The sequence below is a fragment of the Lepidochelys kempii genome, chromosome 1 (assembly GCF_965140285.1).
Source record: "Lepidochelys kempii isolate rLepKem1 chromosome 1, rLepKem1.hap1, whole genome shotgun sequence".
Taxonomy (NCBI): Eukaryota; Metazoa; Chordata; order Testudines; family Cheloniidae; genus Lepidochelys; species Lepidochelys kempii.
Genome location: NC_136380.1, coordinates 260184309 through 260250970, shown reverse-complemented (window position 1 = coordinate 260250970; position 66662 = coordinate 260184309). Strand labels below are relative to the sequence as shown.

Here is a 66662-nt window from a genome sequence, read left to right as displayed (position 1 = left end):
TACTGTTTATTAATTTAGATGGTTGTGCCTTTTATGAGAGTCAAGCTGCATCACAGGAATACAATGCTCTAGGATCAAGTTCACTCGGCTATCACTTAAGGCAGCCATATGTGCATAGAAATACAGCAGCTGTTTAACAGTACACAGCAACAGTAGATAGGTTACAGGATAAAATTCCCTTGCAGTTTCTACTGGGGAAAGTTAAGTAAATAAAACGTCATTAGAATTTGGAGAAGACATCATGGCTAGCACAGTGGGATCTCAGTGGCCAGAACATCTTATGCCCATGGTATGGTTTCATACACACAAAGCAAAACTCTGACCTAACCCAACCCAACCCTGCTTAGCATCCAAGATCTCATAAGACCATAAAACCCTAAGGTGGGTTATGGCTTATGACAGTTTATGCCCAGATTAGCACTGGTAGGAAGATCTGGTTGTGAACTCTTTGAAAACCAAAATCCCTTTGGACTTTTGGGCTGATAGACTCGAGAGACTTTGGGAGTATCCTGTTCATCCAGTGATTGTTTGTGCAGAAATTTTCTTTGCATGTGAACTAATACCGATTTGGTGCTTGTCTTTTTAAAGAAAGTGATATGTCTTAAAAAGTGACCAAGCCTTTCAGCTGGTGGAGTTAAAATGTGCATCAAATTAAGGGATTGAATCAAATTGTGCCAAACTCAATGGTATCTGAGCATCTTAGCTGTGACCATTAACACTGACAAACTGGTCCAACAAGAAGAATTTTTCCCAGGGAGAGTTTCTTGTTCATGGTTTAATCCTTCAGACAGCTTATTTCTCATGATTTTCATTTTTGGGGCTGGTGACAGATACCAAACTGATAGCTTGTGGAGACTGCCCATCCACACAGAACAGGTACAGTAGCCATTAAACACATACTCAGGATCTGTAGCAGGAACTTACCCAGTCAGACTTCAGGCCATCCATTGCCTCAGTTTCCCCTCTGACCTGGGGAACCATCAGCTACTTGTAGTATTACTGAGTTGCAGAGGTGACTTAGCCCTCTACCAAAGGCTCGAGAGTCCACTTCTCCAGGAGTTAATCAAAGTCTTAATCACAAAAAACAACTGTCCTACCCTAGACTCTTGGCAGGTATAGCCCCTTCCTCTCAGGGCTTGTCTTGTCCCACAAGAGTCTGTAGCCCTTCTCCTGGGTTCAGCTTCCAACCATCCTGGGCTCCAATCAGCATTATCTTTCCCCTATTGACAGGGATGGCTGCACCACCTCACAAGGTAATAGCATGAGGGAACCCACCACCTTCTGTGTGTTCCTAACCCTGGGATTCTCAACAATTGGGCTATCTGCCCTATAACCCAATTTGCCTGGTCTTCCCTTCTCAGGGCCTCTTCTTATGTATACAGCTTGATCACCTCACTTACTCCTTTCTATCAATTCTCCTACCCTTCCTAATATCTTTCTCCAGAATGTCCACCACCTTTCCTTTTATCTCCCCGCTAGGCCTGGTTTAATCGCATGTGTCAAGGTTCCTCCCCTCCTCTGAACTCTAGGGTACAGATGTGGGGACCTGCATGGAAACCTCCTAAGCTTACTTTTACCAGCTTAGGTTAAAATTTCTCCAAGGTACAAATTAATTTTATCTTTTGTCCTTGGAATAACCACTGCCACTACCAAACTCTAACTGGGTTTACTGGGATTGGACATGTCTTTCCCCCCAAAATCCTCCCAACCCTTGCACCCCACTTCCTGGGAAAGGTTTGGTAAAAATCCTCACCAATTTGCATAGGTGACCACAGACCCAAACCCTTGGATCTGAGAACAATGAAAAAGCATTCAGTTTTCTTACAAGAAGACTTTTAATAGAAATAGAAGTAAAGGAATCACCCCTGTAAAATCAGGATGGTAGGTACCTTACAGGGTAATTAGATTCAAAACATAGAGAATCCCTCTAGGCAAAACCTTAAGGTTACAAAAAAGACACACAAACAGAAATAGTCATTCTATTCAGCACAATTCTTTTCTCAGCCATTTAAAGAAATCATAATCTAACGCATACCTAGCTAGATTACTTACTAAAAGTTCTAAAACTCCATTCCTGTTCTATCCCCAGCAAAGCAGCATATAGACAGACATACAGACCCTTTGTTTCTCTCCCTCCTCCCAGCTTTTGAAAGTATCTTGTCTCCTCATTGGTCATTTTGGTCAGGTGCCAGCAAGGTTACCTTTAGCTTCTTAACCCTTTACAGGTGAGAGGATTTTTCCTCTGGCCAGGAGGGATTTTAAAGGGGTTTACCCTTCCCCTTATATTTATGACAGCATGCTACTCCTTGTCATGTTACTCCCCCTCATTTCCTTCTCCTGGGGAGGTAGCTACACCTGGTGAGGCTGAGCACCCAACACTCTTAAAGGGCTAGCTTACCCTATGACAGGCCCCACCACTCCTCCGTAATACCTTTTCTCTGACCATTCAGGGTCATTTATGGGGTGAGGAGAGAATTCAGTCTTCATGGCTTGATGGCCACTCTGTTGAGGCTGCCAACAAGAGGGCCAGTTAGTGCAGAATGATATGGTGGTTTTTATGACGTGGGCTCCTGTCTCTTTAGCAATTGCACTCAGTCTTCACAACTCATTTAGCACAAACAACTGAACAAGCCATCAGTGGGGTCTGGGAAGGATCAGAACTAGTGACCTAACACTTTACACTTCAGTAGCACCTTACCTCAAAGGAACTCACAGCATTTCATGAATGTTAATCGCACAGTAGCCCTGCTAAGGCATACGCAGGGATCCTTTCACCCAGTAATGCAATGCAAGTACCTCTAGAATGGAAGGCACCAGCTTTTTAAATACTGTACATCAACACTAAACAACAAATCAGGACAGGAAATGGATGGGCTCTAGCAACGGGCTCTCAGAGCACAGAACCGTTTCTGGACTGATATGGTGACACAGTGGATATAATGTAGTCGTAGCCCTGTTGGTTCCAGGATAAGAGAGAGACAAGGTGGGTGAGGTAATAGCTTTTATTGGACCAACTTCTGTTGGTGAGAACTGAAAGCTTGTCTCTCCCACCAACAGATGTTGGTCCAATAAAAGATGGTGACAATGTCACCAGGCTACTCCAGTGTAGCAGTGCTGGGGTTTGATTCAACTGACTGGAATAGGGCTCCTTTGTGTGGGTTTGTTTATTTGCCCAGCTCCAGATAAATGTTCGTAGACATTACCCTGGTGAATAAGTTGGACACAGCTGATTCCCTGCCGCTCTCACCTCACCTCAGGTGATACCTGATCTGCCCTTCCCTATTCATCTCCATTTACTTCTGCTTCAAAGGTAAGTAAATGGTGCACCTGAGAGGACCTTTAGAATTTTAATCTTCCTTTATTACTTTAGGCGCATGCAAAGCTATACAATAGCTGTGCCAGATAAAGAACAGCTCTCTGCCCCAAAGAACTACCCCGATGTGAATGAGCAAGCACCTTACAAAACAATTCAGAACAAAGAATAGTATGCTTAGAATGTTTCACAGACTAGTCAGGGGACGCCTAGGGACGGCATGCTGAGTGAAGTGCCCCCCCAGATTGGCCTGCTAGGGGCAAGGAGGGAGAGGGGCTCTGAGGAGAGAAGATAAGAGGAGTGACACTGAGGTGAAGAGACTGTGTTGGAGTGGGAGGGTTGGAGCAAATAGCTAAGCACAAAGAAGAGAAAGTCCAGTCAAAACTGTAGAAAGTTCCCTGAATGTCTAGAGGCTCCGGCTTTGGCTGCTTCTATCCCTACCAGCTGGAGTCTCAAGTTTTGTTTCTTTTCTTCTCCCCCCCCCCTTTGTCCTTTTCCATTGTAGTTTTTATGTTTGTTCTTTTAAAACTAGTAATCCTTATCCTATATTCTTTTCATTCCATTACCCTAGGATTCTTTTCTCGTTTTCACTCTCTTTCCTTTCTCTTCAGCTAGGAATATTTGAAAGTCAGAAGATGGAAAGGTTAAAAATTCAATGTTCACCTTCTTTCCTCTCCCACTACAAACTCAATCCCTCTCCCTGCCCGCCATGCTATACACACACACACAACTGCAGAAACACAGCCACCCCCATACTGCACGTCAAACCCTAAAATCAAAACAAATACAACCTCCCCCTCAACAATATTAAATAGTTACCTTGTCTCTCTGATATTAAATAATGACAGCCCTAACGTAGTGCATTTCTTCTTCAAACCCCCTTGCAAATGTTTATTAATTTGTCCTCACAATATCCTTGCAAGGTAGGAAATTAAGTATTATTATCCCCAGTCTACAGATGGGGAACTCATACACAGAAGTTATGTCACTCCTGACAAATACACGCCTACAAATCTAAACAAGAACTCTATCTCCAGTACACCTCCCCCGACCTACATGAACACATACACACATACCAACCTGTGTTGAAAACAATGTAAAATGAAGACATGGATAATTAACTTGGTCTAGGATGTAAGGTCCGGATCCTTAGGTAGTTATGCACTTGTGCCTATATACTTTGGGTGAGATAATCCCTTACGCAGAAAACACCCACATAGGAGACAGTAAGCTCCATTCTTCCCCCACAGTTTCCACCTCAGAATATGTAAATCAGCCCCCTAAATCCGAGAATCTCCTGAGATCTGTGCAGATTTTTCAGGAGACCCACAGAGGCTTTGTGCAGCCACAAAGCTTCCTGGCCTTCCTAAGTCACCGAGGCAACAAAGTTCTCAAATGAGTCATCCTCTCATGGGCTCCACCCCACCCCAGCTACTGTCCCTGAACAAACCACTTCTTCTCTCAGGGTGGGTAGCATAATGCTAACTAGGTCAGCATTGTATTATTACTGTCTGGAGTTCTTGGGGGTTTCCGGGAGTGGGGGATGCTGCTGCGCGGTATCAGCTCTCCAAGTTCAGTATGCTTTATTTTTTTCATACAAAGTATAGATTGATGTCAGGGCCATGTTAGAGAATTCTGCCAAACCTGCAGCCTTAGGGTCTCCAGGTCATCCCACCACAGACATTAATTATTATTAATCATTTCTATTTTGGTGGTACCCAAAGGTTCCAGTCAAGGTGGTGTACAAATGCAAATGAAAGGACAATCTCTACCCCACAATCTAACAAACACAAAAACAGATAAAGCAGGGGTGGGCAAACTACAGCCCACGGGACAGATCCAGCCTGTCAGCCATTTTAAGCTGGCCCTCAAGCTCCTGTTAGGGAGTGGGGTCTGGGGCTTGCCCCGCTCTGGTGCTCCAGCTGGGGAGCAGGGTCGGGGGCTGCTCCACCCGGCTCCTGGCAGCTGCGGCATGGCCCCGCTCCGGTGCACCAATGGGAGCTGCAGGGGTGGTGCCTGCAGACAGGGCAGCATGAAGAGCTGCTTGGCTGCGCCTCCAGGTAGGAGCTGGAGAAGGGACATGCTGCTGCTTCCAGAAGCTGCTTGAGGTAAGCGCTGTCTGGAGCCTGCACCCCTGAGCCTCTCCCCTGTCCCAGCTCTGATCCCCCTCCTGCCCTCCGAACTCCTCGATCCCAGCCCGGAGCACCCTCCTGCACCCCAAACCCCTCAGCCCCACCCCAGAGCCCACACCCCCTAGCCAGAGCCTGCATCCCTTCCTGCACCCCATCCCCCTACCCCAGCCCTGATCCCCCTCTCACACCTTGAACTCTTAATTTCTGGCACCACTCCAGAGCCCACACCCCCAACCAGAGCCCTCACCCCAATCCTAATTTTCTGAGCATTCATCACCCGCCATACAATTTGTATTCCTAGATGTGGCCCTCAGGCCAAAAAGTTTGTCCACCCCTGAGATAAAGAGTTGGGCCCAGGGATATAACAGAACCATCAGTGAACATGGAGCTGATTGGCACAGATTTGTTAGTTTCATCTGTGATTAATTAGGGAGAAAGAGGGGAGGCAAGAGGAGGTAGAGTAAGAGAGCAGGGAAAGAAAGAGGGATAGTCACGCCCAGCCAGGGTCATCTGAAAGGGCTTTACAGATTTCGCAGCAAGGGTATTTTGGTTGTGAAGGAGGACAGGGTAGTGGGTTTATATATTTTTTTGAGTGGGGAGGGGGAAGGAGTTTAAACTTGGCAACAGTTAGGCTGCTGGTGCACAGGTACTGCTGCTTGTCACGCTGACCAATATTGTCTCATCATTTCCTTGTGCTCCCCCAGCTGTCGTTTCTTGTCTTATACTTTGCTTGTAAGTTTTTTGGGGCAGGACTGTCCTCTACTGCCCTTTCTGGGACCAGGTGTTGTAGGACTGGGAGGCCTCCAGCAGGGGGCCTCTGGGCTTAATACACCCCATCACAAGGTCCCTTCCAGGACTACATTTCTATGATTCTATGACAAGGGCTCCTAGGCGCTACGATAATACAAATAATAAATGATAATTGTAAAAGAAAGCACAAAGGTGTTTGAGGGAGAAGCTAACCGGTTGGTGGTCACGCCTAGGTAGTTGCAGATGAAAGTCAACATTGTGCTAAGTTACTAGAGGTATGAGGTAGGTCAGGCTATGTTGTGAAGGGCCTTAAAGCCCTTTTGTTTCATACAGTGGTGAAGGGGGAGCCAGGGGAGGGACTCAGAGAGGGGGCTGATGTGGTCACAGTGATGATCCAGCGAGGCCTTGTCTACGCCAGGAAAACGCATCATACTGGAAAATATGTTCACACACACGTTTTAACTAACATGGTGTTCAATACAGTTTTGCCCTTACTGTGGACAAAGTCAGTTATGTTAAAAATGTGCCATAGTTAATTAATCATGGTTAACATTTTTAAACATGGCTGATCCCTGTCTACACTAGGTGCTAAGGTGTGTTGACCATCGTATTATTTAAAATACGTGAGTTAACGTTTTCTAATATGCTGCATTTTTCTAGTGCAGCCATGGTGGAAAAAGATTGATCTTGAGGGAGCAAAGATGCAGACGTCAAGGCTACTGAGGAGGCGGGAACAATAGTCCAGGCACGAGATGATGAGGGCCTAGATGAGAGTTTTGGTGGCCTGGATAGTTTTGCCTGAGTAATGACAGAGTAAAACACTCAGGATATGGCCCTTTTCAACACACATGCATAAGGCTCTTTAAATAAAGTGTGTCATTGTCATTTCAAATAAGAGGAGTAAAGCACTACACATCCCCTTGGCCTCTTTACCTGAAGATCTGATCAAACTAGATGACGCCTTTATGGAACAATAGGCCAGATTCTCAGATGGTGTAAATCAGCATAGTGCCACGGACTTAACTGGAGCGACACCCATTTACACCAGCTGAAGATCTGGCTCAACGTCCCTTCAGGAACAATGCCCACATGTTTCAAACCTGGTTGTGCCTATAGCTGGGCAGGTAAATTCACAGTTAGGCACCTACTTAAAAGGGGGCCTGGTTTGAGATAGCTTCATCTAGAGCTGTGGGAGCTCAGCACTTCAGAAAACTAGGCCACTTACCTTTCAATGCATTCCTCTAAGGGCAAACGCCAGCATGAGTATTTTGTGTTGATGAGGGATATTTAATATCGCACTAATAGGGCTGCAATTTGCAGATAGTTTCAAAAGTTTTTAAGGTCAGCAGGGACTATTATGCACATCTCAGCTGCCCTCTCGCAGAACAAAGGCTGTAGTTGAACTTCACCCGGTGTGGTTGAACTAGAGCACACCTTCCAGAAAGGCATCCAGCCTGGCTTTAATAATCCTAGCAGTGCAGAATCCACCACATTTCTTGGTAAGTTGTTCCAATGGTTATTTTCCCTCGCTGATAAAAAAAAAAAAAAAAAGTGTGCCTTATTGCTCGTGTAGCTTCAACTTGGACAGCCCATGGCTGGGTCTTGATGGTGCTGTAACTGGAATCTTTTTTTATTCTGTCCGAAACTCAGAGAGAGGGGTGTGGTCCGCGCGAGTGTCCATCTTCTGCTTTATAAGTATTTCTGAAACGACTTCACCCTCTGAAAATTGTGCATGTTCAAATGAGAGGCTCTAGCTGTAATTTTGGTCAGCTGATGTTAAAGATTTTAATGGGTTAGCACTGGTGGGCTCCCAGACCTCATTGACACAAATGATAGCTGCGCCCAGCTCAAAAGGAGCCACATCAACAGCAAGAGTTACTAATTTAGCTGGGTCACAGGACATCAAGAAATCTCTGGCTATTAATTAATTCTTCTGAAAACTTTTGGGCATGTTGAATTTACCTCCTAGGTAACATTCTTTGATAATAGCTTCTTCAGGAGATTTACCAGTGTGAACATGCTAGGAATAGTTCTTTTCCCTGGAGTAAATTACAGTACAAGAAATGACTGTAGCTCTTTCATATTTGTGTTTTACTGGACAAGTTCTCACCACAGCTTCCACTGCCGAGATGTTGGGTGGATCCTTTGTTTCAGCATTCACAACAAATTCAATATGGTCAGTGAAGACTTTTATTAAGCAAAATCCTTGGACTTCTCAAATTATTCCTTAAGCATCCAAATGTTTTGAGCCATCCCTCAAATTCTGGTCGTGTTCTTCATTTGTCCTAGTCATTGTTACGTCATTGACATCGTGTTGCACTAGTCGCCTTTGTTCATCAATGACAGGAAAACAGCTGGCACCAAAATGGCACCCTATGGTATACTGATATAAACAAGTGCAAAGTGGGTGTAAGAAGCAACCAGCAGCAGCACTTGATAGCCACTTTACACTAATGAAAATGACTGCACACGGTTTACACAGCAATGGAGAATTTGGCCTCAGGAGCCTATGCCAAAGTTATTTTATTTGTGTTTTTATGTAGTTTTCACGTACAAAATTGTTGAATTATGTTCTGCTTCTAATTCAACATTGCATAGCCTAATCAGTACTGCAATGTCTAAAAACATTAGCTCATGCTAAGGTTCATTTCCCATTCCATTACCATGGACTAGTTCTCACCATTTATAATTACTTGTAAATATTGGAGCAATGACAGTGTAGGCACTTTACAAGCAGAGAGGGTGGCATGATCCCTACTCCAAAGAGCTTGCCTGACTCAGACAACATTCACTACAGTATAGACATGGAAGATATATACCAGCTGGACGACCTTTAGAGCAATCAGGCATGTGTCTATTTTTTTGTAGTCGTATTTGTCTTTGGCTTGTTCACTGAAAATCTTCTTAGAAGTGCTTCTTAAATAGGGCTTTGTACTTCAGTTATGAGTTCAGGATGTTCTTACTATTTGACATGTTTCAAATGTACAGCTAACTCATGTGTTCTGAACTACTTTCTTCACAGAGCTGTCCTCACTTTCATTTGCAGGGTCAAATTCACAGTGGCCACGTCTTCATAGACTGTGGTGGAGTTGCACCTGCTTATGCCAGTGATGAGTTTGACTGTAGTCTCTAATTGTTAGATATTTTGATATCTTTTATTTTTGCTTTTAAGTTACTTTATTTGTTTTTTGCATACTTTTTTTTTTGGTTTCTCCTTTTCTGGGACATCCCCTTTATTACTTGGGCTGTTCTTCCGTTTGCATTTCCAGCCAATGTCCTTAGCCTTCTGCCATTTGTGAAATTTTCCATTTTCATACGAGCACACGCTACGTCAGCTGAGTGGCTTTTGTTTGCACAATGAAAGCTTTGAATCGCTCTTCTGCACAGAGGTCAGGGCACATTTTTTACCCATTTGTCTGTTTCTCTTCAGGCCCATAGCTGATAACCAAGTCCACAACCTTTTCCTCCTGCCAGTTCTCCTTCTGCAAGTGACTTCTTTCATGCTTCATGCAAATTAACCCCCTTCACAATCCACGCAGGAGTAGCGTCTCAGACCCTGTCTGAGCCTGAACTTCTATGCTGCAATTAAACAGCCCCATACCCTCCGAGTACATTTCCCAGACCTGAAGAAGAGCTCTGTGCAAGCTCAAAAGCTTGTCTCTCTCCCCACCAGAAGTTGGTCCAATAAAAGATATTACCTCACCCCACCTTGTCTCTCTAATACCTTGGGACCAACACGGCTACACCACCACTGGATATTGGGGGGAAAAACGGGAGATCTGGTCACTTAAGCCCAGGGTACACCTGTCAGAGGCTAGTCTTAGGAAGAGTTGGTCCTGGCATTCTGCACAGGTGTCCCTAGGGGCAATGGCAAGCACAATCTCCCTGTCTGCCCTTTCTCTAGCAGCTGCCAGAATGTAACCCTCTATAGTCTGTTGTTTCTAATGCATGATATTGTGAGTGCATCTGCTATGTGTGTGTACAGACACACGCACGCACACAGTCTCTGTAACACAGAACACTGTATTCTGGTTTTTGTGTTAAAGCTTTTCATGTATTGTGTTTACTCCTTCTTATTAACCACTGAGACATTGTAAATAAAATATGGATTTTCACCATACTGAGGACAAAAAGTTAGCTCAGCAATCAAAGTGAACCCAGCTGAGCTATGCTTAATAACTTGCACTTCTGTTATCCCTCCAAATGCAGTCCAGTTTCTTCAATATCATTTGCTTAAAAAGTGGTCTTGCTTTTCCACGCACTCTCACTGCTTCTGTTCTTGTTTATAATCTGTTTTCTCCTATGCTGTCATTTTTGCCTGTGAAAAATACTAAACCAAATACTTAACTGGATTTTTCCCCCTCTTTCAGTTTCACAGTAGGATATCATCCAGACTGTATTCCTGGATTATTGGTTTATAAAATATTGACAAACACCAGGAATATGAGATTCTAAGACATGCATGTGCATAATCCCTTTGATTTCACTGCCTTGCATATTATTTCTTCAAACATCAATTTTAAAAAACATGTGGAGAGCTACCTCTAACTCAAGAAATCATCATTTGGCACTGGAGTGCTTCCAATGTACCGCCGAGTATTAATTAATTAGTTAATCTTTGTAAAGGGGCTTTAACTATGTAAAGCGCTATTTGAGTGCTAAGCACATGAGCCTCAACCTAATTTGTTTGCAACCACGTCTTCATTACCTACACAGTCTTTAGGAGGCTGAGCAATGGGGAAAAAAAATCTTCAGTTTAAATTTTAAAAAGAAATGTAAACACAACAATTAATTGAAAAATAATACAACACGGTGGGGATAAATCTGAAAGAACCATTTCATCCTCTTCAGGCAGTTCCAAATCTGAAATTGCTTCTCTACTTTTGTTGGTCTTTCATTTTTTTTCTTTCATCTTCCTCTGCCTTGTTCTTCTCTCTTTCTTGATCTTAAACCTTCCCTCTTCCAAATCTCCTCCTTGTCTTAAAAAGAACCTTGGGAAGCTGTGGAGTCACTTAGGGTTAGCGTCTGACACCCTTCCATTGAACAGGATACCTCGCTCCATGAGCAGTCCCATTGATTTTCAAGGGGACTGCTCAAAGAGAAAGGAGTACTCTGCATAGGGGTGTCAGAATCTAGCCCATATAGAACCACCGGGGCCAAAGCCAGCCCAGATATAGCACAAGGTCATTGAGGAAAACGGAAATGCAACCATTTGTACCACAGCTGAATTTCACTCAACAGGATTTAGCATGTCCTTCTGTTTCCTGCAGTGTTGTTGTAGCCGTATCTGTCCCAGGATATTAGAGACACAAGGTGGGTGACGTAGTATCTTTTACTGGATTAAAGCTTGTCTCTCTAATCAACAAAAGTTGGTCCAATAAAAGATATTACCTGACCCACCTTGTCCCGCTGTTTCCTAGAACTCATGGTTCTAAATCTGGGTAACCAAATTCAGGGGCATCATTTCAGTAGGGGAGGGGGCAACTTTAAGTGAGGGGTCAAGGGACTGCTTAGTTCCTTTGAAGCTCTTGATAAAATGTAAAAATCCATAATTAGACTGTTCTCTTCACAGAGGGGAGAGACCTCATTGTCCTTTTCCTGGAAAAGCTGACACAGAAGCAGAAGACATCAGCCCCCAATCCACTACTGGGCTGGAGCACTGCAGTGCAACACAGGGGGGCTGGGACCAGTCGTGCCCTATAATCTGCAAGGTGTGGGGGAAATGTTGGCTTTGTTTCTGGAGGTGACTGGGCTCCTCTCAGCCACTGTACTCTGAGCCAGCCCTCTCACCACGCCCACAACAGAGGAGTCCTGCCTACATCCATTAAACTGAGCACTTTCCCCTTGTCACATGATCTGACATGGATCTTCTGTCTCATGTCTGCTTTTTGATCCCCTAGCAACTAATACTTCTGGCCACAAATTTGCCAGTCACAGCTTCTGGCCCCAAGTTCTGGGGCCCGTCAGTGACAATGGAGTGTGACAGTGGATGAGGTTGGAGCAGAGCTGCAGTCAGACAGGTGGGTCCCTGCGGCTGGGCTGCGTAGGTTGGGGAGTGAAGGCTGCAGGCTGCCCACGGGGCTCCAAACACCAAAGGTTTCAGAGAGCACAGCCGGTCTCTGGATCTGGTGTCTGAGTTGTTCACAAGGTAACTGCTCACACATTTCAACTCTCCCTCCTCCATCTCCCCACCCAACCTAATGATGCCCCTGGCCAAATTTCTGTTAAGCTCTCAATACTTATTCCTGCCTCTGTAAGCAAGGTTCTTCTTTCTATTTAGATTTTTTAAACTGTACTTCATTTGTTGCCAGTCAGGTCTTGTTCCAGTTCCCTCAAGAATTCCAGAAAAGCTCCTTTTACTGCTCAAGATCAGCAAATGTCACACATCTTGTGAAAATGGTATTTATGCCCTGTCATTGGATGGCATTCAGCCTGGCTCCCCTTTTCTTTTTTCCCCATTGGTTTTATCCTTTATCAAGTCCATTTTTACTGATGAGTCTCATTTGTGTTTTCTTTCTTGCCAAATAAACTGAAATCAGCACTTCCTTGCTGAATCCTGAGGTCTTAAACATTGTAGGGAACTATTTTAGTCAGGCAGCTTGCTAAATTTCAACTTGCATGAGTAGCAATTACCCAGTGCTCTCACTCAAGATTTTGATCATTTTAAATGTGTATTTACAATTAATTTATATCACAATTGGTGATTTGTACACCTCTCTCCTTTTTTAAAATCTCAGACTTGTTTCCAATGTGTTGGGCATTTACCTTATTTAGTTCAAAGGAAACAGGTATAGAGAGGAGACTGTTCTTGGTTGCAACTTTATTTACTGTATTCCTACAAGTAGAGTAGTAGCCCTGCCTGGAATCTGGCATCAAAATAGTGATAGCTAGAGATTGCTTCTGGCACTATAGTAATATTCATAACAAGAGACCAGAGATGGATACTCAGGAGAGGTGAAAAAGAAGCTTGGCATGGGGAAGCTGGAGGCCATGAGAGGGGTGGGTGAGAAATCAAGGATGTAAAATTGGGACAATTTCTAAAGGCAGCACAGTGCTACACAATCATCTATGGTTGTCTTCTGCCCACCTCGCAATGATCAAATACCTTTGCAGGAGAGTGTGTGTATGTATATTAGTGTGTGTGTGTTCACATAGACACAGAGGTGGATGATACATGTTACCAGCAACTCAAGGTTATAAAAACAGGGATTCCAGATTCCCAAAAATATAGAAGGAGGACTTTTAGGCAGCAACATACCACAAAAAAAATTCCAATTTAACAAAACTGTTGGTGACATCCACCATATTTCCAGCTGGTGACTATTGGTTTGGCTGAAAAGCCAGGCCCCCTTACAGGAATGTTTAATGGAAATTGCAGGATATCTTGGAAGGCAGCTTGGACAGTGGACACGAGTACATGTGGTATGGGTAGGAGTGCATGAGGGCAGGTCTATCAGAAGCTGCAAAGAACTTGGTTTCTCTCCCTCTCCACATATTGGTTCCACATTGGATTGCTCTATACAACAGTTTACAGGACCACATCCTTTCCTCTGCTAGATGGCATGTTGCAAGGTCCAAAAGGTGGTGCTCAGATGTTGGAGGAGGTGCAGCTGCCTACAAGCTGAAACTTGCTTTGCTTGAGGTGGGTTCCCATGTGACGTATCTAATTTAGCGAAGTCTGAGTTAGCAACATTTTGCCAAAATGATGGCCGTACCGGCAGGATCCAACAAGACCTCATGGACAATCCAGGATTCTTGCTCCCTCTAACACTGGCGTGTAAAAGGAGAGAAAAACTTCAGTGGTCCCTTTAATATTAACTAATCAGTGGATCAACTGCCAATAAATTATTATTGTAATAAAAACACTGTATGTTGTGGCTGCATGGAAGATGCTCTCTCTGCCCCCGACACGCCAGAGCAGCTCCATCCCAACCCATCTTGGAATGCTGCAGAATCACCGGGTCACTGGTGTAACATAGTTGGAAGGGAAGAGACCCAATTTGCCACGCAGGCGCCCTTTCCACCAACAGGGGTTAGAGTTGTCCAGGACTTCTACGAGGTCTCCACTGCGGAATCCTAGCTCATCACACTCCAATGCCTCAAAGTCATACAGGGCTTGGACCCATAGTGTTTGCTGAGGAGGAGGAGACAGGAGTAGTCAGACACAATTCTTATGACTCTCCCCCACAACACGAACCAAAAAGAGCAAGAAATGCAACACTGGGATATGAAACCATGATACCAGTATGGAATTCAATGGAAGAGCCATCAGGACCCCGAGAGATACCTGAGGGTTGGTTCAAGTTATCAGGAACCCCGAGTATCCCTCTCAATATATTCACTCCCCAAAGTAGAACTCAAGTGGCTGGGGCATAAAGGAATGGAGCACATGCCACGGAAACACCTCCTAAAGTGACAGGGATGTGCAACATCACATCAGGTATAATACATGGTTCCTCCTCCTGACCTCTCCCAGAGAACAGTAAACCTCCTAGTCTCTATGGTTGTTTCCTTGAGAGAAGGGATCAGGTAGAGGACAGGGGCATATAGTGCAAACCATCTACCTGTGATTGTTGAAATGATGATTCTGTTTGTCTCCGGTACATGGATGCTGCACTCCCTTCTCCATGGTCTCTGAGGCGATGAAGCCCATCCTTCCTGTCCAGGCTCCCACCACCTCTGTCCTAGAAAGTGAGGTGCAAGAGAAGAGCCATTATTATACTCAGATGTGCAACTGGAATGGGGGGAGGGTACCAGGGTTTCAGGATCCAGGCAGTGCATATGTCACCGAATGCCTCCAAGTAATTTCTTGTCTCCATTTATTAGGTCTTTGTTTCCCAGGTGTTCATTGGGCTGCAAGCAACACACCTAACAGGAAAGGACTCCTTAGTCTGTGCCCTTTGGATCAAGAATCTCAAGCTGGGTAGTTGGGTATAGCTTCCCAATTTCCTTTCTCAGTACCTAGCATTTCAAATGGCCCTTTGGTCATGCCTGCACCTTAGTCAGCCTAAAAGGTCAGTGTAACTGTATCCCACTTTGCATGTCAATTGTCCCTGACTGGAAGTGTCAGAGTGAGTCAAACTCAATCTGGCTTTAGAGACACAGGATTCTCTCTCTCTCTCTCTCTCTCTTTTTTTTTTTTTTGGGAGGGGGGGTATACTTTTCTTTTACAAGTATTTCTGCTCTGTATCAAATATGACTCAATGACAGATTTGTCACAAAGGGCCCAGGCTCCAATCTTGTGACAAGCTGTATTAGTCTACCAACAGTCACCTTCCTGTATAACGTTGCTCCTGAACGATGGGATATAGAACTGGCCATTTCCAGAGTGTCCTTGGCCCTCCCCTATTAGGACTCTCTTGCCCTACAAGGCTTGGTTTTGGAGCTCTTCCCTTAGCTGGACCAGTCTTCTCCTCAGACGAGGCCAATACTGTTGCAGCATCTCCTGCTACAGACAGGAGCCAGTCCCTTCTCCCCATAATAGCCATTTCCCACCCAAATCAATATGGAACAATTGTAGAGGCAGCACCATGCACTGTTCTTTCCTCCCATCCTCACGATATGAGCATTTTTTGCATGCACCATCACCATCTCTGCCAAGCCCCAGGACTGAAGGATCACACACCAGGAGTTCCCAGCAGAGAAAGAGAGAACCCAGGACTCACGTCTGGAACATGCTCAAAGAAACCAAACTCTCCCAATGGTAATCAACTGATTTCCCGTTCCCAACGTGCATCATAGTGCCGAATCTTAACACCACAACACAGCAAAAGAAATGGGCTGCACAGCTGGGCTTGTCCTACAGACTTCAGAGGCATTCCTAGATAGGTGTGTGGGCAAGTGTTGGTCTGTGCTCCCAATATGACTTTCAGTTTTGTCCCAAGCTGAACATTTTGCCATACTTGGCCATTCTTGCACGACTGGGTTTGCTGTTCCCAGCTCTCCAGTTAGAGTGTCACTTGCCTGTTGAGTTAGGATTTTTGCAGGTCCATCCCATAAACCCTGATATTTAGAGGACAAAATAGAAGTTCACATATTTATTTCTGTCCACCAGATGTCACCATGCTGACACCGTACATTGATGCTACATCGCAATGTGAAGAAACAGTCATGAAGCAGTCATGGCAATGCACTTAAACAATTAGGTAAACAGCCCAGCTCCTAGTGAGCAGAGACCAGCATGTTCTGCAGCCCAGGCTCATCCCAGCTAACCCCTCTTTCCCAGTGATACCTGTTGCTGCTGCTGCAGGGGTGGTGAGGGATCTGCATATCTCTTGGACATTAATGCTCGGATTTCTCCAGCTGCTCCACTCAGGCGGAGTCCTTCCTGCGTCCCCCTTTCCAGGCTCCCACCACGCCTCTCCTGGGGGAGGAGAGTGATAAACGTTGGGCCAGGTCTGCTTCCCACAATGCCCTTCCTGGTATTCTGGCAATCAGTAACCCGTCCCTTTCCCTCCCCAGATCTCTGTCTTCCCACTGCTCTCCCTAACCATAGAGCCTATGCAAAGGAGGACTCCTGTTCCTCTGTACAAATTGACAAATCTGGGACCCTGGATTTTGTCTCTTCACCACAGCCACTCCCCCTCAGAAGTGCAAGTGGGGATTTGGGGCTCTGAGCCCAAATCCATGAATGGGTTTGGAGCCTGCATTTGTCCCCTCACTACATATACAAGGTGAGTTGGGCCCCAATGTTCCCTCCAGTAAACAATCATATGTAGCTGTGGCCCCACAGAAAGAGAAGAGCATGTCTGGGGCCTATTTACCCACTGTAAATAAGTGTGGTTATGAGGCCTTGTGTTTGGTTAACTGCCCAGACCCAGACTTTCGAGGGCTCAGCACCCACAATGAAGCCAGATTTTCGGTAGAGCTCAGCATCCAACATGCACCTGAAGGGCTGAGCTCTTTTGAAAACTCTGGCCTCAGACTTAATTTATCTCTACACCTGGCTCTACTTATTAATTATTATCATCATTGCTGTAGTGCCTATGAGCCCTAGTTGTGGCCCAAGACCCCATGGTGATAGGCGCTGTCCAAACCCTCATCACCACAGCAAAGGAGTGGAGCATTGGCTGCAACCTCCCCTCCCCTATTCTTTCGTTTACCTGTCTACATCTTGGCAGAAATATCGTCCCGCTTCCTCCCTCTCCCTGCTCTGAGCCACCTTCAAAAGGTTGTTGTACAAATACAATATTTCCTGCCTTGTGCAGACTATCCTCTGCTGTCAGCTCTCTCTCCTATATGTGGCCTCCCTTACAGCTAGGTAAAGCGTTTTAAAAAAGCCGGATAAGTGGTCTAAAAGAAGTCAACAACACAGAACCCTTTATCAGATTGAAAAATGAACCCTGTCGCCCTTTTGGAGCTGAAAAGAATGTCCCACATGCAGCTGATAAAACTTTATTGCCACAATGAACACGTCATGTATTTTCTGGCTTGTCTCTAACCACACATCCTGGTAATTTAATACCAGAGTCCGTTTCCTGGTTAAGCAGTGCTTCAGTTACTGTAGTTACCATGTGCTTTCTCTCTCTCTCTCTCAGCATTGTGTGTGCAATGGCTGGCAGCCTGTGCTGCATCATTCCCCCATTTTCCTGGCATAGAACCAAATGGGCAGTTGATGGACAGGGATTTCCCTACTTCTACAAACATCTTTTGCTGCTTCTTCCTTGAACTCACAAACTGTGCTCACATCTCTGGAGTTCTGAGACAACTTTATGCCCCTTTTTTCCCACCCCTTCTACATCCTGTCCCCAGTTCCTCCACAATAGCCTGCTATGTTCTGTAACTAATAAGAGATAAGCAATTCCTCAATGCAGCCAAACTTTCAGCTATAACAGTGGCAGCACCCAGAGTTCATTCAAGGAGGGAAAGAAACCAAATTCAGTGTTTTCTCTCAATTCTGCCAATAAACTCAGTCTGCCCTGTGATCCCCTTCCTGTTCTATCCCAGAGCCCCTAAACCCATCAGTGTTCCTGCAGCTATTCTGTACCACCCCTTCCTAAAGTTAGACCTGGCTCCCCTTCTCCATGCCGATGCACCTCAATCCTGACCTGCAGCATGTCCTGCAGTTCCAGTCCTTGGGCCCCTACGCTGCTCTGGCAAAGCCTCTCAGTCCTGATTTGCAGCATTCCCTGCTGCAGTCTTCAGCTTGTCGTAAATGGAGACAGTGAATCACACTAAGTTACGTAATGAACTTATGATGCAATCAATCAAAAATAAAGGCTGGGAGGCCCTTCAGTCTAGAGACCTGACTGGGATTCCACTGAAGGTCTCCAGAGGCAACATTCTAGCACTAAATTCATCCCATGGGGTGGCTTTCTCCTCTTGGGGTTTTCAGGGATGGTTTGAGAACCCTGGGTATACCTTCTCTTCTTGGCTCCCATCTCTCAGGAAGATCAGCTTCTGCCTGGAGATAGAGGAGGTCTTATAGTACTCCACCAATTTGTTTAGTGACTGGAATTTCTCTGTCCACAAGTAGTAGTTGCCCTTTGTATCCCTCATCACCCTGAAGTGCTGGACATCATCCTCATGCCTGTGATCAAGGGGAGAAATGAACATCAGATGATAACAATTTTACTTTCCTCTAATACCTTTAATCCAAAAGCCCTTTGCAGACTCTGGATCAAATTCGGACTTGTGGAAAGTGAAGTCAATGGCATTGCACCTGGATACACTGGATCTCAAAGTAACCCTGTATGAAAAGGAATCACTCACCAACCAGAAAAATGCAGCTGCCTTGAGGATGCATGGCCAAATGGTAGACTCAGTACAGGGCACTGGGGCTCAGACCTTTACTTTCAAAATAAGGGTCATGGGATCTTTTATGACCACAAATGGTTAGAAGCTTCATTCTGCATCTTATTTAAAAGAGGGTAAGGCAGCAGCCCGGTGCCCATTAACAAGTGGACCTGCATTGACTCTAAGCAAAGAGCGCCACCAGATTATAGCCTTACCTGAGGTATTTTTCCTCAGGTTAATCCCTAGACAAGATGGGGCGAAGGACTGAGATTTACTCCTTCATACTTGTTGCATAACGTCCACCAGCACCCAGTGGAACAATGGATTCCCGCTGAAGAACTGTCTGCAGTCCCAGTGCCATGCAGGGCCATGCTGGGTTCACGCAGGAGGGGGCAGTGTTGGGTTTGAAACAAAGGCTGAGAATGGCTGGACAAGAATATGTGGCTGAAAAGGGAAACAAGCATAGGGAGTAAGAGGCCCAGGGGGCTGGGACATGGAGTCTTTTTGATTTATTAGTCAATGTTCATACAGCATTTCAGAATTCAACGTGCTACATAAATGCTAAGGATGTTTATTATCATAATTGTTAAGCTGCTGGTTCCTGTGCAATTTGGTCACATGTGATTGAAAGTCATTCCCGTCTGGTGGCTGCTCAGTGGCCTATGTGAAATAAATTAATGGTGTAAGTCACCTCCCTAATGGATTTTAAACAGCATTCTTGGCCAGTAACTAAAGCCATCATGCAAAAAAACATACCTGAAAGGCACACGTTTCGCATGGTGGGAGATGGCCCACGGAATGTGCTCTGTTCTGCTTCCAAAGGAGCAGGACAGCTGAGGTTGTGATTTTGGGATGGGGTATTTGCTGTGTCACTTTAATGGAAAAAGAAACATTTGAGAAGCAGATGCCTCACTTGTTCCCATTGATTGGCACCACGCAAGCTTCCCAAGACACTGTCATCCTGTCAAGGGGAGGCTAGGGACAGCAGCATTAACCAGAAACAGCAGGAAGATACTGTAAGTAGCAGGTACCTGACGGAGATGGAGAAGTCACCAGGGGAGTTCTGGCTGGCTCGGATGATGAAAGAGCCAACTTCCTTGCTCATGAGTAAGTTCTCTGCCTCATGGCGGGATATCCCTTCATTAAACCAGCTGTCATGGGGAATAAATCACATACAAGTGAATAAGGAAATGGGTTAGGGAAAAAGAAGGGAAGAGGTGAGAGGAGGGTTGGGAATCAGCAGAGGTGGGAAAGGCACTAGAGGGTTCGGTAGGATTGTCTCCTGCTAACAGTCCATGTTCTCAAAGTATGGGGTATAGAAACAGAGATGGAGGAAATGGCCCTTTATGAAGACCACTTTCCTTCCCCCATCCCCTTTCCAGTGTCCAGCCTGAACAGCTTTCAAAATGTGGAGCTGCTGCTGCTCAGAAAAGGCCCAAAGTGGAAATGTTTCAGCCCAGCCATTGTATACTCTGTGTGGGTGAGAGGGAAAGGTTAGTGAAGATGTAATTCCTCTGTGAGAGGCATAATGAACAGGCTGATTCCACTGCTCCAAGTGTGCCAGGGAAAAGCTGCTAGTGTAACTCTCGGTGGCACAGGCACCTCAGTAAACCCTGTAGGAAGGAGAGAACATTGGCGCCAAAAATACAGGCCTGGGTTCGCTTGTTGAGCTAACAGAGCAAGTCCCCCAGCTCAGCCAGTAGGTGGAATTCACATAGAATGACACATATGCAGTATCACCAACTTTGGGGATTTTTTCCACCAGTGACATAATTTTGTCTGGGGCTGGAGGAGCTAGTCTAGCAATGACTTTGCGTGAATTTAAGCCCTCCAACTGGCTGCTTGCCCCACTTGCCTGCCTCCAGGTACTGAGCAAGCAATCAAAGCTACCACAGGAAGAGCCACCTCATCCCCCATAGCAATATGAAGCCATTCTCACAGGAGAGGAGGGGAGAAGAGGGAGCAGAAGCCCCCAGCAGTTCCAGATGGTGCCGATCCTTCCTCTTCTCAGCCCTCCTATAAGCAACTGGCACAGGATAGCGCTTCTGCTCCTCCCCCATCTCCCCTGCTATAGCCAGCCTGGTAACAATGGGAAAGGGCAGAGGGGCGCAACAACCCCGCAGCAGACCCCAGACCTGGGAGAAGGGGGTGAAGAACACCAGGAGGAGAAGAAGTGAGGCTGGGGGGCTGAACTGACAGGGTGTGGGTCTGGAGGGGCTGAACAGAGGGGATCTGAATTGATGGGCATGGAAGATAAACTGGTGGGGGCAGAATTGCTGGGCAGTGGATGGGCAGATATGGAAGTGAGAGCGCCTGCAGCAGGGGCCAAAATCACCTTATCTAATCCATTTGGGAGCATGGGCAACATTAATTGTCACACACACCTTGGGGATGGGCAGGGGGATCTGACTTGTGATTTTTCGCTTGAGACTGGCAATACTGCAGGTCTTCTAAATTCCATCCAACAGGGGGCAGTGGCGGACAGGCATTCCCAGGGAGAACAATCCCTCCAGTACCTACAGGCAGGGGCGGCTCAACCAATTTTGCTGCCCCAAGCAGTCGCCGCTGAATCGCTGCCGCCGAACTGCCACCGTGCCTGGAAGAGCAGCGGAGCTGCCGTCCAAAAGCCACCGCGGCGGGAAGAGCGGTGGAGCTGCTGCCGAATTGCCGCTGCGGGACATGGACTGCCGCCCCATTCTGAATGCCGCCCCAAGCACCAGCTTGCAAAGCTGGTGCCTGGAGCCGGCCCTGCCTACAGGAGCAGCTCTTCCAACATCTGCCCCAGGGTAATAATATAAAAATAATAATAATAATAATTAATAAAAAATCTTAGTTGGCAATATCCTTGGCAGTGTGGGGAAAAGCCCCCACCATCCTCTCTCCTGCACTGCTGCTGCAGCACTTTGGAAGAAGGAGGGGCCTGTAGCTTCAGGGAGGATTTCTGTGAATCTAAAGAGAAGGATTGTAAATCCGTTGCACAGTAATATTTAGCATGTGCATTTTGCTATGCATTAGATTCACGGAAATCCTTCCTCAAACTGCAGTCCTCTCCATCCTGCTCCTCTTGAACTTGCTGCAGCATTACAGTGGAGAGCAATGTGGGAAAGACCTCTCTCTTAGTGCTTTAGAGCCTGGGGTCTGCTGTGCAAGCAGGGGACTTCAAAGGAGCAGGAAGAATTGACAAGGCGGGGATGACATGTGCCTGGTCTATCATCACTGACAGTCAAGGTTAGACAATAGACATTTCAGAGTAACAGCCGTGTTAGTCTGTATTCGCAAAAAGAAAAGGAGTACTTGTGGCACCTTAGAGACGAACCAATTTATTTGAGCATGAGCTTTCGTGAGCTACAGCTCACTTCATCGGATGCATTCCGTGGAAACTGCAGCAGACTTTATATACACACAGAGAATATGAAACAATACCTCCTCCCACCCCACTGTCCTGCTGGTAATAGCTTATCTAAAGTGATCATCAGGTTGGGCCATTTCCAGCACAAATCCAGGTTTTCTCACCCTCCACCCCCCCCACACAAATTCACTCTCCTGCTGGTGATAGCCCATCCAAAGTGACAACTCTTTACACAATGTGCATGATAATCAAGTTGGGCCATTTCCTGCACAAATCCAGGTTCTCTCACCCCCTCACCCCCGTCCCAAAAACCACACACACAAACTCACTCTCCTGCTGGTAATAGCTCATCCAAACTGACCACTCTCCAAGTTTAAAACCAAGTTAAACCAGAACATCTGGGGGGGGGGTAGGAAAAAACAAGGGGAAATAGGCTACCTTGCATAATGACTTAGCCACTCCCAGTCTCTATTTAAGCCTAAATTAATAGTATCCAATTTGCAAATGAATTCCAATTCAGCAGTTTCTCGCTGGAGTCTGGATTTGAAGTTTTTTTGTTTTAAGATAGCGACCTTCATGTCTGTGATTGCGTGACCAGAGAGATTGAAGTGTTCTCCGACTGGTTTATGAATGTTATAATTCTTGACATCTGATTTGTGTCCATTTATTCTTTTACGTAGAGACTGTCCAGTTTGACCAATGTACATGGCAGAGGGGCATTGCTGGCACATGATGGCATATATCACATTGGTGGATGTGCAGGTGAACGAGCCTCTGATAGTGTGGCTGATGTTATTAGGCCCTGTGATGGTGTCCCCTGAATAGATATGTGGGCACAATTGGCAACGGGCTTTGTTGCAAGGATAAGTTCCTGGGTTAGTGGTTCTGTTGTGTGCTATGTGGTTGTTGGTGAGTATTTGCTTCAGGTTGCGGGGCTGTCTGTAGGCAAGGACTGGCCTGTCTCCCAAGATTTGTGAGAGTGTTGGGTCATCCTTTAGGATAGGTTGTAGATCCTTAATAATGCGTTGGAGGGGTTTTAGTTGGGGGCTGAAGGTGACGGCTAGTGGCGTTCTGTTATTTTCTTTGTTAGGCCTGTCCTGTAGTAGGTAACTTCTGGGAACTCTTCTGGCTCTATCAATCTGTTTCTTTACTTCCGCAGGTGGGTACTGTAGTTGTAAGAAAGCTTGACAGAGATCTATTCCTACCTGCATGCCTCCAGCTTTCACCCTGACCACACCACACGATCCATCGTCTACAGCCAAGCTCTGCGATACAACCGCATTTGCTCCAACCCCTCAGACAGAGATAAACACCTACAAGATCTCTGTCAAGCTTTCTTACAACTACAATACCCACCTGCAGAAGTAAAGAAACAGATTGATAGAGCCAGAAGAGTTCCCAGAAGTTACCTACTACAGGATAGGCCTAACAAAGAAAATAACAGAACGCCACTAGCCGTCACCTTCAGCCCCCAACTAAAACCCCTCCAATGCATTATTAAGGATCTACAACCTATCCTAAAGGATGACCCAACACTCTCACAAATCTTGGGAGACAGGCCAGTCCTTGCCTACAGACAGCCCCGCAACCTGAAGCAAATACTCACCAACAACCACATAGCACACAACAGAACCACTAACCCAGGAACTTATCCTTGCAACAAAGCCCGTTGCCAATTGTGCCCACATATCTATTCAGGGGACACCATCACAGGGCCTAATAACATCAGCCACACTATCAGAGGCTCGTTCACCTGCACATCCACCAATGTGATATATGCCATCATGTGCCAGCAATGCCCCTCTGCCATGTACATTGGTCAAACTGGACAGTCTCTACGTAAAAGAATAAATGGACACAAATCAGATGTCAAGAATTATAACATTCATAAACCAGTCGGAGAACACTTCAATCTCTCTGGTCATGCAATCACAGACATGAAGGTCGCTATCTTAAAACAAAAAAACTTCAAATCCAGACTCCAGCGAGAAACTGCTGAATTGGAATTCATTTGCAAATTGGATACTATTAATTTAGGCTTAAATAGAGACTGGGAGTGGCTAAGTCATTATGCAAGGTAGCCTATTTCCCCTTGTTTTTTCCTACCCCTCCCCCCAGATGTTCTGGTTTAACTTGGTTTTAAACTTGGAGAGTGGTCAGTTTGGATGAGCTATTACCAGCAGGAGAGTGAGTTTGTGTGTGTGGTTTTTGGGAGGGGGGTGAGGGGGTGAGAGAACCTGGATTTGTGCAGGAAATGGCCCAACTTGATTATCATGCACATTGTGTAAAGAGTTGTCACTTTGGATGGGCTATCACCAGCAGGAGAGTGAATTTGTGTGGGGGGTGGAGGGTGAGAAAACCTGGATTTGTGCTGGAAATGGCCCAACCTGATGATCACTTTAGATAAGCTATTACCAGCAGGACAGTGGGGTGGGAGGAGGTATTGTTTCATATTCTCTGTGTGTATATAAAGTCTGCTGCAGTTTCCACGGTATGCATCCGATGAAGTGAGCTGTAGCTCACGAAAGCTCATGCTCAAATAAATTGGTTCGTCTCTAAGGTGCCACAAGTACTCCTTTTCTTTTTACAATAGACATTGCTTCTCATGTAGCATCAGACTGGCCTCTAGTGGATAGAATGAAACTCACATGTACGGAGGGTGATGGGGGGCTGGGTATTAATGATAGGGCTTAGAGGGAGGGCTTTTACCTTTCTATACCCTGTTTAGAGAGAGAAAGCCCCCCCCATGTCTTCCTCTCCTACTTGGCCTTTTCACTGTCAAGACCCTCTAACATTAACTCCTCTCCTTCTGTCCAAGGACAGCAAGATGTAGCTCCTACCACATCCTAGCAACAATAACAAGGGAATCACTTGAGAGTGACAAGAGTTTTGGGGCTGTCAGGACTAAAATAGCAGGGGGTGCTGCAGGGCAGGACTAAGGTGCATTGACAGGCTGGCGTGTGGAGTTTTGCCACAGCCCTTGTCTGCCTTAAACTGTACCATGCTCTAAGAAAGCATGAGAGAGGAAGTGGTGACCAAACACACACACAGGCTATCTCAATACTTATGGCAGCATGGAGCATACAGGCACTACATGCGTAGCTGCATGCCACATGAAAAGCAATCTGCACCACGCTTGTCACTGCAGTGTGTAGGTGCACGCTGCAGTAAAAGGCTCCAGCAAGGGAGAAGGCAACAGGGACTGGGTGACTGGGCAACAAAACGGCAGATGAAATTCAATGTTGATAAATGCAAAGTAATGCACGTTGGAAAACATAATTCCAACTATCCATACAAAATGATGGATGTAAATTAGCTGTTACCACTCAAAAAAAAAAAGATCTTGGAGTCATTGTGGCTAGTTCTCTGAAAACATCCGCTCAATGTGCAGCGGCAGACAAAAAGGCAACCAGAATGTTAGGAACCATTAGGAAAAGGATAGGTAACAAGACAGAAAATATCATATTGCCTCTATATAAATCCATGGTACACCCTCACCTTTACTACTGCATGCATTTCTGGTTGCTCCATCTCAAAAAAGATATATTGGAATTGGAAAAGGTACAGAGAAGGGCAACACAAATAATTAAGGGTATAGAACAGTTTCCATGTAAGGAGAGATTAAAAAGACATGACTTTTCAGCTTGGAAAAGAGACTGCTAAGGGGGGATATGACAGAGATCTATGAAATCTTGACTGGTGAGGAGAAAGTGAATGAGGAAATGTTGTTTACTCCTTCACATAATACAAAAATTAGGGGTTATCCATTGAAATTAATAGGCACCAGGTTTAAAAAAACCAAAAGGAAGTACTTCTTCACAGAACGCACAGTCAGTCTGTGGAACTCTTTGTCATGGGATGTTGTGAAGGCCAAGACTATAGCAGGGTTCAAAAAAGAACTGGATAAGTTCATGGAGGATAGGTCCATCAATGGCTTTAGGCAGGATGGGCAAGGATGCAACACCATTCTCTGAGTGTCCCTAGCTTCTGTTTGCCAGAAGCTGGGAGTGGACAACAGGGCATGAATCACTCGATGATTGCCTGTTCTGTTCATTCCCTCTGAAGCACCTGGCATTGGCCACTGTTGGAAGATAGGACCGTGGGCTAAATGGATCATTGGTCTGACCCAATATGACTGTTCTTACGTCCTATGGGAAAGGCTCCAGCAGGGGGGAGGCAACAGGACACTACACTGCTAAAAACCAGCAGTGTAGATATGGGAGGCACTGCTTGGGCGTGTAGAGATGGGGTTACCATACATCCAGGTTTTCCCAGATAGGACCCTCTTTTTTGCTCCTCCGATCTCTGCCCGGGCAGATTTTTGAAATCCGAACAAATGTCCATGATTTTGAGCTAGCCAGCCAGAGAGCAGCAGCTGCTGGATGGGTGCCCAGCTCTGAAGGCAGTGCCGCTGCCAGCAGCAGTGCAGATATGAGGGTGGCATGGCATGGTATTGCCACCCTTACTTCTGTGCTGCTGCTGGTGATGATGCTGCCTTCAGAGCAGGGTGGCTGGAGAGCAGTGGCTGCTGTACCCCACGTTGGATCCTGGCAGTATCTGCTATCTGGGGACTTGAAATATGGCAACCCTATGTAGAGAGCCCATGTAGGGTATACACCCTGGAGGTTCAGGCGTGTAGAGCACTCTCCTCTCCTCACCAAAGTCATGCCTCACCTTCTGCACTGCTCTTTATCCCTGTGCTAGCTGGGTGTGCAGTGTCTGTAGAATCATAGAATCATAGAATATCAGGGTTGGAAGGGACCCCAGAAGGTCATCTAGTCCAACCCCCTGCTCAAAGCAGGACCAATTCCCAGTTAAATCATCCCAGCCAGGGCTTTGTCAAGCCTGACCTTAAAAACCTCTAAGGAAGGAGATTCTACCACCTCCCTAGGTAACGCATTCCAGTGTTTCACCACCCTCTTAGTGAAAAAGTTTTTCCTAATATCCAATCTAAACCTTCCCCATGTACATGCTATCGTAAGTGTAGACCTACACACACGACAAAACTCCCTGAAATTTTCAAGGGAAATGCACCTGATCCCTGTTGTACTTACATGGGAATGTGAATATCTATGAAGTTCTTGGGGACAAATCCTTCGTGACTTCTCAGCTCAGCCCTGTACCACTCTTCCTGGGAGCTTAAAATCTGCAGCAGAGAGACAGAATGAATGAATGAACGAACCTCTTTGGGAGAGGCAAGGTAACCAGAAGGAGAAGTTACTGGAAAAAGAAAGAAAGAGTTTGGAATTATTTGGAAGGATAAAAGTAGACTAGATTGGGTTTGCTGGCACTGAGAGCCCTGGAATCCCATGGCACCCCCGTTTTCTTCCCTCCCACATACACACACTGCAGCAGGACTGGTAGATGAAGGCCAGTTCAGTGCAAATAAAGTAATGAGGAAGATATGGAGAAATTAGAGGGACTGCTTGTTAGTTTTATCTGTATTTCTGGATAAATGTCCAGGAGGATGGGAGATGTACACTGCACAGCTCTAATGCCTTCATGATGGAGGAGTTTGCTCTGAAGGACTTAGTGGGGGTTTAAGGAGTTCTTTGTGTTGTTTTTAATGGTTTGCCCTGGAGTGTCCCAATTTGACAAGAGATGAAAAAGCTCTGAAAAATTCTGCTACATCGGAATATGTGTGATTGTGATTGAGTGTGTGTTATTGGGTATCATTGCACGTGTTAGAATTAGGGGGCTGAAGCTTCAGCTGTGCAGAGCTCACACCAGAGCAGTTGAAGGGAGGAGGCAAAGGTGGTTCAAAGACAGTTTTCTGCCGTTTTAGATTTTGGGTGTTGCAGGGGGCCAGTCTGTGTAATGCAAATTGGAGCAGCCTCAGGGTTATGCCTAATATCGCTAGTAAGGTCATTCCACTGATCAAGGATTGCTGGACTGCATTATTCTCTACCTCCACCCCATTGTGCCCCGACATGGCCCGAAGACGGAGGTGAGGGAACAGGTGGCATATAGCTACCTGTGTTGCCAGCGGCTATGATTTTATTGCAAGCTTTGTGGTATATGGTGTTTTTCTTAAAATTCCAGCTCCTGGAGGCAAGTGAATACATGAGAATCTCAGCTTTCATTTTTTTTTTAAAAGAAGTTTCTAGCCCTTATGGTTGTAGAAAAAAGCTTGAAGTATGACCCCCAGGGGCTCAGGAAACAGAAAGCAAAAAAAAAAAAAAAAGTTCCCAAAATATGTAATTAAAAAAATGATTAAGCCATGTTTTTAAACATTCGGGGTTGACAATACTGAGCCCTCTGGGACTCATTCTCCACTCCCTTGTGTAGTCCTTACACCCGTGCACACGGAGGGAATGGGCAGCTGAGGATTTCTGAATGGGTAGCTGAGGATTCCCTGGCTTATTGCCAGTTGATTCCCCCATACAGTGAGCCTGATTTAAGGTCTCTTTGTGCTGCTCCAAGCAAACCAAATGGGATAAAACTCTTTTCTCCTCTATGGCTCAACACCTACACAGGGTATAACTGCATATCAGCAACCCCTTCTCCCCTCCTGCCTGGAGACTCTCTGCTAGCAGCTAGATTTCCGGCGCAATCCACCTGCAAGCTCTTGGTGCACAGAGGGCAGGCCCCTCTGTGTCAGTCTCTCACAGCAGAGGTGGTGGGGAGGTGGATTTCCTCCTGTCGCTGCTGGTTCAGGGCCTCACACTTCCTGTTCATCTAATCTCCACATCAATACTGTTTACCTTATCTCCTTTGCCAATCAGTTAAGATAAACCCCAGCAGGTTGCACAGGCAGGGTTGGGAGGACAGCTGGGGGTATCTGCCTGCATGCATGCGTTTGTGTGATGTTACACACTTCGATTTGTCATATCTTTGACTCTTGGCTGCTAGGGAGTTGCGCCGCCACAAAGAGAAAGAGAGATAATGAGAGGACAATCTCTGGCTTTCTAGTTGTGAATGCCCAGTGGAAATAAACGAATAGAGAGATACAATCAACACAGTGCAGAGGTAGGGGCATGGGGATGGAGTTTGAGCTGAGGAAGCATCAGGAGAGCTGTGTAGGGCAAGTGCTTAACCATCCTAAAGGGGAGAAGGGGGAATTTGTCCATAGCACCTCTCATGTCACTCTGGAAAGATCCCCCTCTTTGACCTTGGTGGGTTTTGGATGGAGCCACATTTGCCCTAAGTCCCAAGAACAGATGGGAGGGAGGGTAAAGTGAGAAATGGGGGTCTGGACCTAAGGAAAGCTAAGAGGGGAGAATTCATAGATTATAATTAATTGGAATAGCAGGGGGTGCTGCAGGCCAAGACAGAGGTGCCCTGGCCCACACTACTCAAAAATGCTCCTTTTGGCCAATTAAGGGGTATAGTCAGTGAGAGCCAATGTGAGTCATGTTCAGGCAGCTTCAGCTGTAGCAGAGTGACTAGGATGCACGGTGTTGTAGATTGAGGACTGGGTAAAAAATATTATGTGGGGTTGGGTGGATTCATCCTCATTGCTAATAACAAGAACAATTCTACCAGAACAAAGATTAAATAGAATGCGTTTTACATACTATATGTCTGACATTTCTTCCCACTCCCGCTCTAGCATTCCTCTGCTTCTTCATTTCTGAAGGGGGTGTTGTGACGATACTAGCTCAGGGGTTCTCAACATTTTTCATATAATTTCTGTACGAAAAAGTCTTGTGGATACTTCCCCTCCCATTAGCAATTATATAATATCCCTGTGGCAACTACAGTAATTCCTTACAGGGAAAAGTAATATCAGGAAATTCACTGAGTGTACTTTAGCCCAGTGCTTCTCAAGCTATCTGATGTGGGGGACTGGCAATTTTTTTCCCCAATGTGCACGCAGACTGGCAGCCAATGGCTCACGGACTGGCACTGGTCCGCGGACCACCACTTTGAGTAGAATTGCTTTAGCCATCTTTTATGGCAATCTAACAGCTGGAAATAAGGAGGATGGCAAGCACCCAGTTCTCCATGAACCTCCAGCACGCCCTCCATGGAACACTAGTGGCATCTGGACCACAATCTGTGAACATCTGGGCTGGCCTATGTTATGGCGGGAGGCACTGGTGCAGTGGGGTCTGGCAGGAGTCACATGGTTAAACAGTCCTCCTTTGGTGGCGCCTCGGGCTGCACTTACCTTCAGAACGTCCCCGGCCCGGAAACTGAGTTCATCCTCTCCAGAAGCATTGAAATCAAATTTGGCAATGGCTTCCATACTGTGCCTTGGTGACAGGGCAAAGCTGGAAGAGATACAAATATGTCAATGTCTGGGAGGAGCTGGGACCTCTGAGTCTAGCTCATAGAAGGGCTTGTTATCTCCTCTTCCTCAGAACACTGTGAACTGTACATTGGTGCTGTGATCTCTTCTTACTCAGGGTACCAGGGGCATTAAGACCAGCCTGTTGGGTTAATCTGTAATAGTCCCTTGCTAGGGGCAGTTGGCCTGTATCCAGTGTTGTGATCTTTTGTTCAGGCCCACAAACCATTATTGGATTGAATGAAGTTACCAGCTAGGAACGATCCCATTAACCGGCGTGGCTGATGAGCATCGGAAGGAGACTCAAATTAGTGGTTCACTTTTCATCAAGAGGGCTCAAAACATACCAATGCAGAAGCTGTTTCCCACAGGCCATTGTCTCCACCCAATAATCTTATGATGAAAATGTGCCCCCCATGCCCAAGCAGGCTGATAATAGGGATGACCTCAGTGTACGTGATAACAGCATTGTTCTATTAGCTATTCCCTGTGATGTAAGTGACCCCCTCATCCAGCAGAAGGCACTCGTCCTCCACAATGGCCTACTTATTATCCTTATGAGAGATACACACTATGGGCAAAAGGAGGATCTTACAATAAAAAAATTATTGTTTAGACTGTGAGCACCATGTTGAAGAATGAAAGAAAGACCTTCCTCTACAAAGGCTTTTTGGCATGGATAGCCTTGATTTCCAGTGAGGGGAAAAACTTGTGTGCATAAAGGTTGTACTCCCTGTATGGGAGGTGGCAGAAAACCAAATTGTAGTACTTACTGCTTAAGCCACATGAGTATGACATACGTGTCCAAAGAGTCCAGATTTCTGGAGCCTGAATTCACATCTTACATGTGTTTAGTGGCAGTGAAAGGTACCAAACCATCACCAACAGCCCTGCAAACCAAAGTCTTCCTTTTTGTAGCATGGGAAGTAGCGGTGCAAGCTTCACTCAATCAACACTTCTTGCTAACATAACTGAGATGTGTGCTGGAAGGACCATTTTTAGGATCAAAAGGAGTGCTCAGTTCCCATGGCTCACTGAATCTCTGACTTTTCTGCTGAGGCTGCCAATGGCAGAGTTGGAAGTGGCTCAATTAGTGTCAATTGCATTGGTGTTTTTTGTGATGTAGGTACATGTCGTTCCAGGAACCAGTGGGAGATGCTCCTGGAAGTACATTCACAAAGGCCACTAAACAGCTCTCATATGGGAATAACTTTCAGCACTTCTAACCCAGATTGGACTGCAATCAGTGACCTGGAAGTTAAAGGCTCCATAGCCCCTCTTCACTCCCCCAAGGCATCCAGTCTGTACAAGCAGGGAAGACTCTCCAACTTGCCTTACCTGAAAAGCTTTTATCCAGAGGACCACAGAAAGAAACTTCACCAACAGCCTCTCTAGAGAAACTTTGGTTTATTGAGCTGCCTTTCATAGCAGAATTGAGAAAGACCAAAAAGTGTTAGCTCTGAACAAGACCCAGAATTATGCGAGAAAAATGTCATGTTTAAAATTGATGGGCCACTAGAGATTGATTCTGAGAATTATCTTCTCTCATTCCCAAATATAAAAGGATCTTCACATGCTTTTCTCCAAGGTTTCTTTCAGCATTTTCTTTTTTGCTGCTTATTTGAGGTGAAATTGAATTCATGTGACCGAACATGAGGCAGGCAGAATAGAGGAGTGACTGTCCACACGCAACTCTGCAAGTTCAATGGGATCCTGTCTTACAGACATCTGTGTTATTTAAGTCCTGGGAACTCCCACACAGATACACAAATGTAGTTCAGTCCTGACCTGCAGTATTTCCCTTGCCCCTCAGAGTGTTGCCAATGGACTTCAGTAGTGAACTGCACCATTTTAATGGTCTGCCAGTGTGCCTCAATTTTGGCCTGCAAATTCTCCCACCATTTCAATCCTGTTCACCTCCTTCTCTCTCCTTCCTGCCCTCCCCCTGATTTGTTGATGCACCTTAATTCTGACACCTTCTGGTATCCCAGTCCCAGGTCCTCACACGGATCTGCCATTGCACCTCAATGCTGAGCACCTCAGTGCTGAGCTACAATTGTCCCATGCTATTCTTGGGTCCCCAGTATAGCTCTGCTGATGCAACTCAGCCTTGACCTGCAGCATCCCTTGCTATTTTAGCCACTGGAGTTCCTTATCTTCAGCCTGTAATGTCACACAGCTGCATGTAGTGACGATGATTGTTATGTCACAAGGGGAGGATTAGGATTTCAAATGGGGGAGCAGGTTACCATTGTGTGAACTATAAAAACAAAGATTTTGTTTTCATGTAAACATCCCTTATTAATAATGATTATTTAGAATGATGGGGAGAGAACTAAAGAAAATGCCAGCAACCAAAGCAGAGTTACTTTAAAGTATGGCATGTTTCTCAGTGTTTTACCTTGAGGCACTGGGCTGCTCTATAAAGATCACAGAGGGCTGGTTGAATACATCCTCAAACTCCCAAGTGCAGAGCAATAATCTCAGTTTGAGACAACCAGTTAAAAACAACAACCTCTTTGAATACGAAGTCTTGCTTTGATTTTTGCCCTTTGGTGGAATTAGAGAGCTCAGTGATTCTTTCTTTGGGAGGGAGTGCGTTCATTTAATTTTTCAACATCCAGGCAGTTACATGTGATATTTGACACCCTCCCCCTCAAAAGGAGCAGTGTTGGGGAAACAGTTAAAGGCTCATCTCTCACTTATTTTCAATTCCAACCTTGGGCAGTGACCGAGACACAGACACCTCTTCAAACAATCTAACAAATGGATTAAATGTATTTTTCCTTGCCAGAGGCTGGATTTAGGAGTGACTCAAATACCATAAAAAGAAAAGGAGTACTTGTGGCACCTTAGAGACTAACCAATTTTCCACAGTATGCAACCGATGAAGTGAGCTGTAGCTCACGAAAGCTTATGCTCAAATAAATTGGTTAGTCTCTAAGGTGCCACAAGTACTCCTTTTCCTTTAACAAATTTAAGGTGCCACAAGTCCTCCTTTTCTTTTTGTGAATACAGACGAACACGGCTGCTACTCTGAAACCTGTCAAATACCATACACAGTGTCGGCTAGGTTGATAAATCAGTACTGCAGTAATACGCCTTAAACACCTTCCCCACCAACTACTAAAGCACCACTGGTCAATAATCCTGTCTTTGAACCCCAGCCTAGCATTTTTCAGCACCTGAACTTCAAACCAGCCCTGCATCTCTGATCCTATTCCTCCCTTCTCTTGTATCTCCAATTTCCTTATACTGTTCAGGTCAGTGCTGGGCTTTTTATGAAAGCTTTCCCACTAGGTGCTCATTCTTCCTCTCTCTACATGTGTATGACTTCCATCAGCACTTGTGTGACAGAGAGATGTTTGATTTTTTGTCATCACTTACATTTCTCAGGCATCGTTTCTCCTAAGGATATCAGAGCACTTTATGGACTGTGAGCCAAATTCTGCCTTCAGTTACACAGCACAACTCCATTAGCTACAGTGTAACTGAAGGTAGAATTTAGTCCTGTATATACTGTATTGGGTGAAAATCACCCCAGTACAGAGGGCAAGCTCAAGGTCTATGCATCACTTTAGTCCCACTAAGGCCTCTGACTGCTAGAAGCTGGGACAGGATGACAGGGGATGGATCACTTGATGATTGCCCTGTTCTGTTCATTCCCTTTGAAGCATCTGACATTGGCTGCTGTCAGAAGACAGGATACTGGTCTAGATGAACCATTGGTCTGACCCAGTGTGGCCATTCTTATGTTTGGTTAACCCCTATTTCAGGCATGAATGTGAATTAACTAGTGCTGTCTTGCTGCACAGAAATGAATTTTACTTTTAGCGATCACACCTTTTGTCACTGAACTGCTGACGCATCTAGGCTAGAATGCAAGTGCCAGTCTGTGCTATCAATGCTACACCAGAGTCAAAGGAGGGGAAATGAAAAGTAACTTCACCATTTGAAACTACACAGGACATATTTTAGGTCAGTAGAATACTTAATTCCGTGAGTTGGAATTCAGCCAGGACACTGAGGTTAACACCTCCACATTTATGAAAAGTGACAAGGGCTATTTAATGACCACAAGTGATCAGGTGATAAATCTCATCTCATCTGAAATACAGCACTCCAATAACAGAACATCCCTCCTAACCCCTTGCTGGGGCGTTGGCTTTGTAGTAATGACTCAAGAGGAAGAACACCACCTACTAAGTCACCAACACCACTGTCTGCATCACTGGGGTTTTCTATGGCAGCCTTTCATTCATTTATTGTCCAAGCTCAACTTTGTTTTGCTTAGTGTAATAAGATCACAGCAAGGGAGCATGGCTGCAAGCAGGGTGCATATTCAACGACCTTAACAAGAGCTTGATTTTCAAGCCTGTATCTTACATAAATCAGACCCACAGCTTCAACCAGTGAGCTTTCCTCAATAGATGTGAAGTGGCACGTTCTGCTATGCCTTTTTGGGTACTGCAGGTGTCAGAGTTTAAAGTCAGAGGGGCCATTAGATCATCTAGTCCAGTGATACTCAGACTGAGGCTCATGAGCCGCAAGTGGCTCTTTAATGTGTCTCCCGTGGCTCTTTGCAGCACACGATGTTACAATTACTAACCAGTCAAGGTGCTTTACTATGTTATTAACCAATTAAGTTATCAACTTGCACTAAGTTATTAACTTATTGGCTGTGAGAATAATTATATATAATGTTCATCTTTCTCTAGAATTAAGACTAAGACAGCTGTGATGGGAGTGTAATCCACAGGGGGAAAGGGTTAACATCTCAGGACAAGGGTGGCAAACCCTAGAAGGAAGCCCTACAGTGAAGGAATTTCTAGGCTATCAGAGAGGCGAGCTGCTTCCTGCCTCTTTCCAGGTTGGGGGTTTGCCACCACCGGCTCATTTTCATTTTTATTTCTGGCGTAGAAAGCCATTTTGTTTTATGGCTTGACAATAAAGACATCTCAAAGCAGGACATTTCCATGAAAATTTCCGTATATACATATACACTAAATATTTCCCACCATACCATTTAAATATAAATTTTATATAGTAAATGAATCAATGAATTCACACTATTGTGGCTCTTTTGGGTAATGTTGATTGCTAATTTGGCTGCTGAACCACTAAGGTCTGAGTATCACTGATCTAGTCCTGTATATCACAGGCCACCAACACCACCCACACACTAAACCCAATAGCTAAAAAGAGAGCAAAATATTACAACCCATGGGACACTAGTCTATTATATACGACAGGCAAAGACAAAAAGTCTGAGGTGCACCAACATTCAAAGCAGGGAAATGATTAAGTGAGATATACCTTGATAATCCTGGCAAATGACCTGCACCCATATGCTGCAGTGGAAGGTGAAAATCCCCTAAATTCACTGCCAATCTGACCTGGGGGGAAATTCCTTCCCGGTCCCACAGATGGCAATCAGTTAAACCTTGAGCATGTGAGCAAGAACCAGCCAGCCAAGCAACTGAGAGGGAGGATGCGTGGTGACACCTCAGAACCCTGCCCCACCCTGCTTACATGTAGGTTTGATAGTGAGTAGGGATGGAGTCCAACATTCAACATCTGTACAGGAATGAGAGATGACATTGTATCTAAAGCACTTGAGTAGGGGGCAATTATCCAGAATGAGCGATGATATACACAGTCATTGTTGTCACCAGATAAACCACATCCAAGAGGCATTGGGAAATATTCTGTTCCAAAAATGCAAGCCTCTCACCAGTGCTTTAATAGAACAGCTCCATTAACTGTCAGAAGTACTAGTACCTCCAGCCACTACAAGGCATGTTCATTACAAATGGATAAACACACAAACGTATTAAATACAGCAGCGGACAGTGGTCATATATATGTTCACCAGCCGTTTCCCCTCATAATTTAAGGAATGGCTTCCCTAGATCATCTGGCAGAGGAATCTGATATGTATCGGAAAGCCCAGTGTTTTCCGTCCAGTGGGGGTGGAGGCAATACAAGTGCCTTCCATACCTAAAGGAGCAGCTCCTCTAGGTCAGGTCGCTGAGAAATGTGGTATGTATGAGAAATATGTGGTAAGTAGGGGGCAGTGGTGAGTGCACGAATTCACACTGTACACACCAGTCTGTCCATCTCATACTGTGGAAGATTTCACCAATGGCCATTTCTATGCATCACCAATTGCTCAAGCCCCCTTTTGGGCTGGTTCCATATCTGCTCTCACCATATTCTCTGTTCTACGCTACATTAATTTTCCTGCCCTGTGAATGGCCTGAGAGATTGAGAGAATATGTTACAAAATTGAGTGAGCTGTTTGTTTACTGCTGTGGGACCTAATCGGTGCCCCATTGAGAGACCCGCTGTGAGCAGTCACTCACCCCGGCTGTCTGGCAATGTAAAAAAAATTGTCTGGCTTTCTGTTAGCCAGCCAAAACACTCCATGGAAATGTCCTGCTTTCAAATGTCTTTACTGTCTAGCCATAAAACAAAATGGCTTTCTACGCCATAAATAAAAATGAAAATGAGCTGGTGGTGGCAAACTCCCAACAAGGAGAGAAACAGGAAGCGGCTCTCCTCCCTGATTGCCTAGAGATTCCTTCACTGTAGGGCTCCCTTCTAGGGTTTGCCACCCTTGTCCTTAGATGTTAAACCTTTCCCCCTGTGGATTACACTCCCTGGTCTTAATTCTAGAGAGAGATGAACATTTAAAGGTCATGAAACTCTCCAGAGTTATAATTAAGGGTAACAACCTTTTTTGGAAGGGATATTAAGCTGCATTCTTCCGGGGCTTAGCTAATTTGTACAGTGCCTTGCACAATAGAGGTCCATGACTAGGGATCCCAGGCACTACCACAATGCAAATAAATAATAAATAAATAATAATAATGAACACCAGGATGAGACCTATTGTGCGGGACAGATTATCCCACATCTGCCTACTGTGGGGTTCTTACATCTTCCTCTGAAACGTCTGGTGCTGGCCACTGTCACAGACAAGATAGATGGATTATGGGTGTGAGCCATTCTGGAAAATCCTATGTTGAAAAACTATGATTCTGATACACTTGCATCTATTTGGGTGCTTATCTGAATGATCCAAACTAACTGAGTATGCAAAAGGGGGTTGGCAATCTCATAAAAACAGGCTTTATCACTACATTTTCATCATCTCTTGCTTCTGGATGGGACTGCAATGTCAGGTGAAGAAGCTTTTTCATGGCATTTCAGCAGTTGCACTTTCTAGCCAGGAAGCACAGGAGCAATCACAAAAATGAAAGATTTTTTTTTTTACTGTCAAAGAAATTAAGACCTTTTCCAAATGCCAAATGGTTTTATCTGATGTTCTGGGAAAGGTTAATTGATTTGGTTCGGTTCCGGTTTTGTGTGCTTTTAAAATAAACTGGGTCACCCCCATCCTTAATTAGCTAGCCTCAAGGAAGCAACATTGTCAAGAAATAGAGGAGGAGGGTAAGTGGATGGAAGCTTGGAAATGAGGAGAATTCTCAGCTGTCATGTACTGTAGTGAATAATAATTCATCAGCAGTGGATGCTGGAACATCAAGTTGCAAATCCACATACAGCTGAAAGATATGAATGGGAGCTGTCCAGCTTCTCCTGATCTCCCATCTATTCCTGTCCCATGATCAGATGTGTTCCATACATGGCAGTTCATCCTCTCTCGCAAATTCCCTTTCCAAGGATGGCTGGCTAGGCTGTCTGCAGTGACAAGTCATTAACGGACAGTTATTTTTGCAGTCGGGGAGCAAGTGCACAGAGCAGGTGATGTTATTCAAACTTCTCTGAAGAGCTCCACCAATACACTTCAGCCCAGATCTGTGGCACCTCCTGCTATTTAGGTTCTTTCTGCCCTGAAAACCCTGCCCCTCATTCTTCACCTGCAAGCACTCCTGCCTGGTCAAGTCCTAGGATTCTCAAACAGCTCAGTCAATGCACCATGATCCTTAAGTACAAACATCCCCTGCTATTCTAGTCCTGACCTGTCACCATCACACTCATAACCCACATTCAGTTTGGCTGATATGACAAAGGCCTTGTCTATGCAAAACTTTGTTGCTGGTATAAACTATGCTATTTAGGGGCGTGGCATCCCTCCCCATACAGGAACAAGCTATAACTGTATAAGCACCTTTATATCAGTATAACTGCATCCACAGTGGGGGGAGGGTGCTGGGGTGGGGGTTCTAGAACGGTAACTATACCAGTATAACTATGGTACAACTTTTGTATGTAGACAAGGCCTTAATCCTGAACTGCAGAGCAATTTGCTATCCCAGTTGTGTGGCCCCTCCCCACTCCTCTGTTAATCCACCTCAAAATATATCATCTGCCATTCCAATTGAAGAGCATGTTGGTATGTTGGAGGGATTTTTGTTTTACAATAAAATGTTGCTATGTTCCTCTACTTTCATTTTTAAATGCAAGTAGAGGAACATATTTCAAACCATTGACAAACATCACAAGATGAAATATTTTCTCTCCATCCCGCTGATCCTGCCAAGTTCCTCTTCTACGTTTCCCTTCCCCTCACAGCAGATGACTGAGTTATGAGTGTTTCACTAGCAGCGTTATCCATGCTCATCAGTTATGTCCTCCTCCTGCATCCGTAAGGTGATTACACTGAACCATGCTCGTGACATCACAGCTTAGCACCTTGGAAGCAATTGTGAGATCACAAAAACTGAACTGTGGCAAAACTGAGTGGGGATCAGCTGAGGAGGAGGCAGCAACTGACTACAATGGAGAATGGGATGTTTGGGCCCTTTTCTGCCTAATCCTTTAGGTCCCAACCATCCTTCTATATTTCTCTTAGCTTCACTGAACTGCTTCAGTGCTGCCTAATAGTCCAGACACAAGCCAGCGTGTTGCACCAGCTGCCTAATGCTTTGAACACACCCAGGCAAACCAGGCCTGCTGTGCCAGGTAATTCTCTACATAAATGATGAGTGAAATACACCCACCATGCCACCAAATCTTCCAGCTCTGTCCTAATATTTAGCTGACTACAATGCAACATCAATGCCAGACAGGTCAGCTTGGCGCAGCACTGGGATCTGTGGCTTCTGGAGTATGAGTTCTGCTCAGAAATCCTGATGATTTTTCACAGGTTCATACTCTACATTCAAGCAAGACTGATTAAAAAACAAACCCTCATCTTTAGCTGGTATAGCTCTGTTGAAGTCTATGGGCTATGCTGAGTTATACCAGCTGAAGATCTGGCCCTGTGGTTTTAAAATACTCTTTCATTTACTGCTCAAAATGTGAAAAATATCTGCAGCAGATGGGTGGAAGGGGAGAGGGAGGTGATGCTGCTGACAAGGAAGGAAGCCCCCCCCGCCTCTTCTAAAGTCCCAGAGCCTGGTGCAAAAGGTGCCCCGTGCTTGCAATGAAAGATAAACATGACACTCGTACCAATGACAGACTCACATATCCAAGCAATGATGATGATAGTTGATCCTGTCACTGCCGTATTCCCAGATATCCATTTGAACTGCAGATAAGCTAAGCGGGGGCGGCCTGGCCACCAGGCCAAAATCAAAATGTGCTGCACGGGCGGCTGATTTTCCTCCCTAGCTGTTGCTGGAGAGAGACAGAGTGAGAGACAGTCTTCTTTGGTGCTCTGAACCCAAGCCCAGCGCACGCAAGCACACATTCCATTCCAGGGTTGAAATGATCCCTGATGATCCCTGATTCATTAGACTTTGTTGAGCCTCCAGCTGAAGCAAGGGAAGGGTGAGGTCTCCCTCCTTTTCTGCTCCCCCCACCCTGCTTCTCCCCTTTAATCATGATAAATATATTTTAACTCGCTTGATTAAGTAGCCAGACAATGCACCCCTAATCTGCCGTGATCAGGGCTCTGGAATTGCAACGGCGAACATGCTGTCTCTCTATCAGACAGAGCAATAAGGGGCTGCTAATGCAGCCCCCATTAACAACTTCGTACAGAATGAATTTTCCCTGACTGCTCCTGAAGAGCAGGCACTTGAGGAATGCTGTGTGATATGAATATATTCTGACTGATCTCTTTCTGGAAAATTGACAAGCTTCCCCCACTAACCCCCCACATAAATACATAAAGTATGAAAAATGTAGCCACTTCATTGTCTCTAAAGGTTTTTTGATCTCATCGTAACTTATCTAGTTAACTGCCTCTCAATTCTTCTCATGGCTCTTTGTAAGTTTTAGTATGGACTGGTATGTATTTTAATGCAAGTCAGTGTTAGCTGAATATTAATCACGTGCTTTGGTGCGTGAATGTGCACGCATTTGTACTTGTGCTCTGCACACATGTAAATCTGCTTTTGTATGTATGGTGTTTGCACTTATACAGTTTGCAGTTAGGCCACGAGTGTGGAAATAACTGCATATATGTCTGAGTACATATGGATATGTGTAAGGAAATACTGTGTAAGTGCATGAATGCATGTCTGAGTTTGCTTTTGTATGTATACATGTCATGCATATGTGGATTTGCATACATGTGTATATACTCTAAGGGCCACAGCCTCTGCTCTGACTGATCAGTGGCACAAGACTGAAATCCAGGGGATGAAAGGTGTCATCTTTGCACTCTGTAGATGAGTGATGGGCAACCTGCGGCCCACGGGCCACACACAGCCTGTCAGGCCAATCCGCTGGCAGGCCGCCAGACAGTTTGATTACATTTACACGGCCGCCTGCAGCTCCTAGTGGCCATTGTTTGCCGTTCCTGGCCAGTGGAAGCTGTGGGAAGCAGCGGCCAGTACGTCCCTGGGGAGCTGTGGGCGAGAGCTGGGAGCCACTAGGGGCTGTGGGCAGCCGTGTAAATGTAAACAAACTGTCTGGAGGCCTGCCAGTGGATTACCCTGACAGGTCATGTGCGGCTGGCAGCTGGTTGCCCACCACTGCTGTAGATCCTGGGGCTAATTAGCACAAATCCAGTCTCCAGTGTACATGTGAGCCCAATGTACATTTAGACCAGCCCCAGGGCTGCTCTAAAACACAGCTGCTCCAAATGACCATTCAGGCAAGCAGTGACCAGGTGAACATAGAAGCATTCTTCCTATGCTCCTTATATCAGAGGCTGGGATAGAGGGTGTCAAAGGTGATGCTACACCTCACAAGGATTCCCCAACCCAGAGAAAATCCTTCAGGGGCCAGAAGCACTAGCGTTAGAGCTTCTTTGTGCTGCTGGCATGGTGCAAAGCAGCCAGAGTAGGACTCAGGATCTGACCATATGGGCCAGATTTTCAAAAGATTTCAAGCACCTATAATTGGGTCCAGATTTTAAAAAGAGCTCAGCTCCTATTTAGGCACTTAAATATGGAACAAATTTTCAAAAGTGTTCAATACCCAGTAGTTGCCATTGTGACACCTGTGGATAGATAAAGAGCTCAGCACCCAGCATGCTATACTCTTCTGAAAATATAGCCACTTATTCTGGTGCTAACTGAGAACTGCTAATTTTGAAAATTCTGGCCTATATGTCTGTACCTGCATATGCACTGTATGTGTGCATGGATGGTATCCTTACTGTGTCTGTGTCTCTATTTTATAACCAATAATAATATCTGTAATTAGGTATGCTAAAATAAGGATAATCATATTTTATGTTTTCAGAGCATAAGTTGATCTCCATGAGGGTCAGGAAATAATTCTCGTCACCATCTACAACTGACTGGGTACAAAATACAATGCTGGGCATTATAAACCAATTGTCTGATCTGGTAAGACAAATTTTGTATTCTGTATTTCTACTGCAGCATGATATATAGGAATGCATGACTATGACATGTCTGAACAATATGGCATGAAAGTTTGCTAATATAGACAGGCACATGTAACTGCATTTCAAGTCAGTTACTGCATGTGCTTTGCCATGCCAGCAGACACAATTTTGTGTATAATGGGAAGCAGAATGATATCAGTAAGGTAACTGCTATTTTCCTTACTTTTGCATAAGATTCAGTTTGGCAACACAGACAACTGTGAAAAATCTGTAACTCTGCAACTAAAATTACAGTCTGTGGCAGCAGATATAATTTTGCACAAAAGTGGAAGCACAGTTAACACAATAAGGAAGTGTAGCATTTCTTTATCCTTTTAACTGTAGGTCTATTTCTGCACTAAATTGCCTCTGACTGTACAAGCTGTGGTTTATTATTGCATAGCTCTCTCTTTTTCTTTCACCTTTTTTCCTTATAGTTCATCCTTTCTTCTTTAATCTTTAACATAACAGTTAAAATAAGATTAAATACCACAACCTAAGTCAATACAAAGTTAAGTATGAGAATTTAGCACAAGTATAGGAAATCCCATAATTAAGGTTCATAATAGCAATGTTAACTTGGCAACATTGTACATACGAGGCCAATTTCTGCTCTCAGTGACATTTGTTCTGAGACCTGAATTTGATCCACTCTGTATACAAAGAAGCACATTGAACTGCAAAAACAGCAACTAAAATTGCTACTATAGATGTGTGCCAAGAATTAATGTTTCTGTCGGAACCTTCTGAACGTTCTGAACGTTCTGACTTTTGTATTTACACTCTCAACCTCAGTGTTACATTTACACTGCTTTTTGTCTTTAATATACGCTGACGGCTTGATTCTCATTTAAGAATAGGCTCCGTTAGAATGCCAGAGTGGTGTAACAGGGCCGTACGTTGAAATTAGAATCAAGCCCTGTGAGAGTGCTTTTGCATGTGCGAATGCTTGTGCAGGGTTTTTAAAGTAATTAAGTACAATAATGGATTTTTTAAAATTAAAGGTGCAGCTCCAAGAAGGAATTAAGTTTATTTTCGACCAGAAGGTAAACGTGGATACTGTCTTGTTACTATTCTTGTGATTTGTCCACACACAGAAATTACATCAATTTAACTAAAAGCATGGCAATGATTTAGGGCTTGTCTACACTTGAAATTTAATTTGGATTAAGGGAGGGTGTGAATTTAAAGATCAATAAGAGTGTTCACATGTGGAGTTAGTTTTGAACAGCTATTCTGGAATCATTCCATGTATGGATAAATCCTTAAGCCAGGTCAACTTCTGAATAGAGACAGGCCTTGGAGATTCCATGATTCTCATTTCCACAGCATGAGCAGTGATGTTGCAACCATCACAGCAGCCAGTTTAGCTGAAGCCTTGTCTGCAACCCCTGCATAATATACAGATATAATTGCTAATTTACCCTATCTGTGAGAAAATGATCATTTGCTGCTCTGTACCAGGGAACCACAAGGTCTCCAGCCCTATTTAATAGAATGCATGTGGCAAAAGAGGGAACTCTGCTTAAAGGGTGTGAATGAGTCATTTGACATTTCAGGTTGACTGAAGTCATTCCGCTACATTTATTTCTAATCTTGATGTGCTACCACATTTGCACGTTAAACAGAACGGGAAGAAAAAGATTGACATTATCTGTTACAGAATATGTATGCAAGACACATAGGAGATACCAACTAAGGCATGACTTGATGCATGTATGAGAATGGGAGCTTGCAAGGGCATCTGTTTGTGTGAGAGTACCAGTGCGTGACTTTGATGTTGCCTCTGGGTGTGTGAGCAACTGTTCTGTTATGCATGTATGTCTGAGCATGAGTGTGCATCTGTGAATTTGCTTATAAATGAACTTCACACGTAATTATGAGCCAAAGTGCTGCGTACATGAATAGGAGAGTAGGGGTGCTCCGAGTGTGCATTAGTGTGAGGTGTGCTGTGTGTTGCCCGTGTAAGCACAGGTCTGAGAGTTTGCATATGAATTGGCCTGTGACATGGAGGACAGTGGATGTGTGTGTGTATGTATTACCATGAACAGGAATACAGGCATTATGGCCTGATCCTCAAAGGTGTTTAGGCATCTAACTCCCATTGAAATCTGGAGCCAACTGAACATTCAATGGGAATCTATTTAAAGACAGCTGAGGAAAGGATAAAGGCCAATATTTTCAAATCTGACCTAAATTTAGGCTCCTAAATTCATATTTAGATTCCTAAAACAAAGTGGCTTGAGTTCCTGAGGTGCTGATCCCCTGCAGCTCACACTGATGTCCACTGGAGCCGTGGGCATTCAGCACCTTTGAAAATCAAGTCACTTTTAATCAGGTGCCTAAATATGGGTTTAGGAACCTAACTTTAGGCCCCCAGGTTTGAAATTCTGGCCAAAAAATTGAATGAGTACCAATTTAAAAAAGTAATCAATAAAGTGGAGATGAAGACTTTGTTGAAATACTGCATAGGAAATAATTTCAAAGGGTGGAGGAGGTGAGTGGAAAAGATACTTATTTGAGTCTAATCAAGGATATGTCACAAGAAGAGAAGGAAAATATTATTGGGAAGAATAACTCATCAGTGGAAGTCCATGGACTCGTTCTCCAAGAGATTAGATCACAAACAGATCGGGCAGGGCAGGGATGGTGAGGATTGGGCAGAGCACTGGCATCCTGCCTCAGGCTAGAAACAGCCACATCAATTTTTGCACAGGGCTTAGAATGTGTTTGTGCCTGCAGCAACAGTTGCAGGGACACCGCAATAGACTTGAAACTTGCTCTGTGGGCAAAGGACACTGTCAAGATAGACATTATTGTTATTTTAAAAATCTCCTGGTAACTAATATCATTTCACGTTGTTAAGACTTAAATATCGTTAAAAGTCTTAGTGTTTTTTTCACCAATCCTGCAGTTTATTTAATCTGCATTTCATTAAGCTAGCTCAGTGAACTCAGCCTGGTCGTTTCTACTCTGGGTATAATCATTTTTGCTCAATGCTGCTGTTTGGGTTCACAGCGCTGCAGGGGGGTATTTAAATCCAAAAATAAAATGGTTTTAATTGAAATTAAAATATACATTCATGCCATTCCTTCTGATATTAAGTTTCATAACCTCCACTTTCCCCACATCTAAACATTGGGCTTAATTTAAGATGACTGCATCCTATTAAATAAAACTGGTAAAAGGGCACATGAAGTTCAGGTTCAGGAAGTCTAAAAACTATATTCTTTTATTTATTTGGGTGGCAGCAAGAAACATTAATTCATTGTTAATGCAGACCAGCAAACAAGACTATGCTTGTATTGGCTTTGTACCACAGATAAAGTGGAATAAGATGTAAATCCAATTCCAGTAGGTTATCACAATTAGAGAAACACACAGCCATATTAATAAGTCCAACAGGCACATAAAGGCCTTAAAGCAGTGGGAACTCTGCATTTCTATCATGCTGGCGATTAAACCAGTGGAGTCTCCCCAGAGGGGAACACCACACAGCCACGTGCACCTTGCATGAGAACGCACAGGCAACACTTAGGGGGCAAAAATGGGTATGTTGGGGGGAAAATGACCAATGGAGCCACCCATAGAATAAATCCACAAGGACAAAGAACCGCGTCTGCTACTTTACCACATAGTCAGCAATAGCCTGATGTGACCCAGCTGTATGCATGCCCTGAGCGTTATTTCCTTTATGGGGTAAGGTTTCTGCCCCCCGCCCTGCTCCCTCAGTTATACGAGCAAAACCCATTTACTCAGTCTTTGTCCACATGTTCACCAATGGGTATGTGTGACCTTAATTCTAGTGCCTTGTGCATATGAATTGCAATATAGTTAGGTGATCATACACTAGTTCTCAAATAATACAATAAAATATCATACATTTTTTCTATCACTTATGCATTGCATCTTCTGCTACTCTGTAGTGCTCTGTGTTTGACAGAGTCCCCTCTGAACAACCCTCCCAAACAAAAACATTAAAACAAAGCAAATCATGAAACTAACAGGACATTTGCAGTCCACCACACTGTTAATTCTACTTTTGTGGTCTATCCCTATCCCCTTCCGGTTTTTATCTTGTCTATTTAGACTGCAAGCTCTTTGGGACAGGGATTGTCCACTACTCTATGGGGCTAGTTCAACGGAGCTATGATAATTTACAACAACTGAGGATTTGCCCCCGTGCTTGCTCAGTGCCGAGCACAATGGGACTCCATTCTTGATCAGTCCATAGGCACTGCTGTAATAAAAATAATAAATTTAAAACAAAAAAATTCCCTGAAAGTCATTTATATACAAGATGTGCAATAAATGCGGCAAGTGTTCTTTTCAGTGTGCACCTTATGAGATACACTTTACAAGGCTGTAAAACACTGTATGAAGTTATATTGTATTATTTGAGAACTAGCCTTCAGTGACACAATTACATGCTATTATACAGCATATGAACAAGAGGCTAAAGTTTTGGTTACTATTTCCTGACGTTTGAATGCTTAACACTCTTTTCATATATATGAATTTCTTACGGGTTTTTGAAAGAAAAAGGAAAATCCAGCATGGGAAACTATTTGACTAGACACCACCAGGTGGCCCTGTCTCATTTACTTTACAAAGTCTGCAGGAAGGAGCCTCGGGAGCTGCAAACTTTAGAAGCAGAGCAGCCTGTACCTTTCAAGATGCATCGCAAATATGGTAAGGTCTCTGCAGCAGGATAGCTGCCAGGGACTCTCTGAAGAAGAGCTCTGTGTAAGCTCAAAAGTTTGTCTCTTTCACCAACAGAAGTTGGTCCAATAAAAGATATTACCTCACCTACCTTGTCTCGCTAATATCGTGGGACCAACACAGCTACAGCAACACCGCAAACAAGTGGCTCTCTGAACAGACTAGCAGTGAGTCTTAGAAATGCTGCCTGGGTGAAATTCACTCTTCTACAGTGAACGAGCACAAGGGCCATGGGCCATTTAAGTGACATTTCAGTGACAAAATAGGGTTTAGTGGTACTCAGTGGCAAATAGAACTTATGTTGGTTCCTGACACCGGATTGAATTTCATCCAAAGGCAATACATCTAAAAACATCTACAGTATTGCACTTCTGCATTCTAGAAGGAAAAAAACCCAGACCTACTCTTACTGTACACTGGTCTCAATTCTCCTCTTTTCTAATGCCATTTCTTCCACACTCTCCTAATCTATCTGCCACAAGATATGGAAAGGTGCAATGGTCAATTTCAATAGCATGTATTACATGCTGTAAGTGATTATCTCGCAGGCATTTTTTTAAAATCTGAAGCTATTTCAAATTAGTTTTTATAAACAAAGGTAACAATCTGTGCAGCATATATCAAAGCCAAAAGCTCCAAAAGCAGTCACTGACTTTGGGTACCATATTTCTGAGTTGTTCCACCTGAGACAACTTGGACTTTGCTCAAGTGTTGAGCGCCACCCTTCCAGATGGTCAGTGGGAGCTGCAGGTACTCAGCCCTTCTGAAAATCAGCCCAAGGTGTTTAAGGCTGGTCACCAAAATGTGAGATACCCCAAATTAGTGGTCAATTTTGAAAATGTGGGCTCAGCTGTTGTTTATACTGAGTCAGAAAACATCCTTGTAAAAATCCCCTTGTGTCCCAAAGCTAAAGAAACAATTTAAAATAAAAATGCAGAGGCATTTGAGTGGGTTGATTATAACAATAATGAATAAAATAATAATAATAATATTAGAAAAATCACCTTTCATCCTGACAGACCCCAAAGCATTTTTACAAATGATGGATTAAATTCAGGCCCTACATATTTTTGTGGCACCGATGGGCTGCAAACTTAGGCAGCATTTGTGTGGACATTTTTCCTGTCATAGCCCTACATGGACTAGTACCCTCCTGATACCTCTTATGCAAGATTATTCCTGCTAAAAGTAATCTGACCAAGATGTAGGGCAGCTGAGACAGACAGCATACATGCTACAACATGTTGGCTATGTCCCCTGACCACTACCTCCACCTCAAAACACCCTCTCTGAGGCTGCAAGTGACTGACAGAGAATTAGTTGCACCCTGCATTGGAACCTCTTTTCCCATCTGTGCTCATATCGTTCTACCTGGGGTGGAACACAGCAGCTCTTTGGCAGCACACAGCAGTATAAGAGCAGAAGTAACAAATGCCTCTATCAAACTAAAATGTTAGATACCCAGAATGTAATTATTTAAATTGAAATCTGGCCATGAAAATCGATTAACACTTTAATTCTTATGTACAGGGCTAAGGGATATTTGATAATCATAGGTGACCTTCAGTTCTATCCCTCATTTGAAAGAAAGATGTTTGGGGAATCAGTCCAGTAGTGACTTGGAGGAAAATGTGCCAGTTACACAAAGTCATTAACACCATTTCCTGAAGTTCTAGGGTTTCCTTGGATGTTTCCTCATTCAAGGACTGACCAGATCCTACCTAATGAATTCACAATGTGCCTAAAAGAGCTAAAACTTTGGTTACCACCATGGTACCTCGCCAAATGTCCCCATAAGTCTTCGGAAAGTGCATAAAACTATAAAAGCTCTTCACCAGAGTGTGGAGACACAGGGAATCCTCCAGTTCAAAATGGCTTCCCTAGTCATTATTATTAGGCTTGGCAGAATTTGATTTTTATTGTAATTTTGACAATTTAAATATCCCCCCTCCCCATTTTTGTCTATTTTTATTTTTATGGTTGTGCGAGGTAGAGGTTGGGGTTAGGGCAGTGCTGATAGCAGGGCTGCAAGGGGCTCATTGTGCGGCCGAGAGGCCCAAGACACTGTGGCACAAGGTGCGGGGGAGACACATCTATACAGCCATAAGAGAATGAAACCAGGTTTTCAGTTTGGAGTTTAGGCATTATGATAATTTCCTCTCATCAGATAACATTTCTTAGACTTAACCTTCACAGGTCAATGCCCTCATAATTTGGCCATTCTTAACAAACCTGTTCCTCAGAAGTTAACTGCCTCTAGTTAGACAGTAGTTAAATGGTGCACAGCATGGGCCTCTACTCTGCAGAATAATTTTAAAAAAGTTTACCCCCTCCCAAAAAAATCAGACTCTTTCAAAATCATTCTCTCTATCTCTCTCATTTATTTTTAACATCCTTCTAGAAACAGTGTTTACAGTGACTCTGCTTCAGAGACAAGGAGCTGGGCTAGAGCCATGGCAAAAACATGCATCCCCCTCCCAGCTACCCATCTGCAGTAATGAGAACACAAGCAATAGCTGTACCAGAACAGATATCGGTCCATCTAGCTCAGTAACCCATCTCCAACAGTGACCAAAGTCAGAAATATTTGAATAAGGCATCAAACACTGGAATGTTCCTCTAGCTATATCATAGGGGATCAGTTTATGCCCTGAATTATGAGGGGAACAGCCCTTGTGATTTTTAGCCTAGCTACCGTCACTGCAGATTCTATCTGTATTTGTATGTATGTCTAATACATTTTTAAAAAAATATTTGAAATGAAAGTACTAATATAAAACGTAAAATAAGGCAGTATTGTCTAGTGGTTAAAGAACAAGATCAGGAGTCCAGGCACTGCATTCTGTTCCCAGCCTGGCTACTGATTTGCTGTGTGTCCTTAGACAAGCCACTTCACTGCTATGTGCCTCAGTTTCCTCATCTGTCAAAGGGGGGTATTAATATTTACCCACCTTTGTAAAGCATTTGGAGATTTTAGGATAAAAAGCATACACAGTGAGTACAAAGTGTTATTATAATATAGCCTCCATTGGGACTCAGGGGTAACGGTAATGGAAACGCACATTTACTAGAACTGATGAAAAATTAAGTTGGATGAGCAAAGTCTCCTTTCTGTAGCTGTCAAGTGTGCTGCAAAATTAAAGATTCTGAAATAAATCATGGGATTTGTGGGACTGCATATAAATTGCTTGGACTGTGTCTGCGGCCATGCACGGTCCTCCTGTCAGGCAAATGATGATGATTATACGCTACATACCATTTTAATCAGCTGAAAGTGGGCTGCCAAGTTAGGTTTCTTTTAAACCAAGGCCTGGAGAGAAGGAAAAATGGGAGAGGAGGACAGTAGTCTTAACACAGTTAAAAAAAATCCCAAATATCTGGAAGGATCAAGAGTAGCTAATACGACTATGTGAATGGCAACACATTTGGCACTGTTTGGGTTACTGTGGCTAACTTCCAGTGATTATGTACATCAGAGATGGAATGTGAGGGTAGATAGGGGAAATCAATGTTTGGATGTGAATCACACACATCTAAACCGGCAGAAAAATTCAAGGATAGGGGCATTATCCAGGAAAGAAATGGGAAGAAGGGATGGAGAATTATTTTCATTCTGCCCAGAAATAACAACTGAGTCAGAAGATACAGCCTCCAGCTAAAAGTGTAACAAAACTAGAGAGAAGCAATAAAACAGCAAGACATACAACTGAGATGAGCAGCTGAGGCACTGGATACTGGGAGATATTCAAAACTTTGAATTGGCAGAGTGAGGGACAATTTTTATCTTGCATAGGAACTTCCCTCAAACGGAATCATTTTAAGGAGTAGAGAGCATCTAGATAAAATACTATTAGATTTAGAGGGGTTATAGTCCACCTAGCCTTCCCGTCCAAATCTTTCCTGTTCTGCTACTTACACAAATGATAGTAACACATAGTTGTAAGGAGGCTTGTTGTAGCTGTGTTGGTGCCAGGGTATTAGGGAGACAAGGTGGGTGAGGTAATATCTTTTATTGGACCAACTTCTGTTGGTGAGAGACAAACTTTCAAGCTTACACAGACCTGAAGAAGAACAAGAGAAGTTGGTCCAATTAAAGGTATTACCTTACCCACCTTGTCTCTCTAGTAACACACAGTGGCTAGCACTATGACACAAGAGCTCTGTTCTGTACCCACAAACCTACCTAAATTCCCTTACCTGGTGTGATTGCTGAGGCTGGATTTTAGAAACGCAAATTAAAGTCAGTGTAAATGAAAACCTCAGGTCTGTGTTAGAGGGCCAGGGATGAGCTTTGCTTCCCTGGACCTACATTCTAATAATAAGGAACGTGCTTTCCCCACACCTAGACCCTGATCCGTTTCATCTGTACCCCACACCATTCATTTATCAGCAACCTGGCCAATAGGGAAACGTTCTTTTCCAGACAAATGTAAATAACAAAATTGTTCCCACTGTTGGTGCTAAAAGACAGTTGGAATTTTTTAAAATTAATTTTTCTTCTGATGACAGATGCTGGATTAAAGTTTGGAGGCTGAAGTCCTCCAGCTGTTCCCAGAATAGGCAAGCCACATGGGCAAGGCAGCGTGAACTTTCTCCTCATACACTACCATCACCATGTGCCTCAACCCTGTCCTGAAGGGACAGTGTCTCTTAATAAATACAGTATGTAGCAATTACAGCACTTTGAATCTCCAAAATGCTTTACAAATATTAACTAATGAATCAGGAGTGAGAATTTGGGGTGAATTTTAATGGCTCATTCACGCCTTGGCTTCTTTGCTGAGGTGGCCCTTACTGTCAATGATGATGGCGGTTCTGTGATGTACGGTTTGGGGTCTCCCAGCTCATGTCACATAGGATACTACAAAGCATGGATGTTCTATTTGTGGGGGCAGTTCAGACAATAGTGCCAAAACTCTGGCTGCAGGGGGCATCTAGCTCATGGGGGCCCTATCCCAGCCGGGATGCTCCAGTGTGGTGTTTTGTAGAGAATAGTTGCTTTGTGCTGATTGAGAGCTCTATCAAGATAACTTTAAGCCCCTGGGGAATCTGGATGTTTTCCCTTTTATCACAGCCCTGACTGAAAGACAGTGCAGGTTTTTTTCCCCTTCTGATTTAAAGGAAATCTCCTGCCCCTATTCTTCCAACACTCTCAACAAATACACACACCAGTTCTGGACACGTTCACATCCCTCCCCAAACTGGCAGGGTTAGAAGTTTGATGCAAGCGTGGCAGACGCACAAACAAACAATCTTGGGCCTTGCCGCTGGGGTGTCAGTTGTATAATGTTGCAAAGGGCCCCAGACTCACCTGAACTGGCACCGTCTGTTGTTAAAGAACTGAAAGCAAATGTTGCAATAGTCACATACCTTTCAGAGTAGGGAAGGCTGAGAAAGAGTCTTTGCTTTGCTTCTGGTTGTTATAATTCCACACTTGCAGAATCTAAGATGAAATAAAATGATATTGAACAGCCTGCATTTCATAACAACACAGCCAGCTGGTTCTTGTCTTCAGATTAAGCGCTTACCCAAAGGTAGATGCTTCTGGAGCCATTCAAACCTTTCACCCTGTGCACCCTCCTCTCTTCACCATGAAGTTCAGCCAATCAGGCAGTCATCTGCAAACCACAAACCACGCAGGAACTTGCAGACATGACAGCTCACAGCCCGGGGCGTGGAGCTTAGTTAGTTTAGTATGGGTTTTGTTTTTTCACTGCCTGGGTTAAACCTATATCATAGGAGTTTTAGTGAATGCTACTGCAGTTCTGTGCTTTGGTTGCATTTGATGCATTCTCCTGTGCACCCCAAGATCTATTTATTGCTTTGGGTTTGAATTTAGGACTGACAGGTCCCAAGTCTCCTTTTTGAACCAGGTGGGGCTATTAAAATTTAGCCTGATCGCCTCTCATTCAAGTCAACAACATGGCAAATGGGATAGCCACAGTGTCACTAGCATTCTAATGTGTGGGTATGTCTACCACCAAAACTCCCCCTTCAAGTTGATATCGTCCATCATGTGCATGTATGTGTGAATGTGCATATGTCTCCGTTAAGAGAGAGTGAGAGAACTCATAGGTAGCGCTGAGGTGGGGGAGCACACCACAGTGAGAGGGGTGGGTGGGTGGAAAAGAAGCAGCACTATAGACCAAGAGATTTTAGCAACCTGTGAAATGAGTGTGACTTGGGATGTGTGTTTTGGCTGCATGCAAGGGGGTGCAAAGCTCTCATTTCCCGTAAGTGGCGGTCTAGTTGGGAAAACGTGTTAATTCATTTATCAATACATCAGTTCAGACACTCGGGGGAGGGGTTATTGCGTTAACTTGGAGAGGTTATTGCATTAACTAGATGACCTCCTGAGGTCCCTTCCAGCCCTGATATTCTATGATTCTACGATCTGGATGAGGGGATTGAGATCTGGAGGAGGCAGCACTAGTGACTATCCAAGGTTGGTGCTACGGCCTCCCCGCAACTTTGAATTTCACCTTTGTTTAGACTGTGAAATGTTTATGGATTAAAAAAAAAGTATAAAAATAAAACCATAAAAAAGGCAGGGGAGAGCTTTCCTGTTGTATTAGGGAGGCCTGAAAATCTATTGATTGCTGAAATTAAGGCGCGGAGCCTAGCAGAAGTTGAAGGTGTGTCAGTCAAATGCTCACCTCCCCACCCCACCATTACAAAATGTGGCAGAGCAGTCCTTGCTCCTTTCAGCAGGTTTCCCAGGGCTGGTAAGGCAGAGGAATAGCTAGAATTCTGATTGGATGTGATGAAGGGGTGGGGCTTGGAAGGTGATTGACAGCCGCTTTGAATGCAAGATGAGGGAAGAACAGTGGGTACGAGCATTCTGATTGGAAGAGGACAGGGAGAGGCGGGCCTTTGCAGCTGATTGATGGCAGTTTGAATTTTAAGTGGGAAAACGATGCCTACCGGTCGCTACTGCTAAGTTTTCCTCAGGTAATGAGGGTGGGGTGCAAGCCCAGCAATGTGAAGCCTTTGCCTGGGCCTGTATGTGCACATGAACCCCGGTGCCCTCAGCCACTTAACCCCACTCGTTAATGAGAGCGGGGCGGGGTCTCTCCCTGTTTAAAGCTTGTCTTGCCCCTGCTGGGGCATCTCCAGGGCTAGAGAGAGTCATGTGCTGTGTCCTGTTTTTACCTGCAGTCGTGTGTGTCTGGGGGAGGCGGGGGCATCCCCTGTTCAGGAGCCCCCCGTGGCTGCCCTCTCCTAGATGTCGCCTGCCTTCACAGCCATCCTCTCAGTGAGCCACATTGCTGGGAGCAGCCACTGACGGCAGAGAACTGGCAGGTCTAGCCTTACGCTCCCCTGGGAGTGGGGCTGGATTTAGGATTGTGAGGAGCTGCCCCCCACCCCAGGGGTTGTTTCTGGAGTGGGGAGCGCACCTCAATCCCTCCCTTCTGGTTCCACAACTCTCCTACTGCACAAGGCCTGGCACAGCTCCAGCTGAGTGGTCATCTGTAGTAACACCCATCTGCCTGCAAGTGGGGGTTGTTCTGTCAACCATGGGCTCCCTTAAATGGCAGGTTTAATGGATCCAAAGCCAGCTCTCGCTGAACTTCCATGCAAGACACCTGCTGATGTGTCTGGAAACCATCATTATTACAGGCAGGTATGGAACCTAGATAAGAATGTAGAAACGGCCATACTGGGTCAGACCAAAGGTCCATCTAGGCCAGTATCCTGTCTTCCCACAATGGTCAATGCCAGGTGCTCCAGAGGGAATGAACAGAACAGGTAATTATCAGGTGATCCATCCCTGTCTCCTATTCTCAGCTTCTGGCAAACAGAGGCTAAGGACACCATACCTGCCCATTCTGGCTAATAGCCATTGATGGACCTACTCTCCATGAACTTATCTAGTTCTTTTTTGATTCCTGTTATAGTCTTGGCCTTCACAACATCCTCTGGCAAGGAGTTCCACAGGTTGACTGTGTGTGAAAAAATACTTCCTTTTGTTTTAAACCTGCCTCCTATTAATTTCATTTGGTGACCCCTAGTTCTCGTGTTGTTTACTTTCTCCACACCAGCCATGATTTTATAGACCTCTATCATATTCCCCCTTAGTTGGCTCCTTTCCAAGCTGAAAAGTCCCAGTCTTATTAATTGCTCCTCATACAGAAGCTGTTCTGTGCCCCTAATAATTTTTGTTGCCATTTTCTGAACCTTTTCCAATTCCAATATATCCTTTTTGAGATGGGGTGACCAGATATGCACACAGTATTCAAGATGTGGGCGTACCATGGATTTATATAGGGGCAATATGATATTTTCGGTCTTATTATCTATCCCTTTCTTAATGATTCCCAACATTCTGTTCGCTTTTTTGACAGCTGCTGCACATTGAGTGGGTTTTCAGAGAACTAGCCACAACGATTCCAAGATCTCTTTCTGCCATATTGAATCATCAGACCCATGGTCCACCTAGCCTAGTACCTTGTCTCTGGCAGCAGCTAGTACCAGCTGTTTCAGTGCCAGAGGAGGTGAAAGAAACCCTGCAGCAGGCACTAATGGAATAACCTGACATAAGGAGAAGTTTCTCCCTGCTAGTGAGATGTTGGCTTGATGGTTTGAAAACAGGATTTAAAACGTACACATTTTTTTGTAGACCGTGAGCCAAAAAATCATCATTTGGTGAAACTGAAATAAAATCATAAAAGTTCCTGAAGTGGGATCCCCAGATTTCTGGATTTCATGCACTCACTGTTACACTTGTGCTTTAGGTCTAGTTTCTAAATGGGAATCCCTTTTGAGGGTTCATCAGCACTGCTCATAGCTTGGCCAAATAAGTTATTGCAGAGCTACACTCAGCCTAACCTCCCAGATGCCAACAAGGGTTAAAGTGAGGTTCTCTTAGGTCTCCCGGCCATTGCTGAGTTTGGGAGCAATCCGGCAGATCTGGACAAAATCAGTCTGTGTCTTTCATGTGGTAGCACAGACACACTAATCCCAGAGATGGCTGGCTCAGGTAATGAGCGACAGGATGCGAGAACCAAATATTGATTTTTTGATTAGTAGCACAAAAGACTAACTATGAGGCACAGTTTCATTTACATGACATTATGTTTATGATATGAACTGATAAACAACAACAAAAAACAGAAAAAAAATCACAGCTACATCCAGTTTGTGGTCCTTAACTATTCATTTCCTGGCTGTACAGTTTAGCTTTAATGTTATTTAAATTAAATTGTGCATATCAAGTTTTCTATTTTTAGCAGGAATATATTTTAGTTTAATGATCTGGGTTTAATTATGAATAAATAATTGTTACATAGTTTTAATCAGGTACACTGTTCTTTAAGATATGATCCAGGGTGTTGAGTAAATAAGTAATTCTAGGTATTTTTAAAAAGCATAATATTTATTATGTAGACCTAGGAGTCCTATGTAATGTTGCCCCCAAATGTTGTACTGTGATGCCGTGACCCAGCATTGCATTGATTTTTGTATCCCCAATATATTTCTTGACATCTAATGTGAGCTGCAGGTTTGTACTGATGTTGCCCATGCTGTTCCTGTTCTGCAAATAGAAAACTTCAAGCTGTTACTCTTGAACCTTTCACTATCAGTAAATTCACCTTAACAAACAAACAAACAAACTTACATGCCTAGCTTGGAAGTCATAGAACACCATGTCAAAAGTAAGTCCAGCCCCACAGAAATCAAGATGAGTGGGGAGACCCACACCAGGAGGACAAAGGCACTGGTGCTAAGTGTTCAACTCCAGCAGGTTATGATTCTAATAGTTATCTAATCAACTTGTAAAAAACAGATCAATATGTGCTGCTACATAACCACTGTCACAGTGCATCAGTGCACCAAAACAAAGAAAGACACAAAGGCAGGAGAGAAATCCTGCTGTCAGGGTTCCCTCGCCACTCTGAACTCTAGGGTACAGATGTGGGGACCCACATGAAAGAACCCCTAAGCTTATTTTTACCAGCTTAGGTTAAAACTTCCCCAAGGCACAAATTCTTTGCCCTTGGGCGGTATGCTGCCACCACCAAGTGATTTAACAAAGAATTAGGGAAAGGACCACTTGGAGTTCCTATTCCCCCAAGCCCCTACACCCCCTTTCCTGGGGAGGCTTGAGAATCATATCCTAACCAATTGGTTACAAAGTAATCGCAGACCCAAACCCCTGGGTCTTAGGACAATAGAGAAATCAGTCAGGTTTTTAAAAGAAGGATTTTATTTTAAAAAAAGGTAAAAATCACCTCTGTAAAATCAGGATGGAAAATAACTTTACAGGGTAACAAAAGATTCAAAAACACAGCAGAATTTCCTCTAGGCTTAGTTTTAAAGTTACAAAAACCAGGAGTAAACCTCCCTCCAGCAAAGGAAAAATTTACAAGCAGAACAAAAGATAATGTAACATGCCTTGCCGGGCTTTTACTTACAATTTGTAATCTGAGAGACTTTTAGGATGGTTTATAGGAGAAGGAGTTTTCTGACCTGATGCTTCTCTGCTTCCCAAGAGAACACACCAAAACAAAGCCTCCCCCACAAGATTTGAAAGTATCTTCTTTCCCCATTGGTCCTTTTGGTCAGGTGCCAACCAGGTTATTTGAACTTCTTAACCCCTTACAGGTAAGGAGGAATTCTAGGCTACCCTTAGCAGTATGGTTATGACACCTGCTGTGACTGAAATTTTTAATAGCTTCATTGAAACATACTATAACATCATTTTTTTCTCTGCAGGAGTGAGACAGATAAAAATTGACTCCATTTGAAGTGCAAACAAGAGAGAGAAGCAGGGAGTTGTAAACTATGCAGTACCCTCCTCAGACAGATTCTTTTTGCTCTCCAGGTTCCCAGCACTTGCAGTTATCGCCCTCTACAATATCTTAATTAAACCAATATATTTTCCATCCAACTTACTTGAAGTTGTGTATACTTTGATAAAAAGGTTAATTATCTCCTTTATTTTAAAAATTGAAAAGGTAACATTTGGTGTTTTGCTTCAGATTCATGCCTATCCCTGCCATTGTGTTAAAAATCCAACATTGAATGAATCAATCAAAATAATAGAAGTCGGAGTGGACAAAGGTGTTGGTGGATGTGGGGAAGCAAGGTGGAAAACAAACACATTTGTTATGAATTTTAATATTTTGCCTTTTGTGTGCATAAAATCTGATTACACATTGTCTCCCTCATTGTGGCTGGGCACTTGTCAGGGCTTGAAATCAATTTGATACATGATCATGACAGCCTTTGCTGGTGACTCAGTTGGGAACTGCACAGAGACCTACCCACCCTCATGATAACTAATGAAAAGAAGGAAGGGGAATGGGTTCATCTCATAAAGCTGTGAATTGACAATTCGCAGGCTTTGTTTAAATTGTTTGGAGGCTGTGTTCCCTTTTTATGCTATCACTGCCTCAACTAAAATACACCCCCCTGTTGCGTATGCCAGCTGTGAAAGCTGACAAATCCAAGATGATCAGTAGAGAATCTCTATTCAGTTTAGCAGAGCAGTCCTCAGCTAAATGGAACCCTGTTTTTCCTTCCTCTACCCTCCCTCTCCAATTTAGAGGAGCAGAAGAGAGAAGGGTCACTGCAGAGTGACATGAGACCATTTCCTCCCTGCATGCATAAACTGCCCTGGCAGTATAATTTAACTTCTGCAGGCCCAAGTCTGAATCTGGTATTTGAACTCTGGTCTCTTGTATGTGTGAGCAAAGTACTAACTACAGGGGCACCATACAAGCGACCTGGAGCTCTGGTTTAACAATGGAAGGTATGGTCTAGTTTTAGTTAAGTTTGCTAGATAATTAAATGTTCTATCCCTTCTTCCACCTTCAGTGACTTTACTATTCTTGACAAACACCTAATAATAAATAATGATCACTAATAACTATATTTAACACTTATACAGATGAGTAAACTGAAGTACAGAGAGATTAAGTGTCTTGCCCAAGGTCAGCAAATTAATAACAAGGCCGTTAAGTAGAACACAGGTCATCTTCCTTCCAGTTTGTTGCCCTACTGCAGTCTTTCCTAAGGAGAACCTAAGTATCCCCTTCACTGTATTCTCACCCTTGCGGCCATTAATCATAGTTGCCATACTTCTGGTTAGGGACAAGTAGGATGGGTCTCCTTTTTGGGCTAGGTAGGACCAGAAGGTAATGCTCTATGATTGCAATCATAGTGCTCCCAATGTTCGCTGGCCCCTATTGTTAAGAAACTGATCATTATATCAGCCTTCCCCTCTTCCTCCAAAATGTTGAGTGGATAACAAGTTACACGTGTTCCTTGTATTGTTCTGTTTGCAGAATCATTGTGGTTTGCTGAGGTGGAGACAGGGACAGCAGCACAGGCGTCTCTTACCTACTTTATCAGCTGAGCAACCTGTCATCTCCATGGCACTCAGGAGGCACATGAAGAACTTTGTGAAAAATTATTCTGATTCTGAGGTTAAAGTCAGGGAAGCAACCTCTAATGACCCATGGGGTCCCTCTAGTTCACTAATGTTAGAGATCAGTGACCTGACATACAATACAGTTTCTCTTTTGGAGATTATGAACATGATATGGCACAGGATGAACGACCAGGGAAAGAACTGGAGGCATGTGTATAAATCCCTCATGCTCTTGGATTATCTCATCAAGAATGGATCAAAGAAAGTCATACAGCATTGTCAAGAGGGGCTCTTTAACATTCAGACATTAAAGGACTTTCATTATATAGATGAGGCTGGAAAGGATCAAGGTAAATGTAGCTTGACAAGGCCTGTCAATTAAAATTAAGAAGGTTTTTGGGGGGATTATTTAAACTAATTGCTGGGGAAAATATAGCAAGTAATTATGGCTGCACTGAAGGAAAATGCACAGGAAGGGGATATGGAGGAGCAATTTACCATGGTAGCGAAAAAAAGGATACATAAAAATGCTCCCATCTCTCACATATAAAAAGAAAGGGTAAAATCCCAGCACTATTGAGGTCAAAGAGGCCAGAATTTCAACCCGTGTGCCTATGCACTGTTGAAAGACGTTTAAATGCAAATATGGGTGAGGTGGAATGCTTGGAACTGGGAGAAGATTAGCATGCCATTTCTGAAAAATGGTGAGATGAGAATACGCAAGAGTATACCATAATACCTGACTATAAAATATATATTGAAATATGTTAGACTGTAGATATGAGGGTGTAGTACTTCACATAGAAATTCTCTTGACAGTATACGGAAACCTAAGGGGAGAAGACTGTGAGGTAGCAACGATTTAGCTACAAACCTCAGAATATAAGAACATTAATAAGACAGTGGTGTAACTGATATGGTTGCTCAGTGCAGTGCCTCTTAAGGGATGAAGGGTATGTCTACATAGCAGTTGAGAGGGGGCTTCCCAGTGTTGGTGGACAGACACATGCTAGTTCTGCTCAAGCTATTGTGGCAAGGCACCTCCTTCGTCTCGTCAGACTTAGCACTTCTCCCTCTGGCGATGGCAGGCCTGGGGTAAATCAGCCACACTTTGCCTTCCACTTTCTGTGCTCCTTTGGCTGTGTTTTCAGGGTAGGCCCCAGGGTTGGCCTAAGGGGTGATCCTTCACCAAACAAAAAGGAAACAGTCTCGTAAACACAAAAACAAAATGGGATACCTTCCCTGCCTCCTCCCTGGGGCAGGGTATCATCCTGTTGCTTGCCCTGGGGTGTCAGTCCTTCCCCCAGCAGGCACTTGGGTTTGGCTGTTCCCCTATGGGAAGGAGCACAGCCTCTCAGCCTGGAAGAGCTTGTTTCCCTGCTGACAGTAGCCTGGCAGTAGCTTGTCTCTCTCTCCCCAGAGGAGGGGTTTTTAAAGGCCCCAGGCAGCCCTTAATTGGATTCAGGTGTCCCTAATTGACCTGAGGTAATCCCTTCTCAGCTTGTAGGAAAAAGGGCCTGTAACCTTCTGGGCTAATATATCGGCCTTTCAGGACCCTCTTGCAGCCGTGGGGCCTGACTTTGTCACACTATTGTGCTAAAAACAGCAGTGTGGCTGTGGGAACTCAGGCTAGCCATCTGAGCATGTACCCACGGGGTCATTCAGGATTGTACTTGGGCAGCTAGCCCACAGCTATTTTTAGCGTACAAGCTTGACCAGAGCTAACGCATGGCTGTCTACCTGTTCTAGGAAGCACAATTCCAGCTGCTGCATAGATATACCCTCAGTAGTATGCCATGTGTACCGTGACTCAGAGGCAAATGCTGAAGGAACTACAGCATGTAGTATTTAGCCCTGATATGGCATATCAAAGGCCTTGGTTAAGAAGTTCATGGAGGATAGACCCATCAATGGCTATTAGCCAGGATGGGCAGGGATGCAAAATCATGCTCTGAAGTGACCCTAGCCTCGGTTTGCCAGAAGCTGGGAAGGGCAACACGGGATGGATCACTTGATGATTACCTGTTCTGTTTATTCCCTCTGAAGCACCTGGCATTGACCATTGTCAGAAGACAGGATACTGGGCTAGATGGAACATTGGTCTGACCCAGTATGGCTATTCTTATGTTCTTAAGGGTTACTGAGCCACTAAATAATGGTTACAATAATATAATTAAATTTGTCATTAGTGCAGGGTTGGATCATGCTAGACTAATAGATTTCAGGTCAGTATGCCAGTGAAATTTATCATATTTAAAAGTAAACACTTGATGTTTGCCTTTGGGCATGTTTGCCATCAGAACTTGAGTACACTGGCCCACCTCAGGAATAATGAAAGTAAAGTCAGTTTGAGAATTTGATGGCATAGGGAACTGGGATATGTGGCCTTTTATCTTTATTATCACCATAATCTCTAGGTCTCCGGTTCCAGTCTGGCGTAGGCGCCGACTCCACGGGGCCTCATGGAAGGAGTGGAGTGGGGGCGGGGATCGAGCACCCACGGGAAAGAGGGGAAGTTGGCGCCTATGCAGTCTGGGACAGGTTGGTAACAACTGAAAGTTCTTACCATCCAATATATGTTTAGTGACCTTTGTGAAATAAATTGGAAGCTGCAGTCCAATTCATAGCAGAAAAGTGTACATATTACAAAAAGAACCACCCAGTTTCATACTAATTAATCCACTGGCTGGCAATCTCAACAGGGAGACGGTGAAACTGAATAGAGGCCACAATAAACAAACTTCCCATCATCTAGCCCTAGAAGTGATTTTTCCAGGGTATTACTGATGACATATTGATAGGGTGGTGTAGGAATCTTGTCCTGTCACTGCCCATGATGCACCTGTTGTACATATAAATAGAAGACTTACCTGTGTTAGGTTTTATCAGTCTGGAAACTTCCATGAGGACTAAATTAATTTAAAAAAAAAAAGCCAGTTTAAGTATACTGTAATGAAGAATGAAACATGGATAAAAGCCTGGGGGAGGGGTTAGTTAAAAGTAAATAAAATTAACGATGGGAGGCAGTATGACCTAGTAGATAACACACTGGACTGGAACCCAGAAAACCTGATTCAGCCACTGTCCTCCTGGGTGACCTTGGGCAAGTCACTTCACCTCCTGAACCTCAGTTTCCCCATCTGTGAAAAGGAGATAATGATATTTACCCTCCTTTGTAAAGTACTTTGAGATATACTGATGAAAAGTACTATGTAAAAACTAGGTTATATTATTACCCTCATGTTATATTTGGTAAACATTTCCTTTAAAAAAACTGCCATACCCATGAATTGCCAGAAAATACTAAAACCAAAAAAACCCCTGAAATAACATAGGTCTTAATTAGAACCAGGGTTATTTACACAGGAGACAGAATTGCTCATCAAGTCAATTTGCTTTTGGGGAAACAACTACATGGATTATAGTATTATGTATAAAACTTATTCCTGATGTGCTGATCCATGAAATTACAGTTAATTTTGTTGAAATGGACCATTATAATTTTAAACAGAAGTGAAAGAAAATGAGAAAAAAGGAGGCAAACTGCTAGGAGCTGAACTTCAAAGACAAGATTAAATTATTAATAAGAATGCAGCACTGCTGGGAGCAGCATGAGCTGGTAGATGAAGCTACTGGCCTGTTGGCTCTGAGATCCAACCATGCATCCACCTTACCATAGTAAATTAGATGAATTATTGGCAGTGATGGGCTTATCACACTGGGCAATTCATGTTCCCATGTGATGTATGTAAAAGTGAATTCCAGCTGATAAAAGCTTAATACTGCTCCTACTAGCTTTGAAATGCCAACTATTTGTATCTGTCCTGCAGGACAAAATGATCACACCATGATGCTAAATCATGACACTGCTATAGCTCAGTTTTCATGTAATGATGTTGCAGCAGTGCATAATGATGTTGCTTCATTTCATATTGCTATGAGAATGAGATTAAATAAATTCAAGACCATTTAATCATACTACAAGAATCTGAGGGTCATGGGACTCAGATTTATGAAAACTAGAACTGTCGCATGACAATCAGCATTTCAGTGGTGCTCTCACAGCTGTCTCAACAAAGGAGAAAGTGTCTCCATCTCACCACTGTTTAAATCTGTGGTGGTATGCAGGTCAAATCGCAGAACAAACCCAGTGGAAATCCACTGACTGAGTTATGTAATGTCAGTTTGCAGTGCCTGGACATCCCAGTTAACAGAAACAACATCCTGAAACTATCAGCTTCAAATACAATAAATTAAATAAAGCTGGTCACTCTACTTAGGAGAATGCCAGGACAGAATTCACTTGGTGGGTCATCCGACTTTGAGATTAGAGGAGCTATCAAATTCAATGTTTGAAGCAGTTATGGGGGGAGAGAGAGTAATATACATTAGTAGAACATCTTAATACTGGATTCTTATAATTATGTGTACCTCAGTAAGATAGATCTAGAAACACAGAAGATACGGAGTACCAATGCCTGATACCTGCCAACAGAGGGATTCAGTCACGTGTTAAGGTTCCCCACTCAAAACACCAGAAAGAGGAGCAACATTCCCTCGTCCCTTCCACCTCCCAGGGTTCTGCCAGTATAAGAAGGATCATCATGACATACAGTCGTTTCTATGTTTGTTTCCCTGATAACTATTGCAACCAGTGAATTTGATGCACCTTTCTGTTTCATTGTTGTACCAGCCCCTCAATGAATTCAGACCTGTGAATCTCCTAAGCAGAATCAACAGCTTTATTTAACTGACTCCATTACAGCTGGTAGTTTGGGGATGTTGTTTCACAGATAGGCGCCGACTCCGTGGATGCTCCAGGGCTGGAGCACCCACGGGGAAAAATTAGTGGGTGCTCTGCACCCACCAGCAGCCAAGCTCCCCGCCCCACCTCATCTCACCTCTGCCTCCTCCCCTGAGCGCACCATGTCCCCGCTCCTCCACCTACCTCCCAGTGCTTGCCGCCACCAAACAGCTGTAGCAAGCTCTAGGAGGGAGGAGCGGGAACGTGGCGCACTCAGGGAGGAGGCGGAGCGGGGATTTGGGGAAGGGGTTGGAATGGGGGCAGGAGGGAGAAGGGCGGGGTGGAGTCAGGGCGAGGCCGGGGGCAGAGGGGGGTCGAGCACCCATCGGCGCCAGAAGAAGTCGGCACCTATGGTTTAAACACATGCTAAACACAGTCGATTTTTTAGAAGAATACAAAAAAAGTGTGTCTTTTTCCCTCTCTAGACAAATTCATTTTGATAGGATAATGTCGTCTCTTCTGAAAGAGATCTTTAATCCTTCACATCTTCCTTGGACCCTAGCATTTTTGGGCTTGACAATCTTTTCCAGAGATTGAAGATGAAAAGCACTTCAGCGTCTTTCTTTGTTCCCTATAACTCACATTGACACTAATACTCCCTTGTCACTACACACAACCATAGCCAAATTTATTAGAAAAACCCTACATACTTGTGCCAGCCTACTGGTGGCAGTGTTTTGCACTGCCATACAGAAGGCTCAGAGCTTATGGACTGGCAAGGCCCGACAGAGACAATACACTAATGCACCAAAGAGGCAAGGAGGAATTCTGTTTGAACACTTTTCTGACCAAAGGAATAGCATCCTGCTAATAGCATTTAGCCAGAATAATGGGCTGCTACAAAGCTGGTCCTTGGAAGAAATAAAGGGAGGAAAAACCTCAAAGACCTTAACCTAAAAACATACTTCAGTTTATGAACCACACATGCAGTGTCTTAAACTCTTGTCAGACGCTTACAAAGTAAGTCTACTAAAGACAACTGCTTACTGAGATCTTGTTTTTTTGGCTCATTGTTCTATGGTTATAAACAGCTCAGCATCCTTAGCAATTTGCACTTGTCTGTAGTTGCTGGGGCCCATGATATATCCAGTTGGTCCTCATTACAGAATGGGATGGTGGTTTTCTAACATATTTACCAAGTATTTCTTTTCTTTAAATTAAACCTAATTACTTCAACAGGTTATCACATCAGAGAAAAGTCTAAGCAAGTCAGTGCCTTGTTAACAGATGACCAACTGCTACATAATGAACGTGAGATAGCACGTAGAACTAGGCAGCGGACCTCCTATGCAATGCTATTGCCTAAGAAGACCACTACCAAGGACTGTTTACCAACAATGTCTGCCTCTGAGCCCATACCAGAGCTTCCTGATTCACTCAAACTTCAAGGTAAGCACCTCAGGCTTAAACTGCAAATTTACATGTGCCAATACTTTAGCCACGGGTGGGTGGGCTTTGCGGGTGGGCTTTGCATTTCAGTAAACAATCTAAAAAGATTACACTGCAGAATGTAGCGATGAAGGGCTTAAGAGTCAAGAGAGGAGGCGAAGTTTGCAGGAGCAAAATGATGGGTCTTTCTGCACTACCTTTTCATTTGTCAATCTCAAATGAAATGGACTTTGGGGTTTTGTGGTATTCTAACGTATTTACTAGTGAACATGTCGTCTTCTCAGACAATCTCCACCCCATTTTGCATGGCGTGGTATGATTAATAATCTTTACTCAGGACTGAAATATCAGGGGATAATGGTGGTAATTTGATAAAAGTCCATAGGGGACCCAGATTTGGAATAGCAAAGAGGTGCTGTAGGTCAGCACTGAGGTGCATTGGCAGAGATGTATGGAGGGTACTAGTACTGGAATAGCAAGAAATACTGCCTGTCAGTGTTATGGAACAAGCAGAGCAGTGCAAGGATATAGGGACTTAAATAGGAAAGGGTGCAGTGAGTAAGAATTAGGTACATTAGCAGAACCAAGGTCAAGATGGCAAAACTGGAATAACAGGAATCCTGTAGAGATCAGTATTGAAACACACTGGTAGAGGTGAGGGAGAGGGAGTAATAGCACACCAGTGTGGCATTATGCTTGACTCCAGACAGTACTGACAGTCTTCAGTTTTGAGACTACTGAAATTCATCCAAACTGTACAACATATATAGGAAAAAGGAAGAAGTTGATTCTTTAAATTGGGCTGTGTTTTTAAAAAAAAATCCCCAATGTTCAGGCTGATCATTCCTTTCAGACTGAATTGTCAGATGGTATCCACAGTGAAATAACGTGTGAATAAAGTGACTGTATCCTGGTGTGAACTAAACCAATGTGGCTCTATGTCAACAAACGGAGAAAGATGGCCTGTTACAGGTACATTTATTTTCAGAGGTTTGAGTCCTGCCTTTATCCATATTATACGTGAGAATCTAAAAAGCATCAAGGCTATCCATCCATGAGTAAATAAGTCCACATAAAATTTTGTTAAATTATAAAATGAAAGTAAGG

The 66662-nt window shown here is 44.2% G+C and overlaps 1 protein-coding gene across 1 annotated transcript; it reads right to left on the bottom strand.

The window, feature by feature from the left end:
- Positions 1-13000: 13000 nt before the first annotated feature.
- GRAP2 (GRB2 related adaptor protein 2) lies at positions 13001-57470 on the bottom strand. Its single transcript, XM_073327016.1, has 9 exons — positions 57402-57470; positions 52357-52429; positions 30393-30495; positions 27334-27425; positions 19962-20081; positions 18556-18724; positions 16427-16558; positions 14760-14879; positions 13001-14329 (listed from the first exon to the last, which is right to left on the bottom strand). Exons 3-9 carry the CDS (start codon positions 30468-30470, stop codon positions 14150-14152), a joined length of 891 nt encoding a protein of 296 aa, XP_073183117.1. The 5' UTR covers positions 30471-30495; positions 52357-52429; positions 57402-57470; the 3' UTR covers positions 13001-14149.
- Between the last annotated feature and the right edge of the window lie 9192 nt (positions 57471-66662).

Coding starts and splice junctions, on each gene's coding strand:
- GRAP2 (XM_073327016.1), bottom strand. CDS start 30,470: ATGGAAGCCATTGCCAAATTTGATTTCAATGCTTCTGGAGAGGATGAA. Junction 27,426..30,392: donor GGGCCGGGGACGTTCTGAAG/GTAAGTGCAGCC, acceptor TCTCTGCTGCAG/ATTTTAAGCTCCCAGGAAGA. Junction 18,725..19,961: donor GACTTCTCCATCTCCGTCAG/GTACCTGCTACT, acceptor CCTTGATCACAG/GCATGAGGATGATGTCCAGC.